At 38.5% G+C, this 69,378-nt stretch overlaps 1 protein-coding gene and 1 pseudogene across 1 annotated transcript; both read right to left on the bottom strand.

Annotated features, from left to right (window-relative positions):
* Nucleotides 1–12,233: 12,233 nt before the first annotated feature.
* On the bottom strand, nucleotides 12,234–47,337 carry LOC139742597 (solute carrier family 2, facilitated glucose transporter member 8-like). Its single transcript, XM_071653126.1, has 9 exons — nucleotides 47,261–47,337; nucleotides 44,357–44,504; nucleotides 42,217–42,423; nucleotides 41,515–41,614; nucleotides 39,524–39,738; nucleotides 38,960–39,218; nucleotides 37,999–38,064; nucleotides 37,194–37,396; nucleotides 12,234–12,386 (listed from the first exon to the last, which is right to left on the bottom strand). The coding sequence occupies exons 1-9, from the start codon at nucleotides 47,266–47,268 to the stop codon at nucleotides 12,234–12,236; spliced, it is 1,359 nt and encodes a 452-aa protein (XP_071509227.1). The 5' UTR covers nucleotides 47,269–47,337.
* On the bottom strand, nucleotides 23,623–31,620 carry LOC139742606 (uncharacterized; annotated as a pseudogene).
* Nucleotides 47,338–69,378: the final 22,041 nt, after the last annotated feature.

The following is a 69,378-nucleotide window of genomic DNA, read 5'->3' as shown; positions in this document are numbered from 1 at the left end:
GGGCGAGACAAGACAGTGAGTGCTTGAAGCGTTCGGCTTCCAGCATGGGCAAACACGGGTAAAAACATTGCAATGTCCTTTTTTCCGTACTTCTGTCTTTTTTTCCCTATAGAATGGTCTTCTGGTCTTAGGGGATGTTTCCCTTTCTCTTTCTCATCCGCTCCCTTTCCAGTTTGAAAAATCACATCATACAGTCAGGGAAACTCTCGACTTTCCGAGATCACGTGAAATACCGCTTTTTCGAGATCGGTGCGTTCAACGATGAGTGGAAGAGCGCTGTGGCCATTGCTTTGTGTTCTCTTTTCAGCCGGTTTTTTTTTTTCAGAAATACTCGTATATAAGCCAGTCCAAGTTGCAAGTAGTGCGAGTGTATTAAATGATCATTTCTGTGTGTATGCACCGTTTATAGTATACTTGCTCAATACACCTGTGTTATGGATGCATGGTACGCATGCGGTCTTCGATCATCAGATATACCCCCTCTGTATAGATCCATCTTTTTCCCTCTCTCTCTCCCCCTTTCACCCCCTCTCTCCCCCTTTCACTCTCCCTCTCCCCTTCATTGTACGCAATACCAATCTCTCCTCCTCTTTCCTTCTCTCTCTCTCTCGCTCTCTCTCGCGGACACACACATTTTTTTTTCTTCAGGGGGAATCAAGAACAGCGGCCGTGGCTGAGAGGAAGGCTAACTTTGCTATTTTTTGAAAACTAATGTGTCTTCTTTCCTGAAAAGCGTGAAGCTAACATGGCAGCGCATTTTCTTACTTTAAGTATAGATGAGAAATTTAATTTCCTTTCATATATTTGCGTACAAAAAATGAGCCTCCATGTTGGCTATTTTATATGATTTCTTTTCTAAGGCTATGTCAGAGACGGAAAAGTCATCGCCATTCACTTTGTACAGTCTCGCTCAGCGTGGGAATTCTCGGCGATTGCGTAATGCCACGCTCTATCTCGACTGGTAAATATGTCTATATTTATTCCGTCATATTTTAAACATGCAGGGTAGTCCCCTCAGTTTCACAACTGCTTTCCAGGGGAGCCCTGTGTACATACAAATGTATACATGATAAAAACATTGGATTACAATAGACTTTAAAAAAAAATCATATACAAGTACAACACATATACACAAAACAATACAAGCTTTAAAAGATACTTTAGACCATGGAGACTGACTCAAGAACAGCGGCCGTGGCTGAGAGGAAGGCAAACCTTGCTATTTTTTGAAAACTAATGTGTCTTCTTTCCTGAAAAGCGTGAAGCCACAGAGGTGTTTCCCTCATTCAGCAATACACATTCTACCCGAAAGGTACCCTTTAATTTCAATGGGTGATTTTCAGGCACATGGGTGGTTTCGTTTCAAAGTGGAGATTTGGGAAAATGCTGACAAACTGTACTTGGATGTATCCATGTTTACTTGTCGGTTTATTGAGAGATGTACAAGTTAAGAATATAGCAATGACTTATATACAGAGCAAAGTAAATCTCCCCCCCCCCAAAAAAAAAAAAAAAGAAAAAAAAAAAGAACACAACGAAAACGAGCAAAAAAAATAACAAATAAAAAACAACAAAAAAAAGACGGTTGAGTAGAAATATTTGAGGAAATGTGAAATACAAATATTGTACTTGAAAATGCATTCCATGCCAAAGAGCCGGGATGAACCTCACTCAGTATGTAAAGACGTGTGCGTGTGCGTGACAGCTGAACTTCTCTGTTTTTACCTGACTACTAAAGGATTTACAGGCAAGCATTCACGTGACCCAAAGCATTAGGTCCCTTCCGATTGAAGAACTAGGTCATGAGGCTGCAGTGCCTTGCCGGGGGCACAAACCCTGTAGCCAGGGGATTCGAACCAAAGACATCGTTATCAATAATTGATAATCAGCGGTCACATCTACTGAGCCAATAACTTCCCGAATCCCAAATGATCAAGGCTTTGGGTTGATTTTGATGTAGAGCAGTATAATCATTAACACTTAAAGGCATATATATATATATATATATATATATATATATATATATACATAATTCTTTGCACAAACACAGATACACATACACTTTAACCTCGTACTTGACCTATAAAAAACTAAAAAAAAAAGAAAAAGAAAAAATAATTGCCATGGATCCGCCACATACAAATTCATACTCTCCTGGTCAGAGCGTGGGTTGTTCATTAGCAATTTGATAGTAAACATTACGGTATTGAAGCTTGAAAGTTGATTGCATAATGCAATCTCAATATTTATGCCTAATATATAAGAACACACCGGCCTACTACTCCACAATTTTGTCATGTTGCCGAATATACTTTCCCTGTAATAAATCGCTAAAGATAGATAGATAGATGGATGGATAGAGAGATAGATAGATAGATAGATAGATAGATAGTAGGGGCAGATCCAGGAATTCCGTAAAGGGGGGGGGGCGCAAACAATATTTCTGGCGCTACTTCCGGATTTCATCTCATTTTTTTCTTTTTATTTCTTTTGTTTTAACAACAAAGAGGGGCGTGTGCCCGGTGCGCCCCCCCCCCCGATCCGCCACTGGATAGATAGATAGATAGATAGATAGATGGATGGATAGAAACAGATAGATAGATAGAGAAATGGATAGGAACAGATAGATAGATACACAGATAGATAGATAGATAGACAGATAGACGGAAAGATAGATAGATTGATTGATAGATAAATGGATAGAAACAGATAGATAGACACACAGATAGATAGATAGATAGATAGACAGATAGATAGCTAGATAGATAGACAGACAGATAGATAGATAAATGGATAGAGACAGATAGATAGATAGATAGACAGATAGATAGATAGATAAATGGATAGAAACAGATAGATAGATACACAGATAGATAGATAGATAAATGGATAGAAACAGATAGATAGATACACAGATAGATAGATAGATAGATAGATAGATAAATAGATAGACAGATAGAAAGGGATATATATATACATATGTATATATATATATAGAGAGAGAGAGAGAGAGACAGAGAGGGAGAGAGAGAGAGAGAGAGAGAGAGAGGGTGGGGGAGGAAGCTGTTGCTGCATCCCTATCCTGGATATTGTCGTTTAATCGCAGAATTCAAAAAGCAACCTCGCAGCATCTGAAGTGACCACTGTTTTCCCCCGCATTCTGCATTATAGAATGACAGTATTATCGCTTCAACGCAAGCATACCATTAGATGGAAAAGCAATTAACTAATTGGATTCCAAAAATACAACACTGTGTATTTTTCTGGACGAACTTGCGTAATAGTACAATCAGCCACAGAAAAAGAAAATGAAATCAAAATAAAATGGCACTAGCCCTACCGCTAAACGATCGTGCGGGTCTAGAATGCAAATAGGTTAAGTGCATTAGCTGGTCCGAAGACCTTGTTTGCTATTCATCAAGAGTATGGCGTATTCAGGAGTTCACAATGAATTAGGTGCAGTGCATCATGATCTGACCACTTGGAGGTGGCAGAGCTCCATTTCATTTATGTTCAAGCATTGTTTTACTATCTTTGTTTCGGGACTGTGTATGTTTGTTTCGTCCCAGTAAATTGTGATACATGTTTGAAATCTTACCTAGATGTGAACACAATTTCCCCATGCAGGTATATCATAGTTCCATTGGAAATCTTCGTCAAGGGAAATATAAAATAATTCAGAGATTTCTCTTAAGTCCGTAAAGGGATAAGCGTTCAAACTGTTATCTCGTTTTATCCATTTGCAAGAGAATATTTTAATACACATGTATGTGGACTATAATGTCACACTGTCTACAGCTGTAAGCACTTTACACACGATGATGTCATCATTTTTTACTTTATCGATGTTTATGTTGGAGGAGATTGAGACTATTATGTCATTGTATGTCCGATATGGAACAAGCCTAACTTGGGTGCACGTCACGAGACCGACACCCACGAGTCATACAGCCCATGAGTTCGACACTAAGCAAACAAGGTCCACGAGACCGACACATTAAGCCCCGTGTTGTATCTGTCGAACTCACGGGCTGTATGACTCGTGAGTTGTATGACTCGGGGATTTCGGTCTCGTGGGATTACCCCCTAACATGTGATAATGATTTTGAGAGCGGTAGCTTATTTGAATGATAATCCAAACTTGTTGGTTTTTATTTCTAGATGTCATTGCCGTAATTGGTAATGTGACAGTCGAAAGGCACTATACATGTAGCTGTCTAAGACAGACTTTAGGGAGTCAATTTCCGAAAATTCAGTCGAATTTTGTTGAAAGTACACTCTACGATACAATAACTCCTATCTTAAAATATCATGTTAAATCATTATCAGTCTGGGTGCTAAAAGATTAACTTTGTTTTTTCAGTGGTTATAGCCTTTTTTTCTTAAGTGCTAAATCTGAATCTGAAGGGTCAGGATGCAACTCTTTGAAATTTTGAGGGTTTTGGGATATTCAAAATGGCCGCCAAAAACTGACACTCTCATATATTTCCTTTTGCTCCTTTGGTGGTGTTACGGTGTTGGTAGTAATGTAATGTGTTGTTGCTGGGCGTGAGTGTGGATGGTGCCTGAGCGGTGTTGGTAGTACATGTAATGTGTTGTTGCTGGGCACGAGTGTGGATAGTGCATGAGCGCCTCGGCAGTTTTGCTATCGTCCTGTTGGTTTTTCTGCTGGAGATCGTGGTGTGGGTGTGGGTTGTGGGTGGTGGTGGTGGTGCTTTGTGCGTTGTTCCTGTGGAGGGTCGTGGAGGGATTTTGCTGCACGTCCGTTCACGGCGGCCATCAGGGAGAATTCCGCCCGACCATCCGGGGGTTGCATCTCTTTTATTGACTCCTGGGTGTTCTGCATGAATGATTCCCGAGTCGCCTAGTCTTGTCTTGCCAGTCGCTTTCTCTAAAATCTACAGAGGACACTGTCCAACAGCAAAGTCCCATTATGTAAGGTGCTGTAAAAAGGCCTGCATGAGAAGATCAAACCCCTTATTGTCCGGATCATGTTCACAATGTAGCTACAAAATAAAGAATTAACCCCTTGAAACCACAATCCAGTGATTCCAGTGTACAACGGGTTGCAAGTAGTGATGACAGTTTCAATACACCTGTTGGTAGGCCTTACCGGTTGTAATAAAGGAACTGTAGACACTAAGTATTCCTTAAGTATGGCCGAGGATTGAAGTTCAAAAGACTGGAGTGGACAATGGATAATACAAGCCGGGTTTTATACGGATTGCGTTAGAATATCACGGTTTAGTGTCTAGCCTTTCTGTCCGTACTTTTTCGGGCAACCTGTAGAAATACGAGTCACGCCCCATCCATTCACTAAATTCATTGGCAAGGCTTAGATTGTGCCTCTCTTCAACTAAGTACTTGAAATTTGAGATTAATGCACACTTCACACAAACACTGTTGACACATTTGCTTTTTAGAATACTGTTCATGCCTGAATTTACTCGCTCTGATACATAATTTTCCTCCCTCAAACCACATTACCAATAAAATAGTACAGACAATTAATATGTAATGCAAGTTAGTTTCGTTTATCCAAGCATTTTGTAAAACTATGTATAGGCAATGCGCCTCAGAATAGGATACTAGATCGAAGGCGCATTACAAATGTTGTACTTATTATTATTGTAATGGAAATGCTCATACATACCAGCGTAGCAGTGATAAGAGAGCTGAGAAAACCCACAACTTTTCGGGGGTTCGGCTCGAAGATTCTTCCTGCCGAAAGGAGGGGGGGGGGGGGTATTTCCCTTTGACCCAACCGCGAGCACTCTAATTAATGGGGTAACTTGGACTAAGTTTGGTTCACCACCACCACCACCAACACCAACACCAACACCACCACCACCACCACCACCAAGAACAACGCCAAATGTAAAAACGTGTGAATAATATGTGTAACTGAGTCGTTGCATAGAAATCCACGTACAAGTACTGTACATGACGGTTTGGTATTAAAATCATCACTCCAAACCATAATTGATGAATAAAACAAAGAAGGTCTTCCTTATTGGCAACAACCTCTGCGACTTGCCGTCAATTCCAGACTTGTCGAAGACTGGCTTAAAACACGCTGATTTTATGCACATAGTCATTTAATTATTAGAGATCACTACATTTCTCTCTCTCCCCCTTACCCTCTCCCTCCTCCTCCCTTCTCTCTCCCAGCCCTCTCTCTCTCTCTTTCAATCCATTCTGTATACACAACTCGACAAAAGGATACAACGTTATGTTCTTTGGTATGTATGATTACATCATAATAAAGTATATTTCATACACGCATTTCGAAAATTACCGCTTGACATTATTATTTTCAACACCTGATACACAAAACATAAGTAGATATTTTTCGAGAAGAAAAGCACACACTTACGTCCGCAAACAACTTTCACGGCACTTGATAACTTCTCGATTACTTGACAAAACGATTATGTGCGTAGAGAATATTGATAATTTCGAAATTAAATATTTTATAGCATACATCGTACAAAGTTATTTGCCCAAAGATTACACTTATGTCTCGTCAGACCAACTACCATATCGTTTTCATTTTACCATGACTATTGAATGACACACTACGTTTGAAGCTCCTTGGTGACACCAAAGGTACCTAAAATCCATTTCCCGGTAGGTTGATCTACTACGTTAGTGGTATTGGGATTACCTGCTACGTATTTTCTCAGAGCATTTTATTGCATTCTTTTATCAAGTGGAAGAATGTACTCTGTAAAAACAGCGCAAAACATCATTTTGCCCATCACACATCAGAGGTATATATGAAGCTAATAATGTGGAAATTTTCCAAACGAAGAGGTTTTTTTTTTTTTTCATCAAAACAAATGTATAGAAAAGTGTATGATGCTCTATATAGGTACAAAATTTAACTATGTCTGGTATATCGCATATGAATATCTGGTACCTTACCGATGAGGGCAGCAGATATAATGCCGCAAAACAGGTTGGAAATTAAGAAGAGAAAAATCAAAGCAACATGCGATAACATGTGTCATCATTTCCTGTCACCAACAGCATTTGACGTTTCCATCATCTCAGCATGAGTAACACACTGCGTGCTACCATTAAAGTGCAGTGAAGGACAGTCGATGTACATATGCCGCTGTACTTTTCACACTGGATTTTTTCAGGGAGGCGCTGAATAGAAAGAGCTGAAGGCAAGGCAAGTATAAGGTCACAGGAACCGAGACTCCTCAGCCAAATTATTCCCTGACATTGGTTGTCCGTGTATCGCTCTATATCTCAAGTGGCTGTGAATAAGGCATATTTGTGCATTTTTTCAGTTTCTATAAAACAAGATTATGATCTGTGTAGTACATTCATGAAAATGCCATCCATGTTTGATTTATGCACTGACATACTGAGTATATATACATTCTGGCCACAAAGAAACAAAATACAGAGTCGCAAATTATAATGATGGTTATCACTTAATACCTAAGAGAGACTGAGGGAGAGATAGAAAAGAAACAGATAGATACAGTATATAGAAAAAAAGAGATAGATAGAAAAAGAGAGAGAAAGAGATAGATATATTGGTAGAGAGATAGATAAATAGATAGATAAAGAGACAGAAAGAGATAGATAGGTATATGGATAAAGAAAGAGATAGATAGATATATAGACAGAGAGAGAAAGATATCGATATATCTTATAGTCACAGAGAAAGAGATAGATAGATATAAACAGAGAGAAAGAGACATACTAGCAGCAGGATCACATTATAGGTATTGTCACAAGTCACCACTACCTTCCAGACTACATTTAGGGCAAGGCGGAAGACAGTAGGAGATATTACTGCAAGGAAACACATATTTCATCCCTTTGTAGAATGATTAAAAGGAAATGTAGCACCTGGGCGATTCTACAGTTTGTGCAACACAACAAAAGGAAGACATTATGTAACAACCATGAAAGCATCCACCTATTAGTATATCACTTGTAGCCTTTATGCAGGCCTTTTTGCTGCAGTAATAGCTTCTCTTTGTGCTCTGATCCAATAAAGCAAAACAAAAAAAGCAATACAGTGCACTGGGCCTTTTCTGTGAAGGCTCACATCATCCACTCTCAGATATGTAAGTTTTGTTAAATGACTTTCGTAAACAAGAAGTAAAGTTCTCAAGCGTCCCTTTTATGCAAACGTGTAATCTTATACCACAAAGTTAGCGTCCCTGATCACCTTTTATGTAAGTATAATCCTATACCAAAGAGCAATGATAATGTCATGAAACCTTTCTTACACTGTAAATGGATGAAGTATTGTTACAAAAGTATTCTACTTTAATTGATGTAAAAACTGATCCTGAGGTTAGTCCTGCACAACTGTTTACCCATACACAGGAAATATGTCAAAATATTGGCTTCATGCGTATGAAAAGAATCCCCCAAATTCTTTTTTTTTTTTCACACACATTCCCTCAATTTGTTCCTGACATAATTATGTGTAAGGATAATACATGTATTATTCCATCTGCCTTCAGACGGGGAAAAGTTAAGTTGCGCCTTTTCATTATGCTACTTGTACATGTATGAAGCGGAAAATACGTGAAACTTATAGTTTGTATATCCTCCCATTAATAAGACATCATAAATTGTAGTCTTTTCATCCAGCAATGATGAAGCATCATGATTTTATCAATGCATCAACAATTATATAAACTTTAAAATAAATTGTCTCATTTTCCTCAGACTTCATTGATGATGCATTCTTCTAATATAGTCAAACCTGTCTCTAGCAGTCACCCAAGGGAAACGTGAAAAGCGGCCGCTATAGACAAGTTTGACTGTATTTCACATTTATACAAACCATAAACAGTGTACCAGTATAGATCTTGGGGACAATCCCTTTTTAACTGGTGCAGGGTGCTAGGCAACTCGTTTTTACCTCTTGCCTGGTCGCGTATGCAGATATTCAAACTGTTGAAGAACACCTGACCAAACATAAATTTATATCACTTGCTTGACAAAAAAGTCCAAAGATATCACATATCAGAATCACTTGTAAGTCAAGGGCTTGATAAGAGCAATCATTTGAATAAACGGCAGGTGTACACGAAGGTTAACATGCTCAAACACATTGGAATATCAAACTCGGTTTGATCAAGTGTTGGTGTTGCATGTAGGAAAGTTGCTGGAATGAAATTGAAGTGAGTTGCATCACTAAACAGTCATTACCAATATATTTGGTCTTCTGTATGATTAACTTCATGGGTTGGGGGGGGGGGGGGATTGAAGAAAAGGTGGCTTTAAAACTTTTATCCCTCCCAGTTCGGGCACACATATTTACTAATTGCTAAAAAAACACTTGCCCGACTCTGATTTTCACTTGCCTTGGAGCAATTGGGCAAGTGCTTATGTAGCACCCTGTGGTGTTTCCAAGAATTGTTACTTTGAATTGCTTGCATACATCTGCACTGTACATCATAAATGAACAGCCTTGTGAATGAAATCTCACTTAATGCATAACTCATCAATGGCAGTTATTACAAATTATTATTATTATTATTATCATTATTATTATCATTATTATTACAACTGTAGAAAACTTGTTTAATATACATTACACTATGAACTACGCATGACATTACATCATAAGATTGCACCCTTACATTAACAAAATCTTTCATTAGCATACCACATCATCCGTATACAAAAATATAATATAGAAAAATTCTACATGCAACCAACATCACTCTAGTACATGTACATGCAAAATATTAAAGCAGTGATGAGCATGCTTCTTTGGAAATGCCTAGTACAGGATTCCCAGTATTACCATTATTATTTTAATGCCCATGTGATAAGACAAGGGCTGTGTCACACAAGACTGTGGTAACTTTACAACTGCCATTCACGCTGCACTCAATAATAAGTACTATAGCAACACTGTTCCACAGCCAATCAAGGTTAAGAAATCACTGACTGACTTACCACAGTATTATGCAACAGGACCATGGTTCTCTAGTGACAACAATTCTGTGTACAGTGGACTCCCATTATGACAAATTCCTCGGGACCAGCAGTTTTCTTTCGTTTTATCGAAATTTCCTTAAAACCAAACAAGTCAACAATACAAAACATAGAGCCAATAATTCTACGGTCTAAATCTTTATTTCACTGAAACTGGAATTTCAGTATAACCGGGTTCGTTGTAACGGGAGTGCACTGTATAGGGAGGTACATACAATTTGCCAGCCTCGGTTAACTTTGAGCTGTGGGTGATTTCCAGTAATGGAATGTTAGCTTTGGGTGCATGATCATGATACACGACTTCAAACATGCCTGCCTGGTATGATGGTGACAGATGTTTATCATTACCAATATGCTATACGTAAATACTTTACAAGCACTGAAGCATAAACACACCAGTAGCAGTAACAGAGTTTGCATTACAGAGAAAAACATGTTTCATGTCTTTCCAAATGTAGTACAATGACATCTTGGTGCCTGAATGATCCTAAAGTTTGTGCTCTTTAGCTATTAGAAAGAAGTCTTCGTACCCATAGAAATTCATCTGTGTACATCACTGACCCTGCATCACAGAACCCACAAATAAGTCACAACGATTACTTTCCCAGAAGGCCTTAAAAATTACGGTCAACTGAGTCCTATGGGGTTTTGGGCCGTGGTGTTGTCTAGCAGACTTCTGTCTCTAACAGAACTGAATTCAAAGTTTGAAAGTGGAAAGTTAGGTACAACAGTGTAAAACTAGCACTTTTAACAGCTTTGTTGACCGATTTTGTTCTGTTTCAACTTTGTCTTTTTTTTCTTCATACCCATGAGGAATGTAAGCATATGCATAACAATCCGACAGAAACTAAAAGAAAACAACAAAAAACCCACAACGATTAGGAACATCTTTGATACTATGTTATAATCATGAATACAGTTTTTTCAATTATGATACCTAGTTTTTGATTAATCTGAAAATCCCTTTTGCTTAACACTGAGTTCTAAATCTTCGTTTTGTCCCCCAAAACAATAACATGTGAGTCAGCATACTGCAACAGACTTAGCTTCAAAGCCCCATTCTCACAAGTCAATAGCATTTTAACACATTTGATTTCCCATTATTCGTTAATAGCAGGAATAGAAACATCCAATCTTGATGTACAATAATGTACAATTTTGACGACAAGAAACCCCTTCTTTCAGAATATGACATTGACTAAAATACTTTGTGACTTTCCGTGGGTTTGTGACACAGGTCAAAGAGCGCTAATTATAGACTCAACCTCTTCCAAGATCCACATAATACCCGCTGTTTTTGCATATCAACTGATGTTTGCTGGACTTCCCCTGAGTCTGGTACCTTGACAGTGCAGTACATCTAGCCCTGCTCAAATTCACAACATATTCTGATAATGGAATGTTAGTTCTGAGAATACCATGTAGGAGGGTGAATAATTTGTGCCACAAGATATGGCTGCACTTTCACTTTATTGTGACTTTTAATGGGTTTGTGAAACTGCATATAGTACCCATTATTTTGCATAACTGATGTTTCTTTAATACACTTGTCCTGGGTTTGGTACCTTGACAATGTAGTAGCCCTGCTTTAAATTCACAATATTATCTGATAATGGGATATTGTTTCTGGGGATACCGTGTAGAAGGGTGAATAATTTGTGCCACAAGATATGGTAACACATTACAGGGAATTTCCCTCAATATCATGTTGCTTTACAGTGTGTGAAAATAGAAAAAACCAAACATTACGATAGAAGTAAATCAGTGAAAATTATGAAAAAGAAATCAGATACATTAAAAAAAAAAACCACATGAATGACAAAAGTGTAAAGAGTAATACAAAGTGGAAACTGTGTGTGACGGAAATGCTATAAAGCAGTTGTCCATTTCTTTTGTCCAAAATTTTTCACTCATTCTTAGTTTTCTAAAATAGTTGGGCAATTGGTAAATTTGTGTGCACAAATGCAATGGAGAACTGGTGAACACCTACATTACATATAGATGTCAATTTGTATCACTCTCTGAAATCTTACAATTCATAACTTTTTTTTTTTGTGTGTGTGTATCTGATTTCTTTGCAAAATATCATACATATTTTTTCTGCTTTCATGCAAAGCAACATAATATTAGGACAGAATTCCCCTCTGATCTGGTGGTATTAACCTACAACTTCTCGGAACTGGGTGCGTCCTGCTCTAATCCCATGGGAAATGGTAACATCTGGGAAGCATCAGGACTACAGACATTTATCTGGTCCGGCGTTCATCCCCTGCGAAACTTGCCTCAATTTCTTCAAGTGAGCGCCCCTTGGTTTCCGGAACAACGAGGGCGACAAACACTCCCCCCAGTAAGCAGATGCCTCCAAAGAACCAGAAAATGCCTTGTTTGGTGAATGCATGCTGTCGGTTGAGAGAACACATAGAAGAAAGTATGTCATACATTCAGTATCTGCAGTAACATAAACCCGTTCCTCTCGCAATGCTCAAAGAACTTTCAATGCTCCCAAACGAGATTCTTTTTGCAGGTCGACAGAGAACAGGCAGGTTGGTAATCCATCTTTGCGAAAGCAGTCTAGCGCTACAATGGATCCCCTTTCAACGGTCAACCACATGTGCAATCGAACGATGAAAATATTGATCGAGTTGGAGGTATGACTACAGTGTGCGCTGATGGGCTAGCAGTGTCTTCTCTTATACACAAAAGAGGCACCTGAAGGGGGTCAGCAAAATTCAAAATCTCCTGAGCTATGCCTTGATTGCTACGTATTTCTTCACACAAGTTTTATAGCAAAACAAGCGCACACTGGTAAAACAGGTTCCTGTAATAAGGGACAGGTTAAAACACATTGTCACTCCTACAACTGCAATTTCTTGATGTGTAGAAATCATGTTTATAAAGTGCCAAAGTATATATTTGAATGCATTTTATACTACACATGTATCCTATTTCAACAGTGTATTTGTCAGACACAGAAAGTCTTCACTGCCATTTTCAAAGACGGTATGAAATCATCTCTGTTACTCAGAAACACACTTGTTATTTTCCTTTCCCATCTGAATCACTCTTTGCGTTTGCTTTGATTGTTTGTTTTTTCTTTCCAGACAGAATAGCACCTGCACGCATTCCTTGAATTCTTGGACAGACAATGACAAGGTCGAATACAAACCTATTAAAACAAAGCAAAATGAAAACAAAAATGCACACTAAAACGCTCTAATGCCAGGGCTGCCAACCACTGCATATCATAGCCATACTTAAGTACAGTATTAAGTACATTTGAAGGCAAATTATATCTTAATCCATAAAGCATGCTAAATCATATTTTAGGAAAGAAAACATGTCATGTCAAAAAGTTATATGGTAAAATAGACGCAATAAAAATAGTCGGCTTTCATGATCCCATCATTTATGACGTACAAAGTAGCAGGATAAAGTGTTTTGAATTTGCAAATGTTGTTATCATGCCTTGAAATGGAAATAAATGAATTAGAAAACAAGGCAAGTGCCATAATGTGTCTCGCTCATTCAAGAAATTGTACGCGAATGGGATATAACAGCTAAAATAAAAGAGATATAACAGATAAAAAGAGCTATATATAAAAGGGTAAAAATTTATGGCAAAAAATAAACATGCCATAAAAACTTAATATTGGGCCCTTAAAGTTCGTTGACCCCTGCCTGTGACCTTTGACCTTGTGGTGACCATCTACTCCCCAAGGGACATCTACCATCCAAGTTTGGTCACAAATAGACCTATGGATCAAGTTATGACCCATAATAGAAACCCGCCATAAACACTTCACATTGGGCTCTAAAAGTTTGTTGACCCATGCTTGTGAAAATTGACATTGTGGTGACCATCCACTCCCAAAGGGACATCTACCATCCAAGTTTAGTCAAAAATGGAGTTATGGATCAAAAGATATGACTCATACTAGAAACGCGCCATTAAAACTTAACATTGGGCTCTAAAAGTTCGTTGATCCCTGCTTGTCACCTTTGACCTTGTGGTGATCATCCACTCCCCAAGGGACATCTACCATCCAAGTTTAGTCACAAACGGACCTATGGATAAAAAATTATGACCCATAATAGAAATGCGCCATAAAAACTTAACATTGGGCTCTAAAAGTTCGTTGACCCATGCTTATGACCTTTGACCTTGTGGTGACTATCCACTCCCCAAGGGACATCTACCATCCAAGTTTGGTTACAAATAGAGTTACGGGTCAAAAGTTGTGACCCATAATAGAAACGTGCCATAAAAACTTAACATTAAGCCCTAAACTTCATTGAACCCTGCCTGTGAGCTTTAACCTTGAGGTGACCTTCATATATGGTAAAATGTGACACTTTGTATGACCCCTCTTCCCTCGAAGTTTGATTGCAATTGAAGCCCAGAGTAAAGAGTTACTGAAGTTTGTGTAGCGTTACGGACAGACGACGGACGGACGACGGACGGACGACGGACGGATGGATGGACGACGGACGGACGGACAGACGCCGCAGGCGATCCCTTAGTCTCCCCTCACCTCCGGTGGGCTCGACAAAAATCACATTGTAAAATTATGTACACATACATAATCATATATTTCTAGTAAGCAGTTCAGTAAGGCAAAAAAAAAAAAAAATCGTTTGTTTGCCCTTAATATCGTTATTGTCAAAACCCAAGAGGGTCGGTAGGTCGGTTTTTTTTTATTTTTTTAAAATACCCTTTTTACCCATGTAATTTTGTAACGTTGGCAGGGTATCTCGTAATACACTCATCCTTCTGGCAGTACTTCGAGTTCGAGTTCAACTTTGTACAGGATGTGGCGCAAGTTTAATGCACTCAAAACTCCAAGGGATTCATTCAAATTTACGTCTTGCCAGGGCCCGTATAGGCGAGGCAGAAACACTCACTGACAAACACTTATAGCGTTCATCTTTGTGCGCGTTTATCAACTCTTTTTCTCGGCAGAAACAGGTTTTCCAAATGGCTTTCAAGGAATTTTTACGAGTTGATAAACGCAAAGCTGTTTTGATTATGGGGTTCGGAAAGCCTTTTCGAAAGCCGCAAATTTGTGCTTTCAGAAACAGGTTTCCGAAACAGGTTTCCGAAACAGGCTTCCGAAACAGGTTTCCAGAAACCTGTTTCTAGAAGCCCTTTGAAGTGTAACGCGAGACCCTCTCACTACAAACCTTTTGGTAACGCTGCCACCACTCGGTCAACCATGGCCAGCTTTGTGCCCATATACACAACAACCACCAGGCAACCAAGACTCCATACTTCACTAGTCTCACATTCTATCTCTGGGGCCTGTCTTACAAAGACTTGCGATAGAAATCAATCACAAGTTTTGTGTGTGCTGCAATGCAGGTTGCGATTGATTTGGGGTCTTGTGATTGATTTTAAGGCTTTATAAGATGGGGCCCTGGTAGTCGTGAATCACATCTTTACCGAAAGGTCATTCGATGACAGGTAAGAAGTCCGCTGATGACGAACTATATGCTGCCTTACAATTAATTATGCTACGGAAACAGAAAGAAAGAGGATATATCTAGAAACGGTGTAACAAGCTCCCATGGCCCGTATTTACTAGGTCCAATAGCAATAATACTGTGATTACGAGCTAACTTGAGTTTGCCTGCTAATGTATGCGTATTGTGTGTCACATGCCACCTCACTAGGACCCCGTTTACAGTGCGGGGCTGGGCCGAGCCGCGGCCGAACCCAGCCTCAATTGCGAGGCCGGGCCCCGCAATTTTGTCCGTTTACACTGCCGGGCTCCGCCGCGCTTTTGATTCAAACCTTTCAATATTTTGTCGTAGTGGCGCTCTGCTTGTAAACACACGCAATTTGGTATTGTCTGGTTTTCAGACCCTTTGCCAAATGAATTCCGTGGCGACGAAGTCGCCGTTCGGGCAAAGGCCTTTGCCGAAGGAAAAAATCCTTTGCAGGACAAAACCACCGTAAACTATAATAGTTTTCAACGTTGAGGGGGTTAATATCCTGAACAGCGAAATAGTACAGGCAGAGGGTTTGGAAGCGAGACTAAAATTGGCCGCGCATTTGGCCCAGTTTGCGTTTACACTGAGAAAAGGCCGGGCTCGGCCGCGGCCGAGACCACCTCCAGAGCGTGGCCAAATGTGAGGCCAATTTTGGCCTCGCATTTGGCCTTTTGCGCGTTTACACTGAAATGAAGGTGGGCTCGGCCGCGGCCGAGCCTCGCACTGTAAACGGGGTCCTGCATTCACCAGTGTCAGCCTGCTATACGTAGCATTCACACTTGCAATGTCACTTGTCACATCACATGCACCCCACGGTAGCCACTACACTCACCAACACTACTGTTGCCACTACACATGCCACGACACTTGTCACAGTAAATAAGTCTCCTAACGTTACACTTACTTATTCCTCTGCCTTGGGTAATGGTATGGTATACACTTCAACAAAGAAGAATTGAAGAAAGCTGTCAAATATATTTGAAAACCAGTTATTACATTACAGATTCATTCTATTCCGTCCCATTCACAGCAAAAGATACAACTATCACACTGGCTGTATTCATATTGTCCACATCTGATCTTGAACAAAACTTATTCTGATTCATAATTGAAATTATAAGCAGTTACACTTGAAACTCATAGGCAAATACACCTTCACTTGCAATTTATACTAACAACCTTCAGAATCTAGTCTGAGCAAGGATTATTAGAGTCACTGTAGATCTTCACTCCACACAAGTTATCTCGCTTGTGGGTCTTATCTTTCCACTAACATTTCCTAGGATGAGATCTTGCATTAAGGCTTCCCACCTTCGTTAACAATCTCCATATCAGTATCACTCAGTCTGGTAATTGGCCATATTACCCTTGAATCTTTCTCTGGGATAAACCCTCTATTCCACTCAATCCACCCTTCCAGGATTCCAGTAATGCCATCGGCCCTAGTACTTCGTTCACATGTCACTCACTCTGTCGGTGTACATGTTACTTGATACTACATACTAGTGCTTAACCAGCACTTGCTTTCAACACTTGCATCTATCTGGTCTCAAGTTTAATATTCCTTAAACTTCCAGAAAATGATGTCGCTAAAAGAAATCACACCTAGAAAAGTTTCACTATTAGTAACAAGTTTGTCGACATTACTTGTCACTTGTCCCTTGCTTTCTGTGATCTACAACTTTTCACACCCGACTATGAAACCTCTCCTATCAAAATCAATGTATAATTGTAGTTATACTCAGTGACATCACAATAACAACACTTGTCGTAACAAGTGTCAGTAACAATTACACTTGCGGCAGTGTCAAGTGTCAACAAGACAGAGCCTCAGTCACAGGGGAGGGGGGGGGGGATGTTCCTTGGGGCTGTATACTTCTGATGAGGTGACACATGTAACTTTCTTTATTCAAGATTGTTACTATTGCAACTGTCAGTGTCGGCATTTTCCTTGTTCAGGAATGAAATCATCCAGATGACGTTCACTTTCCGTGTTCGGGATTGCTATTGCAGGGGTACCCATTTCATCTGATCAAATGCAACTGCACTTCAACCTTCATCTCAGTGGTTACTTGAACCAGTTGAACGTTCCCTGATTGTTCCCGGATTGTTCACTCCAGTCCAGCGGTGAAAAAAAAAAGGGGGGGGGGGGATAACCTGGCTACTGTCAAGTTGACATCAGTAAACTTCACTGCTTTGGAAAACCACTAATATCGTCTATACATTTGACAGCGTACTGAGACATTTATAATGATAACCTACTCATAATGATGGGAGCGTTTATAATAAAATGTCAGTATTAAATGGGACATACTTATAAGAGCATTTATAGTGACACATCGATGATGAAACATCGATAATAAATGGCAATTTAATGGGACATACATGCTTATTCCAGGAGAATCATTATCCACAATCCAAAACTCATCTCGTCAATTTCAACAACATCTTGCAACTTTCACTAACAAGTGCAACAACTGCAAAGGTTCTTCATATCTATGGTATTCCTGGCCAGTAATGTTTGCCATAATGACAACTGTTGTAATTTGTTTAACTGTTCCTAATCCTTTCAATTGTTCTCAGTCCGTTTTAACTGTTGTCATCCGTTAAGGAGTGGTTAATACTTAAGCCAGGGTCCCAGACCCTGTTCTCCTTCCCTATCAGCATTGTACTCTTACCTATTTCACATCGCAAATGTTTCTTACCTATTTCACATCGCAAATGTTAACGAGACAAATAAAAGAATAAATGCATTCGTAAACCGACATGTCCTAGACTCCTCGAGTGTCTTATTATCTACTCGTCATATAGAGAGAACTGGTTGAGGTTAGACTGTAAGACTTTGGGTGACAGATGACATTCAGCCGCTTACCATCCTTGACTCGATCCAAATTAAATTGGTAATGACGATATTTTGTAGTTGTCACTGTAAGCGATCATCACTTGGCCGAAATTGTATTACAGGGGAAACTCGGTATAACGAACACTGCTATAACGAGATATCGGTTATAACGAGGAAATTTTCTCGGTCCCAAATTTCCTCCCACACATGTCTATGTAAAATGCTACTCTTATAGCGAGATCGGCTATAACGAAATAACTGCTATAACGAGATAAATTTTGTGACTTCCAAACAAAGAAAAACATAGTAAATCAAACCTGCTATAGCGAGGTAAAGCAAAATGCCTTCGGTAAAGCTTTACTTCGCCCGTGCTATCATCTTCCGAGATTGTAAAGCTTGATGCGCCAAAAACTGTCTTGTACACACATAATCATTTTCTTCAGTGCACTCCAGCTAGCACTGCATGTTGTACGTGTGAAGTGTGTGTGTGGACGCACACTGATACATGCAGAAAATGTGGTGGGACGGCCATATGTATACAATCATCATGACGTTTAGCAGGTGTGAGGTAATCTGATGCTGTGATTGGCCTTCTACTTAGGGAATTCCCCGTCTTCACACACACGCAGTCATAATGTACATACAGAATGTGTCACATACACACACAGCATTGTGCAGACCATATTCAAGCTTTCCACACAACACACACCCATACGATAACCACATACCAATCCACAGACGATCTTGATACAATCGCAAGCTATATAAATTTACAAATTCAAACATCTACAATTGATAAGAAACACATTCTTGATATTGGATTTCCTTGGCGAAAAACATCTTCTTACCCATAAAGGTGAGTAATTCCCTCACACACAATATCAAGTTATCAGTATTGATTGAAATATGATGGGTAGTCCCACATGTGCAAATTAATGTCTTTATTTTATGCCTTCTTTTATGCCTACTGATATAACGAGATATCGGCTATAACGAGGAAAATTACTCGGTCCCGACCATCTCGTTATATCGAGTTTCCACTGTACTTGTACTCGTTTCACCTCGTCCAGTAATCTCTTTACAATGACTGCATGTAAAAATGTGTCTTTGTTAGACAATAGCAGACACATACATTGTACACTAGTATATGAACTAGCACTTGTTCTAACTGAGAAGCTACATCAATATTAATTATTATATTTCACTTTGTTTGAAATCGAATTTGGCAATCATATAAAAACAGAATGACGTAGTCTATATTGAGAGGTAAATTTAGAATTTGAAACCAAAAAGGGAAGAATGATTTCAAAGAGTTGGTTGTGAAGGAAACTAACTATCCTAACTTCTTCTCTAAAATACTTCCTATAAACTTACTTGAAGAGTGTCAACTGGAAGAACTGGAACAAGAAGGTTGGAAAGGTGTCAAGAGCTAGGTGTGGCGGTTGAGGAAAGTTTCTTGCAAGAAGAATGATGTAAAAGTTTTTAGCATCAGCTGTCTACCCTTTTTATTTATACGAAACCCAAGGATCCACTGTCACCAAAATCTAATTTGCATAATTAGTGCCAATTGGTTGAAAGTAATACCTCAGACAACCTAGTAATACTGATTGGTTACTGCCAAAGTAATTCATTTCCAATACATTTGTACATGTCTCTATTATCAAAGTTCATTGACTCTACAAGCAGTTCTCTTCTGTGTATGACTCTACAGACAGTTTTCTTCTGTGTCTAACATAGGCCTACCCACAAGACTCAATTGACATAAAAAAATGCCACTTACTCTCCTAATTTAAAGCCATAAAACTTGCATTGATAAAAACTAGAACATCATACCCAGATGAATATGATACCTTTTATTACATTAATCACTATTTTCCTTCCTAAATATTTTACAATATTCCATAGTGTATTGGGCTTAAAGGACAAGTTCACCTTCATAAACATAAGGATTGAGAGAATGCAACAATATTAGTAGAACACATCAGTGAAAGTTTGAGGAAAATTGGACAATCGATGCAAAAGTTATGAATTTTTAAGATTTTTGTGTTGGAACCGCTGGATCAGGAGACTACTACAGCTTGTGAGTCATATGCGTACAACAGTATAAAGAAAATGTAAAGAAAATTCAACATATTTTCACTTTTTTTCGCATAATAAAAGAGCACTTGACTTGACTCTTTCTAAAGGCAGGGGGAATAATATTACCCATAACATTTGTCGGTAACGAGTCGGGGGAATGTGTACTTTTTGCAAAAGATGAAATTTTGTGAAATTCTCTTTATATTTTCCTTATATTGTTGTACGCATGTGACATCTAAGTTTATATTCACACACTGCAGTAGTCTTCTCATCCAGCGGTTACTGCACAAAAACTTCAAAAATTCATAACTTTTGAACGGATTGTCCAATTTTCCTCAAACTTTCAATGATATGTTCTACTAATATTGCTACATTCTCTCAATCCTTATGTTTATGAAGGTGAACTTGTCCTTTAACCTACTTCTTTCACACGTACACACTTCGGCGGCCACAACCTGCCCGCGGCCATTTTGTAACCCCAAATTTCACATTGCATTTTCACGCGCTGTCCGCCTCTCTCAGTCATATAAAATCTCTTTGGTCATATCATGCATAAACATTTTCCCATCGTCGACCAGCCAATCAAATGTTCGATCTGAAATAATCGCCAATATCTTCCCCGTGTCATACTCATTCTAACCGTGCCAATTTTATGAATAAAACATCTATCCAAATGTTTAAAAAAAAAATCATTCTAAAATTGCTCTTTCCAGTCAATTTAATTCTTAAAATTTTTGATGTTATTTTTGTTTAAAAAAAAATTACTTAAAGTTTTGTACTGAAAATCATTAATATAATTTTGATTTTTATCATTTTCTCTTCAAATTGGCCATCAAGTTTGCAAGTCTAATTGGGTAGAATTTTTTCTATGTGTGTCTGAAGTTCGGGAACAAATAAACAGAGTTTCCATCATTTTTGACATCGCGACCGTTTTTACTCGGTTTTTGAACATCCATGTGACGCTGAGATGTAATTCTTCGTACCTCTTCTACAGTACGATATTACCAATGGCTTTGTCTGATAGTTGATTCGGAGAAAAAACCTTGATTAGACTGATCTTCAACTCAGTTTAAAAGCAGCATAATCGTGTTTTGATCGGGACACGCATCTGGAGGACGCAGGTGCCGTAGGGGCGACATGCAGGTGAGTTTTCGTTCGCATTCGATGTGAGCGTGGTCCCATGCCGTACGCGTCAAAAACCACCAACACAACTACCGTACATGTACGCATTTTCAGGTCATCTTGTCTATTATAATATTTTGAATCGCTACCAATCATTTTGAAAGTGTTTGGTCTCTAACTTTGACACACAGTAAGCTTTTCAAATGAGTGTCAATTGTGATGATGATGGACTATTTCTCTGATCATGAACATCATTGTTAATGTTATGAATATGAATATCATCAAAACCACCCCCTTCCTACAGTGCTATGCCCATATAGGCGTCGGAACTTTTTTATTTTGTTTGTTTGTTTTTTATGGGGGGGGGGGGGGAATGATTTCTTTTTCTTTTGTTTTTGCCTGCGCCACCCCTCAAAAAACACAGGGCCTGGGGGCTGTATGTATTTGTACAGTAACTAAATAAAAATTCAAAACAATAGTATACTGTGTTGGTATTTTCCTGCCAGATAAATGTACACAGACTTGATCTGCAAAATTTATTTATCATGAAATATCAATATTCAGTCTCGTTAGCATTCAAATTAAAGGCATAATTTACCATTTGCCGATGATATAAAATCCCAGCATTAGTGCTTCAAAATAGTTCTAAAATGTGAGTTAGGGATAGAAACAACCAATGTAAAAATTCAAACCAGTATAATCGATGCTAAGTATTGTTAAATATACAAAATGTGAACAATAGTTATAATAAAAATGTTTCCAGACTAAACCGTATACAGTTATGGTTTGATGAGAAAAATAGTGGTATCTCCTTATATTTTAGGCTTTACTGCAAAAATTTTATATGGTATGATGTTCCGTGATACAATTGACCTACACATATGCATCAAAAGTGATATCTTGAACATTTTCAAATCACTGCTCCCAAAGGTAAACAGGACCTTTAACATCTTTATCGACAATTAATTATATTGTATGGATACTTGAGAATCACTCAATGTTGGTTCAAACTAGATTATGAACATGCATCCTGGAGCATTAAAGTTTACTCAGGTACCTGTATCTCCTCAGTCCTGTAAATGTGATGTGATATCTGCATTTTTGTTTTATTTGATTTGCAGCAAAATTTTTGAACCTGTATATTAAGAGAGAAATGTACACAGCATACATACATTTACCTAAGTGTATTTGCAATGTATGTAAGTATTCGGTGCAATTCTTCTGCAAGAAACCAAATGACCATCACCTGAGTTGGTGATTGCTCAGGCGCTTTCTTCTTGGTCGTCTTCTTTGCTGCTTCCAAAGCGGCCATCACAATAACAATCGATGTGATAACCCAGGGGCGGATCCAGGGAGGACCGCAACCGGCGCACGCCCCCCTTTATTTTTTGTTGAAACAAAAGAAATAAAAAGAAAAAAATGGGGGAGGGGTGCATGCGCCCCCCTTTAATTTTGTAAACGCGTCCCCTCTTTACGGAATTTCTGGATCCGCCCCTGTAACCTGCGTAGTGAGTCAGAGAGTAGTATTTGATTCAAACTGAACCAATGACAGTCTATTGTCTTTCTCTCATTTCAGTCCTTATAGATTTCCTCTGCATTCACAGGGCTGCCAACCTTGAGTGAGAGTTTAGCGTGAGACACTGGGAGGATCCCGCCTGGAAGTGGAGCGATCTCCTGGCTAGCGCCTGGCGGCCTGTTGTGCGGCCGTACGTACCGTACATACTACTTACACAGTCAGTGTATGTAAAGCGATGTAAAGCACATGTCATAGCCATACATGTACTATACTGTGATTTGCCAAAAGTACAAGCTATGCTCACGTGGTGTAGAAACCAATCATAATCCAATAGCTCGTCTTTGCGCGCGAACCAAAAACGATTATTATTGGTTAAACTTTACACCCGCGTGGGAAAATCTCGAAATTTTGGGCTTGGGCATATCGATATTCAGAATATCAGAGAATTTTACTGTATTTATTTTTGTAGTCATGTACATTCCATTTTGGGTGTTTAGCGTGAGATTTCGTTTATCAGAGTGAGACAGTCAAAATTGGTTGAATTGCGTGAGTTGGCAGCCCTGCATTCACTCATCGTTTGATCACTTTATTTTTTTCTGTTTCTAAGATAGGATGCTGGGTTCGAGAAGATCCACTGTTCTTCCACTGATCTGAGATGAAGCTGGAGCTCGTCTGTGAGGGAGAAACGCCTCAGGTTGCTCCTTATGTTGTTGAGGTGCGAGTGCATTCCCTCTCCCCCTTGCTCTCCCATGAGGCCTAGCCCAGCTCCCCAAAGCTGGAACCATGGGATGATGTGGTCTTCAACAATGTGGAGTTTGGGTGTAATCAACTCAGAGGGGAAGTTGGTGCGAAAGAAGCTGAGGTACTCTTTCACCGACTCCTCTGTGCCGAATAAAAAAAGCAAAAAACAATCATGAAATGTGTTTTAGGTTTCCAGCATTTGACATTTCCCAAATTTTTCAAGTAACACATAACTGATAAATTTAACTTGTCTTCCATCCCCTTTTTATGAATACATATATCTATTTCTATAAATGCTAAAAAAACAAACAAACAAGTATTAGGCCATTGAGTAGATGGTATCATGTACTTTTCTTTTGACATGAAACAGTAATATGTGTTTATTTGTGTACATAACATATAAACTCACCAAGGGTATGGATTTCTTCTTTGGTAAGAAAATCTCCTCTGTTGAACAGGTTGTCACACTATGCATAGAGCTTCAGAAGGGTGTTATACCTTGTAGCTGTAGCCCTAGCATCTGCAAGAAGACTTGGGCATACTTCTTTTGTCTGATCCACAAAGGCCTCGGTGAGCTTGTCAATGTTCTGCTCCTGTAAAATATTGAGACAATAAGCTAAGGCGTGCTTTTAGGTTGCCTCATTGATTTGTGTGTGTGTGTGTGTGTGTAAAATCAATTTGTAGAAAGAAAAAAAGGCACAACGAGGAATGAAGGAGAAAGCAGATCCAAATATTGGTTAATCAAACTCAAGATCGTTGCAGGAAAACAAAGATGGTATCTGGTGATTTAAGAAAAGAGTAACTAATAAATGATGAGGAGTGGTCAAATATGATTAAAAAGTTCAATCAGTCGTTATTGCAAATATTTACATCTATTTGAAATATTTTGAATTTTTTTTTTCATATATTTAGGTGAGCAGATATTCATTTTATTAATTGATTAATTATGATGATGATGATTACTATTGTAGTTATTATTATTTTATTACTGTTCATTGTTATTTTTACATGTATTATTGTTGCAATTATTCTATTATTATTTTTTTATTTAAAAATTATATATATTTTTTTTTTTCATTTTTTTTTTTTTTGGAGGGGAGGTTAGTGGCCAGGTGTTACCTTCAGGCACTTATGCACATGATTCCCAACAAAACTACGTCCGTGGAAAGCTTGACCCTGGACGTTCATCCTCTGCAACGCTTCATCAAGGGACTGAGCGATTTTTCCTTCTCCCATTTTCAGGTCTGGAATTGTCTTCCTTTCCTTGGTCTGTTTATAGAAGAAACATTAAGTAGAGTTCTACATTCATTAAGGAGAAACTCTATCATTTATACTTGGCATTTTCATGTGCAATACCACTAGAATCATGTGAGTACAAAGAGAATATTACCAGTTTTGTTATTTCTCTTTTCTTCTCCTGTGCAGTCTCCAACAGCAGCGCAACTGGCTGTGACTCCGGATGAAGGAGCGACAGGTACATGTGTTGATCCAGTAGATCTCTGTACTCTTCCTCCTTTTCCTTTATGACTTGGACGAGCTGGTGCTGCTTTGCTGCAGCGTCAAGGTTTGGGAATGATGTCTCCCGAGGCAAGGTGGCAGCCTTCACATCAAGGGCATGACAGGCCTCCTCCAAACTCTTGTAGTGCTTTAAAAACACCCCAAGTGAGATGTGCAGGCCTGGCGGGCAAACCTGAATTTGAAAGAGAAAATATATGTACAGCTGACTCTGCATAAGAGGAGGTTGCATTAGTTGAATAATTGCCTGACTTAAACACATTTGCAAGCCCTATTCCTTTACTATTTTTTCATTTTTCCATTCATCATATTAAAAGTCTTTTTTTTTTTAAACGTCAAAGTGTACATACATATATATATATATATATATATATAGTTATCTATTTATTTATTTATATATACATAATACAATACTGTTAGTGTAAACTAATAGATATAATGAACTTCAGATGGGAGGAGATAAAAATAAATTAGTTTATTATACTGTATCCTCAGAGTAAATGAAAGTTTTACAAGCTTAACTGTCAAAACATGCAGGCTTTATTCATTGGAAATAATAAGATAAATACTGTACCTGATTGATGGGGATTTCGAATTGAGCGGGGCGTATGACATTGCAGGCCTCTTTCGCAACATGGCACTCTTTAAACTTGTTCAAAGATTGTGCCAGTGAATCGAGAGTTCTCTCTTGCAATCTGCCTCGGAGAGATAGTGGAACAGCCATGTCATCCTTGGTAGCCACACTATATATGCATGGATGCTTTCCTATTCAGAACAGAAAACAAAACATTTTAAATTCATGTTGTTTGTTAATTTTGATAGGTTTATATATCTTAAATAAGTAAAGCAAAAACAAAAACAAACAACAAAAAACAACAACAACAAAAAGCTTACCACTGGGTCCTGAGAGGCCATAGATCTTGCAAACAAACTCGTAATCTCCTAAAAGGAAGATCTTTAAAGGCTTTCCTCTGCAATAAAAAAAAAGAGACACACCTATTATTTTGTGAAAGAAAAACTATATATACTTTTGGAATGAAAATGGGTGAAAATAATGTCTATTTACAGGTTCAGGATTTTTATTTGCAAATTTGTTGTAAATTACAATGAGTGTTTACCTGAATGTTTTCTTCTGAAGGGCCTCGATCTGTAGAGAAATGGATGAAAGGCACACATCTAGCTTATACTGAGTATCTTTCCCAGGAAAGAGGTCAACAACATGGGTTGCTCGCAGGCTGTTCGGGGTGCAAAGGTTTGTGACTTGCACCATGAGCTTGAAAGTGTCGCCCCCTTTGTCACCCCCAATCTTTATCCAACATTCCTTCATATGGCCTCCGTGGTAGTAGAGCTCACCAAGTCTGTAAAGGAGATAAAATGGGAGTGAGTTTACATTTTCAATAATTTCTTTGATATGCCAACAAGCATTCAAGAGTTTATATGACCATTACGTCAAACTTACTCCTCGTATTCCTCCAGGAGGCTCATCACCTTCTCCTCAAGACTTCTGACTGTGACAAAGGGTGCCATCTTAACAATGCAGCTTGTGTCTTGCCATGTTTGCAGTGGCAGATAGAAAGCCTGCAGATGGGACTGGGTCATCTCCTTGTGTAGAAGACGTACAGCGTTCTCACCAGCGGTGTGCACATCCCGCTGCAGCAGCCAGCTGACAGAAACAGAACATCCAAAGTTTCATTTGAAAGCGTGAAGCAACATCCATTCTAGTATCTAGCTACAAAGCCATGACCTTTAAAGGGAAGGTAAACCCAAAGAGCAATGTGGATTGAGTGAAAGCAGCAACATTAGTAGAACACATCAGTGAAAGTTTGAGGAAAATCGGACAATCGATGCAAAAGTTATGAATTTTTAAGTTTTGGTGTTGGAACCGCTGGATGAGGAGACTACTAGAGGATATGACGTATGAGTGGACAACAATACAAAGAAAATATAAAGGAAATTCAACAAAAATTCACTTTTCTAGAATTATGAAAGAGCAGTGGACCAACCGCTTTCAGACAGTAGGGGGAATAATTGCTACCCTTAACATATGTCAATATCAAGTTGATGGAATTTGTAATTTTCATGAAAAATAGATTTTTGTAGTATTTTCTTTATATTTTCTTGGTATTGTTGTCCACTCATACGTCATAACCTCTAGTAGTCTCCTCATCCAGCGGTTCCAACACCAAAACTTTAAAAATTCATAACTTTTGCATTGATTGTCCGATTTTCTTCAAACTTTCACTGATGTGTTCTAGTAATGTTGCTGCTTTCACTCAATCCACATTATTCTGGGGTTTATCTTCCCTTTAAAAGTAGTGTGGCATCAATCAAGCCTGTAGACTGGACTTTATAAATTGTTGTCTAGTTCTGAATTGCATGAATGGCTTCATCAACAATGTTCCACCTTTAATTTTGTGCATCAGAGGGAAATTGTGAATTTGTCTAACAAGAAAATGGAAGTTTTAGCTTTACTAGAATTGATCTGCACATATGTAAGAAATTAAAAGCTTCAAGTCTCCCAAGAGGAAACAGCAACACAATAAGGGCAATTTTGCAATTAAGAGTTCCACTGAGGAGCCACTCAAGTCTGCAGTGATAATTATGTATGTATCTTTACTACCTACTCTTTTAGCTTCCTGAGTCTTGTCCAGGACATGCCCATCATTGCCTTTAAATCCGCTATGTCCTTGTCATCAAGGTGGATGGGATGCATCTGGTCTTCCAATGAGGTAGTTTGCTCTTTGGTGACAAGCTGGTTTAGGGCATTGAGGGACTCCTTCCTCCGTCTCTTGGTCCTTTCACTTGCCAAGGAGGAAGGAGTCTTTGGCACTGTGATTTTAGTAGTGCACACCTGATGTGATAATTAAAGAAAACTACCAAATAAACATGCAGTCATCTTTGCCTAAGTCAAATCTATTTGGACCAAAGAATTAGCTTTGACTTAAAATCAATAGAATATAAAGAGAAGAAGGCTTGAAAAGACCTTTGACTTTGGTGATTATTTAACTCATGAGAGGTCTACATAACCAAGGTTGACTACAATAGAAGGCTAGAAGCTATTATAAAGAGGTTGGATATAACAAAACCCTGTTAAAGACAGCCAATCCCTTTTGCATGCAAATTTTGAAAAATTGGTGAGGACACTTATGTATCAGAGAAAACACTTTTTGGACGTCTCTTGCAAATTTTGAACTCAAAAGGGTCTTTATTTTATATAGTTAAATTGACCGTGAAGATTTGAATAGTATTTCCCACTACGAAAAAAATATAAATCTAAACTTCTTGTCTAGTTTTACAGACCTGCGTGATGCACTTAGTTGCACATGTAGTTCGTCTCAGTGGTGTGTTGTTATTTGCCATCAATAACAAAGAAAGAGAAGCTAGTGAATTCTTCTTTCCCTTCTGACAGCTTAAACATGCATATCTTTTGTTCAAAGTATAAGTATAATATAACAACCACAGGAGGATTCATGTATGCAGCTGTGCCTAGTGCACAGAATACGTTACGGTGAGCATTTGGTGCATTATTTGAATTTTAACGGCAAACAACATTGAAATATCACAGAAATGTTATAGCTTCACAATAGTCTTGTCATTGTGTTGGGATATAATCATGTTCAGTGCTATTTGGCAAGGAATAAAAAGTGATGGTCCATCTTTAAACCCAAGGTAACTTTACTGGTCCTAATTCTTCATACATTTTAGTTTGTATGTTGACCCTGACGTAACAAGACGCAAAGCTGTTACAACAGGGAAATTTTCATGGTCTCAAGGACCTTGTTATAATGAGGTTCCACTGTAATTTCTTCTCTCTGTGTGACATAGTGGAACAAAGAGGTCAGAAATAACTAGAAATGTCATTAAGGCGACTGGTATGCTTCTGCCATAATGCATGATTCTCCTAACAGGTCTATAGTACATGTGGACAATGTGTGATTGCATTTTCACAATATTGGCAACATATCAAAATGACAAGTTTGTCACAAATGTGTTGAATGTTCACCTTCCTTGACGTAGTTTTAATTGGATGAATAGGAGGGCATGTATATGGGGATTTAAGGACTTTAACTTGACTTTGCCCGTTCATAAGTTTATGCATTGAGTAATTTTCATGGTATGGAGAAAAAGTGCAATTTCTGTATTGAAAAGTACATTGTTACCATTTTCATCTGGCCTTTGACCCTAAAATTCATAGGATAATCACTGTCAGGCAGAACATGCATAAATATGTAGAAAGTTTCAAGATAACTTGAGCCATTTCTGAGATATGGAGGAAAAAGTTAGTTCACCACTTTCCCTTGATCTTTGACCTTTTGACCTTTGAGGCAAAAAAAAGAAAAAAGAAAAAAAAAGTTTCCAGAGAATCCCTAGTTGTAGGCTGTATGCATACACCAAGTGTAAAAAAAAATAATCTGCTGGCGTTGCATAAATATGAGGGAAATAGTAAAATGTTGGAAGTGTTGCCCTTGACCTTTGACCCCTGACCTTTGACCCCATGAACCCTAAATTCTCTAGATAATCACTGCCAGTCAGTACATGTACATATACTATGTTCCATGAAGACACCTTGAACAATTTCCAAGTTACAGAGAAAAAAGTGAAGTTTTAACATTGTTACTTGACCTTTTGAACTTTGACCTTTGACCTCATGACCCCAAACTTTCACCAGAGAATTTTAATTGGGTAATACATGTATTCACTCAGTTTTAAGAAAATATCTTCGGGCATTGCATAGATATAATGGAAATAGTGAAAGTTTACGTATTTGACCTTGACCTTTTGACCTTTGACCTTGAGCATGTGCACCCAAATATTGATAGGCACAACTTCACCCCCTAATACACATACATGCCAAGTTTCATTAGGATACCTCAAGAGGTTTTTTAGTTACACTGTCCACAAAATTCATTACGGACGGAAGGACGGATGGACGGACGGACGGGCAACCCGAAAACATAATGCCTCCGGCACCACTTCGTGGCGGAGGCATAATAAAACCCGGTTACCACAAGGTAATTTTGCTATGCTGAGCTAAATTCTACTGGGGGAGAGGGGATTTTATGAAAGTCTGTCGGCACTAACAAGTTGTCAGCAAAAAAAAAAAAAAAAAATTATTTGGCTAAAAACAATGGTCACTGACTGTTACTGTGGAAACTGTTGGTGAACGTCAAGTTGTCATAATGATTGCAGACAAACTTTGAAAAAATGCCCCCTTAAGTTTTAATTTTCACAAGGTGTAATTCAATAAATAATAAGGGAAGGTCACACACTGGCTAAGGCTTGAGTATTAGAATATAAGACATGTGACTTCTGTTGAGTTTTACTGTATAAGCTATATATTTCACATACATCATTCAGGGCTCGACACTAACGGTGGCCCGGTGGCCCGGGGCCACCAAAAATGAACGTCGGGCCACCAAATTTCAAAAAAGGGCAAATTTGGTGGCCCGCCTCGGGCCACCAAAATTTTTTGAAATGTATGTCAATAAATTCGTAACTTTTTGCGCCGGAAATTAGCAGTTAAATTTGATCAAAGGATGGATGAAAAGGACTGAATGAATGCCTGAGAGTGAGTGTCGCAAGTTTGTTGAAGTTTATTTATGAGTAGATATGTCCAAATTCTAATTCTTACTATCATAAATCTTAAATATTTGACTCATTAAAAAAAATGACTTTTAATGTTTTTTATTGGTTTTTTTTTGGGACACCAAATTTTTCTCTCGGGCCACCAAAAATTTGAAATTTAGGATTTTGGTGGCCCCATCGGGCCACCAAACAAAAGTTAGTGTCGAGCCATGCATAATTTCTTTGTGATTTTATGACTAGATTGGGAAGTTAGCAAGAGTTTAATTTCACAATTTTAGTGATGTTTCCTTATCATAAATAGCCAAATGTTAGAAAGGGAATTTTTGTAAAGACTGACTCGAGAAGATACCCCCCACCCTTCCCGCAAAATATATAAGTTATACAGTTTACTATGAAAATGACAGCACGTATCTGCATTACACTGACAATGGTATATATCCTATGTCCTGTCCCCCTCAAAAGTAAAGGAAATAATCTATACATAACACTGCAACAAAGAGCCTATTTAAAAGTAATTTGTATGATATGATTCATATATGAATTTATAGTTTATATTGTGATATATGATACAAGCTTATATTATTTCAAAAAACAAAAACGAAATATACATTACCTGTCCAAAGTTGCCATCCTTGAGAAAGGCTGTTTTGTTTGCGGATTTGGCCATCTTTTCTTTGACAACTTTGACGGCTATTGCCTCTTTTTGAGATGGTGCGAGATCATTTGAGATACTGGTGGTCATGGAGTGCTGCAGCAGTATTCACGCATGTGTGTTGTGCAATGGAAGATACATGTACTTGCACTACCTGTAAACACTGCATGCATGTAATTTTTACGGCATACTTGCTGGTGTCTATGACTGCTGGCGCTTCTGAGGTCTTTGTTTCCATCTTGCGTTTGTGCAAATTTTTTGCTAGATTTTTTGTTATTTTTTGGGGGGCGGCCACCTTTGCTTTTTCCTATTTCCAGTGAACATACACTACATATGCCAACACGAGGATGTCGCTCCTGATTAACAACATTTGTGAGCATTTCTGTTGACAGCAATATCTGACAATAGCATGTGTGACACATGCATGGTGGATGCAATTCCCTTTCAGCGTGATCCAAGTCGATGGACATTACTTCTTTGAACATGTCACTGTATCCATGACATGGATGGGATTTTTTTTGAGGTGGCAAGCCTGCCACCACACACCTTGCACACGTGAGACAGATGGTCCCGATGGGCATCCAAGCCTGTGTTAACACAGGCATGCATGGTAACATAAAGTCAATCTAAAAAAAAAAAACTGCCCAATTAGACTTGCAATTGGAATTACAAAGTCAAAGAATACATGTATGTGTCACTTAACAAAGAAAACTCAAAAGGCACTAAGGAAAAACTTTGGTTATTGTTTGAAATATGTTCAAAAATTGTCAAAATGAAATGGCCTAAATATTGTGGGAAATTTGCATGGAACTGACTGTGTTTGGCAATGTGCTGAAGCAGTGAGAGAAGAGGGCTTGGTTAGCCTAATTTCATATTGTCACCATCATCTGTATGACAAAGGACGATGAGGGCCCTTTCATTTTTCATACATCCACATTTTAGGACAATAGGCGTTTTCACATCAGCCCGATGTTTCGAAATAGCGCGCTTTTTTCTGACTTGGGAAATAGGAAAATATCTCGAGCTTGGATTTTTATCGAGCTGATGTGAAAACGCCTAATGTGACCTTGAGATTATTTCAAAATTGCCGCTGAAACGTAGGTCTCGATCTTTTACCGTAGTAACAGGAAGTGTGATAAATTAAATCGGCCGAAAGTGATCAGCGCCCTCACCCGTTTTCAGAACGTACAGCTGAACAGAGAGACAAGATGGCACCGCGCACGCTCTGTCCGGGAGTTGCGCACATAGGTGGGTACGTGTTCACTGCTACTGGTACCTCAATTCGTATTTGCCGGTCAAAACAATGTGGACACACCCACTACTATAGTATGTAAATGAGTGTCTCGGTGAGTGACTTTCCATTCATAATTCCAATCACTACTGCGTGTTACTGCGTAAGAGATGTCTTACGCCGGAAAAGCTTCTGTATGCAAATAAAAAGAATGGGCGGGGCCTGACTGGGAACCACGCACACACAATAAACCAGTGCGCGTACTCTACTTGTCCGCTGCAACAAAATGGAAATCAAGTTGTTAACAACTTAATTGTATCCATTCATAACAGTGTCTGAGGTCAAAAAACTGTTACAAGAACTACAGAGGGAGCTATGCCTACAGTGTAAATACCACAGCTTCTTACAGTTCATTTCCCTATCGCCAGTAGCTATACTCGGAACCTAAATCTTCTCTATGAATAAACTGTCTCCTCTTCAATTACACATATGAATCCTTCTGTACTGTGCTTCTTAAAAGGAATTACATATTTTCGATATATATATATTCTTTTTTTTTTCTTTTTTTTTTTGGGGGGGGGGGGGTATATGTCACAGAAGCAAGATAAACGCAAAGCTGTTTTGAAACGGCTTTGTACTGCGGTTTACAGTAAATGACCCCTTTTGTTAAATTTTGCAAACAGCTCCAAAATTGTACCTTCCAGTGAGATGCTGGCAACTGAACTCCGAACAGTTTTGGTGCCATGACAGCTGGTAACGGATGCTGCAAAAGTAGCCATCTTGGCAGTCGCGCTGCGCTGCGCCGCGGCCGGTACGGTAGCTAGCTAGCTAGCGCATAACTGCGACCAGCAGCCCCATACGCATAGCGTAATGGGGCTGCAGACTGTGGCATTCAGGATCATGACAGGGTAGTATCGCGGACAAATATCAACTTAAAATCGAAAATTTTTTTCAATTTGAAGACTTACCAGTGAAGCTGAAGTATTGACAACAGGTTTCCTGCAACGTTTGGTTCTGCCAATAGTCCCTTTCTGTTCGAATTGGTGGCGTAATGTGACTCGGTCGAGAGGAGCCTGGGAGAGCTACACTGAATTGACGGCCAGCGCATGCGCACACTTCACATGCGCACAAATTTCAAATCCATTGACTGGATAAGATGTCTGTGTGTGCATGCGCTGGCCGTCAATTCAGTGTACACATGTAGCTCTCCCAGGCTCCTCTCGACCGAGTCACATTAACCCTAAAAAGACTGGGGTATTTTGGTAGCTCGAAAGACTGGGGGGGCCTAAAGGGTCCCCCCTTAAGATCTCAGCCGTGGATCGCGCGATCGCCGCGGAAATTTGCACAATGGTAGTGTGCGATGTAATCTACAAGATCGTATATTTAAATTTTACAAAATTGTCTTCTTTTATTTTATTTTGATTAATTATGCTAATTTATGCAAGAAATCAGACTCTTTGATCTAAATCAGTAAATAAAGCTCGAAAAGTGCTCACTTTTGGTCTAATTATTCTTTGTGGCATTCTTAGCAAATGCACTTGAAAAAAAAATTGGTATCAAAATTAATTTCTGATTTATTTTATTGTTTTATGAATTTCTTATGTATTTCTTTGTTTTTTCGACCTTTTGTTTTTCTTGTTTTTTTTAACAAAATTTGTGGCAGACACTCTTTGAAGCATAATACTCCTAAAACAAATTAATTTTAGCCATTGAGAGTAAAAATAAGCATATTTATATGAACCATGTGAAAAAACTCAATTTCTATTGACTTTGTACACAAAATCACATTTTTTAGCCATTTTCGGCCTCGCGTGCATGTAGAAAAAGTTATGTAACTTCAGAACCATACCCCCGGGCGTCACAAATTTGGTGTCAAAATATGCGGGAAACTCGAAAGAAAAAAGTCATAGAGCTTCGCGGCGAGAGCATTGCGCGTTGCAGAGTAATCGCGCGAAATGTCGAGGGGGGGGGCCTTTTAGGCCCCCCCCCAGTCTTTTTAGGGTTAAGTCATCAATGCGAACAGAAAGGGACTATTGGCAGAACCAAACGTTGCATGAAACTCGTTGTCAATACTTCAGCTTCACTGGTAAGTCCTCAAATTGAAGAAATTTTTCAATTTTAAGTTGATATTTGTCCGCGATACTACCCTGTCATGATCCTGAATGCTACAGTCTGCAGCCCCATTACGCTATGCCTATGGGACTGCTGGTCACAGTTAGCTAGCGCACTACCTATGCACGTGAACCAAAAAGGTAGCTAGCATGCAATGCATGCTATAAAACGTAGCTCGCGGCCCCGCGCGGCCCGAACATGATTACGACGGGTTGATGAGATTAAAAAACTTATTTAGACTTTTTTTTTCATTCTTTCTTTAGCTTAAAATGGATAATTTTGGGTTTAAAACCGTTCACAAATTTGTGGAAAAAAAAATAAACTTGAAAGAAAAAAAGGAAGGGAAAAAAAAAAAAAAAACGACCAGAAATTTCCGTGATTTTTGGTCTGTCGCGAAGGGCAAACAAAAATATTTTTTTTGGCCTAATACCGTCGAACTAAAAACATTCCTAGCACATAACTTTTGTTTCATTGAAACAAGGGTTGCTGAGAAATTTTAAGTTTTGCTCAGATCGATTAAAGACACCGGCCATAGCGTCATTTTTTTTTCTCAGAAGCCATGATGTTCTGAACTGAGTCAGAAGTCCGTTTTCCAGGGGGGGCTATACGCTCCAAAATGTGTGTTTCCGGCCGAGTTTAACGCCGCCCAAAGAGTGAGTTCAAATCATGGATTATTAAACATATTATCAATGAAGTGTTGATATGTATAGTTAAAACAAAAGCTGTAAATTTCGATGCAAAACTTTGTGTGGCAATATACAGATTAACTTTTGTTCGCACAGTACAGTGTGAATTAAGTACCTGGTATTCGTGTGTGCTTGGAATCCGGATGTGGCCTTGCGTATCGCCTACGCTTGCTTGTCGTAGGCTAATTGCGGTTTGTTTTTGCTTGCCATCTTACAGTCAGAATTTGACCTTGATGTCCTTTCAAAAGGAAGATTTAAACCAAGCAATGTTGCAATGAAGCACAGGGACACAAAGTATTGCACAGAAATGAAATGAAATAAGCACATGTACACATGTGTGCCTACATACATGTAATTGTGTATAAAGTACATTTATGTTCAGAAAATGTGTATATGAAGCTATAAACGTGTAGTCCATAATATGCTACATGTGAAGTGTGATATATTAGTTTAAGTTGACAAATATGAATGAACTTTACAAATGGATGAAATGTTGCTTACTAGAAGTAGGTCACTGTCATGAGGTGAAATTTTGGCACCATGAAATTCGAAAGTGGCCTTCAAACAAAGAATGGTTTCGGTTTGAGTGGTGCAGAATTGCATGCTGAAATTAGTTATTTTACTTGGACAAGAAGTCTCAATTTTGAGTGAAAATTAGAACAATATTTCATACACATTTCTGTGAAAATGTTTAATCATGGTTAGTTGATTAAGTAGTGTTATGCAGTGTTATTTGATTCGGTACGCTTGTGGTAAAGAGCTTGCATAGCACCAGGGCTCTGTGTAGCAAGTTATCTGGTCATAGCTCTTTGTTTTTTGGTTTAATTAATGCATCAAAATGCCTGACAATTATTCTTAAAGCAAATATGAAGATTGCAGGCTAATTTTGTGATTAGAAATTGCATGATAAAGCAAGTGAGTTTAATTTGAAATCAGATGTAACAAAATCCTGAAGCTATGATTGATATACAAATGTACGTAGCAGATCAGAAGTCTCAAGTAAAAATGATTCAAGGAATGAGACTTTGGTTAAGCAAGGTTATTTTGTGAATCTGAACATCTTCGTTAGAAAGAAGCTCTAGGTATTTAATCGAGTTTATGAAAGACTTATGAATATTAATAAGCTCTCATTGTTTTGATATAAAAGAGATGCATAAAGGCATAAATGAATTTATTGTGATGCATTGAAGATGTAAATTTCTGGTTAATATTTTGATATGGCACAATCTTATACCAGTCTTACTCTGAAAGTTATGAAACAGTCACTCATTGATTGGTTAAACAGTGACTCATTTAATAAGATAATACATTGTCAACAAATGATGTACTCATCTGAATGCTTGAATGCTAATGTATTTTTTTGGCATCTTTGTTTTGATTGCAGATTTAATAATATAGCCATTATACAATCCAAAAGCGGCGTCTGTCTTCCTTTGAGGGTGATCCAACTTTGGTTACTTCAGCTGACGGCCCTTTTTCGCATCATGAAACTTTTGCGAATCATCGCACGCATTCCATGCTTTGTGTAGGCAATCACTTTGGCTTGAATCTTACACTTGGGATCTTGGTTCCTCGCAAAATTGTGAAATTTTCATGGAGACACAAAAATATCTGGGTTGACAATGTGCACTTACTTGCATATCCTGGAACTCTTTGGTGATGATAAAGGAACACGTCCAGTTGAAGGCGGTGGCGATGCCACTGGCCGCCCCCTTGGCCTTGGACGGGAAGATCTCGGACATGATGAGCCACGGGATGGGACCCCAGGCCAGGGAGAAGGAGATGATGTAGACGATGATGCTGACCAGCGATATCGGGCTGAACTTGTGTGCCCGCTCTGAGGTTAAATAAGGGGGAGAACCAATGAACCTTTTGCATACGTACATGCTCAGGCATTTAAGGGATATAAATTCTCCATCATACTGTATAAGCTGTTATTTTTGCGAGTGTTTAATCTTTGCGAATTTCGGGAATCACAGTTGGATCGCGAATTTACCAACATGCAAAAATGTCTTGATGCACATGGATGATAGTGCATTTACATTAGCATAGGTGTCAATGGGGAAAACAACATCTCGTGAAAATGTCTATAAACTCCTGTTTTCGCGAAAATATCTGTACCCGAAAATAATAGCGTATACAGTATACATGTGTGGATTGAGTGAATGCAGCAATATCAAAAGGACACATCAGTAAACGTTTGAGGAAAATCGGACAATCTGTTCAAAAGTCGTGAATTTTTAAAGTTTTTTGTGCAGTCACTGCTCGATGAAAAGAAAAGAAAAAATTATCACTGACTGGCCATAGCTGTGATGGCACATTTGTAACATCATTGTACTGTACAATGATCATTACACATAGATAATGCAGTTGAACAGTGGCAGGAGACAGAGTTATATACTTTCATTATCTTTCTAAAAAGAAAAGTGGTACACATACCTGGATAAATATCTGTCAGCTCATAGTAGAGGCCAAATGTTGTTGCACTGACTGCCATGCCAATTGCTGTCAAAGACAAAGAAAACAAACAAACAACCAAAAAAAAACCCCATAAATTAATGAAACAGAGAAAATGCTTTCTATGCCAGAACACCATTCTTCATTACAGATCATAAAATTTCCACACAATATGTACCAGGTGGCAATGCAAGAAATCTAAGCTAGAGATTTCACATTATATACAATATACTTGAAGCATATCTATAAGCATGCCACACACTACACAATCATACGACCAGTCGAACGACTCGACATCGCACACTACCGAGTATCCGATCAGACTACACAGTTAGGCTTACGACCGTTCTGGCTTCAGTACATCATACCGAAGAGTATATAAGCGCACGCAGTGGGCACTGTGTGCGCTTGCATTGCACTGTACCGTGATTGGCCGAAAGCCCACGACTGCTTGCGAAAATTTGACATGTCAAATCTCCAGGACTGGCACCGAGACCCAGTTGCACGACTGGAAACTGGCAAGACTGGTAGTGACGTCATACTTCTGGTCCTAAAGTTGTACTACCAGTCTGATTGTACAGTGTGTGGCGGGCTTTATTCTACAGCATACAACTAAGTACTTATATAACACAGAAATTTAAACTCCATCTGAATGTATTATGAATTAATGAAATGTGTGTTGTGTTCTATTTTGGAATGTGGGCTCAATTATGTATGACACTTGATTCATGACGACTTTCCATTTAATGGACAATGAATATATAAAATGATATGAAATAAATGAAATCCTTACAATGAAAAGTAATAGAGTGTCATTAAAAAGATACAGCATCAAACACATACATACATGTAAATATGGTATCTGAAACTGGATAGGATAAGACTTTCCATAGAGGCCAACTCTCTTTTTCTGACTGACTGGATGGCACCTTGGCAAGCTTACCGCCGATGATCAGCAGCCGTTTGCGCCCCATGCGATCCATGAGCACCGCGGCCACACACGTGAACAGCACCTGGACTCCGCCCACTATCACCGTGGCAACGTTGGGGTTCATTGAGGGCGCTGCTGTCTCGAAGATGGTGACCGTGTAGAACATGACGGCGTTGATGCCGCTGAACTGCTGGACGAACATCAGGACCAAGGATATCATGAGGGGCTTGTAGAGTGCTGGCTGTGAAAACTCACTCCAAGAAAATTTATCCTGAGATATAAAAAAAATCAAAATGTACCAGATTAAGAGAAACACAGACAAAATTATACTGAAAGAGGCAAGAATATGCAAATGAATGATGATGCCCATAGATCCTATGGTAGAACTCCACAGGCTTCTTCTCCTCACACAAACAATTTGAGGCTTGGAGATGAGGGCAACACATCTTTGGAAGAAAAAATTCCTCTCAAACCAAAACTTCCAACATAGCAACCTCACATTGGGCTTTCATGCAGACAAGAGGGTATAAATTCTGCCCATGCAGATGATGGAGTGACAATTGTCACCCAACTCACGTCCGAATTGTCGAGGGCATCTTCTATCTCTCGACACTCGATGTCGATATCGACGAAGGGGCCCCTCAGCTTGCGCAGGACGTAGCTGGCCTCAGCCCGCAGGTGTCTGATAAGAAGGAAGCGGGGCGTCTCTGGGATGATGGTGGACGTCATGGCGAGGAGGACGGCCATGGCTCCTCCGGTCAGTGCCAGCCAGTAGTAGGTCAGTGGGATACCTGGGGGAGGGGATACCAGAGTCTGTGTAAGGCTTGCAGTTTAACCTGTTGAGGACGAGTGCCGAGTGTAATCGGGCAAGTGTCTATGGGAAATGCATGTTGTAGCAAAATCAGTCCGTCCTCAACAGGTTCAAGACCCGTAGCATGGGGATACCACGGATCAGGGAGGCTGGTCTGACTTGGGATATGTTCAAGAATTCCTGTAACAAATTGTGTATCTCCATGTAGTTTAATAGCACACACACATATCCAAAGAACCTCAACCGCAGTCGGCTGTTACTGATAAGTGAGCGCTTCGATGAACATATCTGATTTGGTGACCAGAGCTATTTGTGTTGTAGAAAGCACATCTCATTTTATGGGAGAAAGCACATTTTTTATTCTTCACCTTTTTTTTCCAGCTGTATATCGAATTTCTTCAATATTTTATTGCTGCTCCTGTGTTTTTCGACTTGGGTAATATTATAAAGTGGATGGCAATGTATCGTGTTGATAATTATAAAATTGTGAAGTATTTACTTCAATTTACTTTTTCTTTGAATATCAGTGCCCGAAAAAATACTTTTGGTGTGATTGGTATTAGTCTAGGAGCAGAAGATCCCACGTTTCACTGACTCAGAGTTAATAAAAAGGTCTGGAGACAGAAGTTTGATTTCTAAAACAGCAAACATTATATATTGAGCATTTTATTGCAGTTTTCAGCCCCCAAACCCTTTGACAGCCTTGTATACAATAAGATAATCACCTGACAAAAGACGGCAAAAGCTTATTTTCCCTTCACAACTTAATGACAGGACAATTAGCTATCATAATTATGATATACACTGAATGATACATTATTATACAAAAAATTCACATTACAAAGGAAGTTAGAATTATCCACCTGTACTCTTAAAAAGTTACAGAGAGTGGATAATTTGACTACTGCCTGGTCAAGTAATGTGCATTACTTGTTTTAAGAAAAATTGACATGATTTTAATTCCGCAGCAGCCAATTACACTCTTGAAAAATTCCAAGGCCAGCACCACCTCCAAGATAACTGAAAGACATGCACAAACAATTGTAATCACTTTATAACACACTTGCAGCTGAGCATAAAGGGGCAACTGTCAGCATTAAAGTATACTCATTCATTGAAGTGTATGGCACAGTGTGTGCCTGGTTGATACCATTTGCTGACTATTGCTAGTCACATGGGGCAAACCATGAGAGGTCGGCATCATTTGCCTGTTTTCTTGTGTGGGTAGGTAGGGGGACCACTTCACTGGGTTGGCATTCTGCTCTTTGCGATGAATGAATGAAGTGGGATGTTTTATGTCCGTGTGTCGTGGCTAACACACACACAAGGGACCTCCAATCAATGTCCTATCCAAGGGACAGAGTGTTTTTGCCTCTTGCTAGAGGGGTCAGAATGCTTACACACAACATAGATCAGTGAAACTCGGGACTCGAACCCAGTACTCTTAGATGTAAAGGTACAGTAGACGTACTGTACTATCAACTGAGCCATTATCCCGCCTTTGCCTCCAAAGTAGCTGGATTACAGGCACCCGGCCAAAGTACTTTAATACCCAGTGAAAAGTAAATTTGTTTTTCTTGGCTTACAGCCAATCATTTGACTAGATCCTTGTCACCATTTTGAAACACAATTTGAAACACAATGTATTCACACTCGGAGCATTGCTCAACCTGCAAAATAAAACACAAAGACAAATACAATGTAATATCAATTAACCTAAAAAGTAAGAAAATAGTGAATAAACAAGCACGTTTACCAATGCAATAGACGAGGAGAATTCCCACTGTGACAGAAACTTGGAAGCTGGAGCCGAGAAAGCCACGCAGATTGGGCGTCGCCACTTCCGAGATGTAGTTCTGGCGATAACAGAGGATGATCAAAATAATGCTGCAAATTTGTTGTATGGCTGTCATTTCTCTTTAAACCCTTTCAAAACAAAATGACTACATTTCATTGTGCACAATACTGCCTGCTCTAGAAACTTTGCAGATTGTGCCATGTGTAAGATGCGGATGACTTTGCAATGTACACATTTTTCAGGGGCTTTAATACAGTCAACAGACTGTATCGATAGATACTGATCTCACCATATCTTTTTAAAACATCTTTCATTTCCTCATATATCTGAGTACAGTTGGAACTAAACCACTAGGGACATGGGAAAAAAAAAAGAAAATTGGTGAATCATTGTGCATTGGAAAAAGCTTACACACGTAGATCACACAGGGTTGCCAAGTTGTAGTAATACTCTCTAAACTTTTACAATTCATAACTTGGTTTACATGTCTCAATTGTTTTTTTTTTTCAAAAAATTGTCGCCGATCAATCTACTTCTCTGATTTTTATACTTTCATACAAAACCACAAAAGAAAAGGAAGAAAATTTCCTTTAAAAACAAAAACAAAAAACAACACACACACACAAATTGGCACTCAATAGGAATTGATGTGGGCCTCACCGGTACTGCCAGAGATATCATGCCCGCCCCCACGCCAGTCAGGACACGCCCTGCATAGAGACACATGATGATCTCCGAGGTGCCAATGAGGACCCAGCCAGCCACGAAGGGCACACAGCTGGCCATGATGGTCACTTTACGGCCGGTAACCTGCAGCAGGTATCCGGCCAGAGGTCCCCCAACAATAGCCCCTACATTCAGCAGAGACTGTTGTCCCAACGAGGGGGAAAAAAGAAACAATATAATGATGTGAACTCACAAACAGCTTTTCAGTTTCATATCCGTGTTGGGGTGACAAAACCCCATTTCTCATAAATTCTGTCAAATGTTCAGGAGAGCGAAAAAAAAAATCACAAAAAAAAACTTGAAGGCAAGTTCTATTGTACGTGAATGGGATATAACAGACACACAAAAAAAGAGATATAACAGATATTAAAGAAAAAGAGATATAACAGATAAAAAGAGATTTAAAAGGGTAGAAATTTATGGCAAAAAAGAAACGTGCCATAAAAATTCAACATTGGGCCCTTAAAATTCGTTGACCTCTGCCTGTGACCTTTGACCTTGTGGTGACCATCCACTCACCAAGAGACATCTACCATCTAAGTTTGGTCACAAACGGACGTATGGATCAAAAGTTATGACCCATAATAGAAACGTGCCATAAAAACTTAACATTGGGCTCTTAAAGTTTGTTGACCCATGCTTGTGACCATTGACCTTGTGGTCACCATCCACTCCCCAAGGGACATCTACCATTCAAGTTCATTAGTCACAAACGGGCCTATGGATCAAAAGTTATGACCCATAATAAAAACGCGCCATAAAAACGCGCCATAAAAACTTAACATTGGGCTCAAAAAGTTCTTGACCCATGCTTGTGACCATTGACGTTGTGGTGACCATCCACTCCCCAAGGGACATCTACGGTGTACCATCCAAGTTTAGTCACAAACGGACCTATGGATCAAAAGTTATGACCCATAATAGAAACTCGCCATAAAAAATTAACATTGGGCTCAAAAAGTTAATTGACCCCTGCCTGTGAGCTTTGACCTTGAGGTGACCTTCATATATGGTAAAATGTAAAACTTTGTATGACCCCTCTTCCCTCAAATTTTGATTGCAATTGAAGCCCAGAGTAAAGAGTTATTGAAATTTTTGTAGCGTTACGGACAGACGACGGACAGACAGACACCGCAGGCGATCCCTTAGTCTCCCCTCACCTCCTGTGGGCTCGACAAAAAACAACAATAAAAAAATGGCAGCAAAAAATATTGTAATAGATGGGATTGCCTTTCCTTGAAGCCTGGTGGCACCATGAGGGAGGGGGGGGGGGGGTGGTAAAACAACCAGGATTTGGACAGAACTTTACTTTACTGATTATCAGACAATTAATCCATAAAAAGCGATTTTACCAAACTTTGAGTCAAAAAGTCTTGTCATCCCACCGACGTTATGACTTTGTTTGATATACACAAACGACAATGCAGGCATTCCATTGACATTACCACAGACTCTACATTGATTCCAATAACAGCACATTATGTCAGTCCAAAAATTTGAAGATCTTCCGCAAAAAAAATGCATTTTACATAGGGCAACCATCATGTTTGCACGACACATACGTTGTAGCTTCTCTTGGCCACAAAACAAGTGTGTTAACAAAGGGATAGCTCATGGAGTGGACATCCTATACCATTCAATGCATACTTTCAATGCAATGTATACCTTTGACACATGCTCTCCTTAAGTAAACTGTTATCTGTCCTACATCTACCTGCTAGCAATTACAGAATGAAAAATGCTGCCTCCGGTGACACTTCGTGGCAGAGGCATAAAAAAACACACAAAAACAAATCAAGGATTTCTCTTCTCTGTGATGGTCAATATGATTGCTAGTAACTTTATGCTTAACTTATTACAATGGACTTCAACTCTTTCCTATTGCTAAACCTTTAAGCACATTAACCGGCTTTGTAGAAATAGTGGGGAGGGGACAGGGCATGCCCATCTTTGACCCTACAGGACCATGGTCATTTAATGCCAATGACAATGTACACAAAAAAAGCTCTGCTGACAAGACTGAAAGAGTTGGAAAAAAAAATACTTTAAACTTTCTAATTTCTTCTTTTCTCACCCCAAACCAGGTGTACTGCGTATCTGTCATGAAGCCAGACATCTTGGGCTGGGCTGGGGACGTGTAGCCGATAGCTAGGCCCATCACGAGGGACCCCTGTAGCACGATCAGTGTCGTCACGTACAGGAAACCATTGCGCACTTTGGACCTGTGTTGACAGAGGAAGATAATTCCAAAATTTAAGGCCAACATTAAGAATAGTTTATAGGAGATATCAAACAAATTACCCCTAACTGCACTGGGGGGGGGGGGGGGGGGGGGGGGGGGGCTGGGAGGCCTCCCCTCCATACTTTTGGCGATTGCATCGCGACCGCTGGGAATTTCGGTTTCTCGCTTCATGACTTTTCCCCCTGAAGTCTTGCGCACATTTTGATACCACATTTGTCCATATCGGACCTACCTAGGGGGTGTTATGGGCCAATTAGTATGCGCATGTCATTAAAACGGCTAATCGCTGCATATATTTGTGTACAGTTACATACTGTCAATAGACCATGGCTTGCATTACTTTAAATTTTGCTCAGGAATTGGTTTTCCACTTGGTTCATGCTTCTATATTGTTCTGAAATAAATTGGGCCAAGCTTAGAAACAATGATATACATAAGGAATATAAAACAATACACAACATAAGAAATAAAAACAATACAAAACATAACAAAAAAGCTGTTTTTTTTCTCGTTTTTTTTAATTTAATTCACATTTGGGAAACATTATTCTTCATTATGACAGTTTTCATGTAATTTTGTACTCGTTTAGGCTGAAATTATGAAAATATCCCCCAAATGCATAAAATATGCATTATGAATAATTAATTAGCTAATTATGCAAAAATTTGCATAATTGATTAAAACAAATTACAACATCAGATTAAGCACGCGAAGATCTATCAGCATACAAATTTTCAAGTTCATCGGATTTTGCGTTTCCGAGATCAATGGGGGGGGGGGGGGCCTCCCAGCCCCCCCCCCAGTATTTTCATGGAGCCAAATAGCCCAGTACAGTAAGGGTTAATGTAGTGACAATTACAATTCAGTCATCACTTATACAGCGAAAAGTGAAAATGGCAGAACTGACACAGAGAATACAAAATCTGTGATGATCGTACATGTGATGTTTGTGTTGAATGAAGGCTATATTTTTCTTTCAGGTACTAGTAATTAACGCTGCACACTGGCACTAGTCTGACAGTCCTGAACCAGTCAAAATCACTGTCAGACCAGTAATTTTTTTCTGAAATGGACCAGTAAATATGGGGAAAAAAAAAACTGGGTACCTTCTGATCTGACACACAAGTTGACCCAGTGGGAAAATGGGTTAGCGTACAACCGTGAGTTAAATGTAATCATTTTATACATTGATTTGCTTTACTCTGGATTCTCACCCCCCAAAAAATCTGCTATTTGGAAGACTGGTATGCCATTCTGTAGATCAATGCACATCAATGCTTACAGTTACCAATTTATAACCAAATCCGAAACTGGAAGGAAGAGAAAGATTGAGACAATGAAGTGGTTTCAAAACTACTCGAGAAATGCAATCATATATTAAGTTCAAATGTGCTCATTACTAGTCTTTGTATACGTATGCACGTATTGCACTAGCTATACACAGCCCTGTCGCTGTACACACGGCATCTGGTCGGGCTAGCATTGCAAACTTGTATAGCATTGTGTAAAATATTCTGTATTCAGTCTTTAGGCAGTTTTTCTTTTCTTCAAAATGCCAGCAGTGGAGCAGGAAGAGTTGAACCTGAAGCAATCAATATCACTCAACATATTAATCAAAAGACGAGTCCACTGTTCATAGAAAAATGTTCACCACTTCACTGCCAGTAATACATATTACCGTATATTAGGTTTTCATCGGAGATGATTGTGCTTGTCGCAATGTCTTAAAAATTGCTTTTCTGCACAAAAGGTTACAAGTGGATTGTGCACATGCAGGTGAACCAAGGCAAGTAATTTTGTATTTTTGATTGCTTTGCTTGTGCAAATCAAAAGTTCTGTAATCTTAAAGGACAAGTTCACCTTTATAAACATAAGGATTGAGAGAATGCAACAATATTAGTAGAACACATCAGTGAAAGTTTGAGGAAAATTGGACAATCGATGCAAAAGATATGAATTTTTAAAATTTTTGTGTTGGAACCGCTGGATGAGGAGACTACTACAGCTTGTGAGTCATATGCGTACAACAGTGTAAAGAAAATGTAAAAGAAAATTCAACATATTTTCAATTTTTTTGCATAATAAAAGAGCTCTTGATTTGCCTCTTTCTAAAGGCAGGGGGAATAATATTGCCCATAACATTTGTCGGTAATGAGTCAGGGGAATGTGTACTTTTTTCAAAAGATGGAATTTTGTGAAATTCTCTTTATATTTTCCTTATATTGTTGTACGCAAGTTATTCATACACTGCAGTAGTCTTCTCATCCAGCGGTTGCTGCACAAAAATTTTAAAAATTCATAACTTTTGAACGGATTGTCTGATTTTCCTCAAACTTTCAATGATGTGTTCTACTAATATTGCTACATTCTCTCAATCCTTATGTTTATAAAGGTGAACTTGTCCTTTAAATAATGACATTCAAATTCACATACATGCACATGTAGACGTTTTCCTTTTTTTACCCCAGCATTCTTGTACTCTATGTGGACAGAAAACTGAATCAACAGTTCTATCAGTTCCTTCCCTTTTGCTGCATTCACTTTAAATGGTATGCTGTGCAGTGACATGATCAACAAACCCATGATTCCCTACTCATGATGGGGGAACCGTCATACAGACATACATTGTACATTGGTGCTGTGCAAGTCTTCATCTGTGTGTCAACTGCATTGACACAAGACCATAAGATTATGTACAGAATGTGCTGAAACATGAAAACAGTAAAAGATCCTTACTGGTCCATGCGGCCAGGGTCGCTGAGGAGTGCTATCCTCTCAGTCGAGTCAGGGAGGAGACTCTCCTTGTCCCTGAATTGCACGTGAGGCACCTCCGCATCCGCCATCTGTAGCTGGTCGTCAGAACACGAGTATGTACCTACTGTTGTACTTCAGTCTGTAAAAACAAAAAACAAATTAAAAAAGATAGAAGATGATTTATGAAATTAGTTAGAAAGTCACATCCAGTTTCTTAATAGGTGATCTACACTGCATCACTTGGTCTCAACCCACATGGTCTGTTCCTGTTTCATGTCCATGTACAACCAGTTTGTCTAAGTAGTAACCATTCAGTCCAATTGCCAATTAGTCTCATTACCAGTTCGTCAACTTCCAAATGGAATATGCCCATTTCGTCTAATTCCCTGGGTATATCAGACGAAATGGGGAAAAATCTAGATAGACGAAATTGCAATAGAATCGTTCTGGTCATTCAGTGAAACAAACAGAACTTGCTAAACTCTGCATTAGACCAAGTGAGGATTATGGGCATTAGAAAATATTGAGAGTATGATCAAAAGAGTTTAGCCATAGTATAGTGAGGTGCTCGCACCTCGTCAGGGGCCCGAATACCGTCACCCCACTTAAAATTGTTTTGAGCGCACTAAACAAAAATGTATGCCCGGGACTGTGTTCTGCACGCTTGAAACTTGGCAGGGCTACCACAATCAAGCAAATTGTGGTGAAAACCGAACAGTTTTTTCGCGAAAATTTGAAATTTTCATATGGCTATAGGAATACGTGTTATAAGTCACCCGCACGCATCTTTTACGTGTATGTCTATGGGAACATCACTGTCACCTGCACACGTCTTTTACGTGCTAAGTCTATGGGAGAGCGGGTGATGAGTTGCGGGCCCCTTCCTTAGCGCGCAACTTTTTCGCATCATTCGTGTTCGACGACGATAGCTGCATATTTTCAATATCGATCAGTGAACTTGTGATTCCATTGGAATTTTCAGCATTTTTCCTGTATGTGAGTTGGATTTCAAAGAATTTCAGTGGTGAAATGTGATTCAAATATGGGCAAACATTAACTATGACGAGGTGCTGGTCACCCAAGTATACTAGTGTTACAAATGAGCTGGGAAGTAGACCATCTGATATTAGAACAAAAGGCAATTGAATCTTCCGAAGGCATACTAACATGATGATTGACAATTTACATACATTCCCTTGAGAACAGGGAGAACATGCTTGCTGAAATGTCGGGATTGGGTACGCCCTTTTCAGGGCCATGCACTTACAGTGTACCCTAGAAAGAATACGTGGTACACCGTGAAGCCTTCTACCACCTAACTATACACAGCCCAGTCGCTGTAAGTAGCGCAACAGGGTCGCACAGTCTACTAACAGCATCTGGTCGGGCTATCTACAAATTTGTACCACCCAACGTTCTACCACCAAGGAAGCCTTCAAAGATTTCAATTTACACACAATTTAAAACTTTAGCACACTTGCAACTCTGAATCAGGAACTGAATCTGGTTTACAATGCAGCCTGGCCCTTACGGCATGAATATACTTTCATTTAAGAAAGGTTGTGAGGCAGACCATGGGTAATCAGATTATGCACAGACTAACTACACGCAGCTGCTGTCGTGAGGCTTCGCACAGCGGTCTGGTCAGGCTAATCATGCAGTATGCTCTTCCATTTGCGATAAATGAATGAAGTGGGATTTTTGTCATGTGCATGAGTTGTGACTCTCACATGAAGAACCTCCCTGACATCTACAATATCCTATCCAACGGTCAGTGTATCACCTCCACTAAAGAGAAATGGCACAATAACACACAACATTGTTTTATACTTGGGTTCTCTAAAACCATGTCTGAGCAGTCGGTGAGGCATCGCAAGTCAGAATCTTGTGCTGTGTTACAAACGGGAATATCAACACATCGGACTAATGCCTAACCATTGCTAACAGGGACAGACAGTAAAATTACACGACAGTCATAATGCCGAAGCCAGGCCTAATGCAAGGGCAAGGTAAGGAACCAGGCCAATAAGTGTTGGTTGGTTGAACCAGCTGTAAATTTAAATTACAAAGTAAACTGGTCAATCAATCTGTCCTACTTGACCGACAAGTAGAATATGTCTAGTCTAGTGTACTAGAGTCTAGACTAATTCCGCGAAAAACTTCTCATTTATAATAATAATGAAATTTGCTGGGTCAGTTTTTCGCTTCTTAGAAAAACTGACCCTGCAAATGTCATTATTATGCCCATATTATATTAGTATACGCCTAAATGAGACGTTTTTCGCGGAATTAGACATCTAGGGCTAAATTTACTTGTCGGTCAACTGTCCTACATACAGCCAGTAGTTTTGAAATATGTAGATTCTTTCTATACTTTTGGAGGGTAAAGAGGCAATCATTCATGAATAAAAACGCATTACGAAAATAAAGTACTAGTAATTGAACTCAGCAGGATCCTGACTCTTCCCCTGGCCTAGTAAAGCCGAACTGGTAAATCCTACCTCAACCTGGCTTCTCTAGACGGCTTGTGGCGAATGTAAAACGACGCACTTTCTGTCTAACGTTTGTTGACAATACTCCTCTAACTGTGTTAGTTAGGCCTCGCGGGAGAAGACAGTTCAGTAGTGAAGTCCAGTGGTTTTAGACCTCTAACTTTGACTAGATCTAGTCTATGTGTAATACGCTGTGACCCAATTCTTCAGACAATTAATAAAGGAGTTCAAGGAGTTCCGAGTTCTGATGATCTACGCAAGTCGCCACGAAAAATACGCCCCCGTTGCCCCGTGCATGGATCTCACAGTAAAGCGACGACGCTCCAACAATGGTTGTGTATAGCACGCATAGACCCCACACAAGACAAGGATCTTTCATTCACCGCGGCGGCCTCGACCGTTCAAGAGGAGATAGGTGTGTGTCAGGTGACCGAGCGAGGGTGTGAGTGCATGATCCACGTGACACAATACAACACAATGTGCTTTCTTGTTTACTCAGTACTTGAAATGAGTACTCAAGGACAGAATGATTCCGAAGTAGCCTCGTAGTTCGTGGCAAAGTTTGGTATTCCTGTCCAAGCAATATTAATGTTTTTAATGATAATAACCCTGTTTTTTAACTCTTCATTTTGTAGATTGTTTTTTTTTTAATATCGGACCTTGATGACCAGTACTAAAGAGGCAATTTCAATTCACTCCGAAAATGAATAAACTTCAAAAGAAAGAGAAAAAAAAATATTCCCTCCAGAACGATACAAAATTGACAAATATCAGATTAGAAAATCATGAGAGAGATATGACATTTTGAAATGCAGTATTTTTCCGGAAAACATTTTTGACCAATTTTCCTGAATATTCAAATCAGCAAGTTGAAGATGTCATGCTCTCATATTTTCTTCATTTCATTTCATTTCCGACGAAAGTGTATAATATGACATTTACATTCTTTCTTCATTTGAAATACGAAAATGTCAAGAATCTCATATTTCAGCTGTATGAAAGCTTGCCTTAAAACCACCGAAAGTAAAAAAGAACAGATGTTATTCTTTTACATGTATTAGCTAAAAATAACAAATATCCAAATTTCATGTTTATCATACATGAAAAATTGTGAGGTATTAACATCATTAACTCATTAGAATATTCATTAGGAGTGGTCAAGAAGTGTTTTCCGAAAAAAAAAATGTGGAAATTCAAAATGTCACATCTTCCTTACTTTTTATCCGATTTTTGTCATTTTTGTATCATTCTGTAGGGAATATTTTCTCTTTCTTTTGAAGTGTATTTATGTTTGTGATGGATTTCTTCTTTAAGATCTTTATTTCAGTGCCTACTGATCAATCATTTCTTAACAAATGGTAATAATTTTGTTCTTCAGTGAATAATTCATGACGGGGAACTGTATCCGAAATGAAATCATATATTCTATTTTTGATTTCTATTCACATTTCATCTTTCAGTCCAGTATGAAAATTGTATATTTACACTAACTGGCCAAAGAGACAGAACACGCCTACCTTCAAAGTTGCTTTTTAGTGGACCTCTCAGTTCCTTTTTTTTTCCTCCTCAAAATATAACTGTATTTTCCCCGTATGTATACATATTTTATTTCTATTAGTTTGTTGTCTATCGTTTATCCTTCTCACTTTGTACTGTGGTGTATGCTTATGATCAATTTTCTGATTTACCTTATGTTATATTTTGTTGGAAGAAAAAAATGAGAATGAAATGAATGAATTGAATTGAATTGAATTGAATTGAAAGTTCGAAAAAGCCCAATAGAAGTAATAGGCCATTGGTCCAATAGAAACCAATGGGCCTATGGTTCCAACGTGGAATATCGTTAGATATAGTGCACCTCCCTCTCCTCCCTCGGAAAAAACACCTCTGTCTCTCTCTCTTCCTTATCACTCTATTCCACGATCTTCATATGTTTAACCCCCTCGAAATTTTTTTTTAATTGTATTAATGTGCATGTCATTGATGGCCAAAGAGTCAAATTCTTAGATTATTGTTGGCCTATGTCACACATGATATTGTATCCATGTCAGATTAGTGTAACTAGCAATGAAAATTGTTGAAATTATAGAAAAGTAACATACCAGATGTATTCATTATATTTGATGACATTGCTGAGAAGAGGAATTTTAAGTGATGTGTCGATAACAGAGAAAAAATAAATCAAACCGTATCAAAGAATTTCTGTATAAAGAAGTTTCAATAGAGCTCATTAGGGCTCACTGTTAAAAATGGTTGTGTTGAACAATAAACCCACAAATCTCGACCCACAAAACGAGTAATGGACATTTAAAACTCACAGAGAAGTCCAAAACGACCCATCAAACTTGCAATGAGCCACTAGAACTCACAGACAATTCAATTCACAAATCATACATTAAAACACTCTTGCAAAACTACCAGGTCTGCTCTTTGTCAAATGGAACATATACCATGTAAAAACAAAAATGAGAGACTTAGACCAAAAGCATGAGTAATGTTAACTTTGTTAACACTAAATTGATTGAACATTTCCTTCTTTAGGCACATACTTGACGTATCTGTCATTAATATCAAAGTGTAAAAACTGTACAGTTCGACCTCGGGACCGGCGCTCATCCCGATAAGCGAATTGCCCGGATGAGACATAATATACTGCCGTCCAAGCTGCCGTCCCAGTGCACTGGCAGCTGGGCAGGTAGCGTACCCCGCAAGTTCCAACGGTGGTAGGCCTATAATCTATGCTAGCCTGCGCAAAATTGTAGTCCCTTCTTCATAAAAATAAAGTACATCTTTATGTGAAAATCATATACATTTTTTACCTCATTAGATATTCAGAAACCTATCATGCACATCAGTCTTATGAAATTAGTCGAACTATGCAAGTCGATAGTCTACAAGTCTATAGTCGAATTATGAAGTCGAACTGTATTTCGAAAATTCGTGTCGGTGGCTCTATTTTTTTCAGCAGCTTATCCGCCTATAAGGAGACGAAACATGCCACATTAATCATCTTTGTAAAAACTGAAAATATGATTATTAGTTTCTATGGAATACCTCTAAATCTATATAGGAGCAAGAAGATTCTCTCATGATTCATAACAAGGATTCCAAAAGAAAACGCGACACTGTCATTAATAAAAGACAGTATAGGACAGTAAGGGTGAACGGAAGTGATGGCATATGGCTATTAATACCGATAGGTTTTCTGGTTATTCTTGTGGATATTTGACTATGATACACATTATACTCATTTTTTAATTATTTTCTTGGTTCCAAATAGTATCCTATAGATACGAATAGAACCAACAGAAACCAATAAAGGTTGTCAGACTGGCTGTCTTGAATTTACGACCCGAGATATAAACGTACAGAAGATAAATGAATGTATAGGATGCTGATAGCACGCGCACTGCAACAAAGGTTGACATGGTTTCGATTGATGGTGTCCCTCCGATCTGTCAAACAGAATGTCTGATAATTGGAATATCAAGTGTACCAAATGGCAAATACTTAGATTGCGACCAGAAAGTTGTTCCTTCTTGACTTTCAATAATAGGACCTGTGACAACCAAGATCGCTGCTACAAAACGCTGCTGAAATGTGTGCAATTATTACCATTATTTTGGTGGTATAAATTCACAGTGAGTGACATGTCATGCACTGGGCAACATTATTTTGATGAAATCGCATTTATAAAAGGCCCCTATGTTAGGTAACGCTTGCTGAACAGACTGTTGAATATTGACTGCTAACAATCAGTCATGACCACTATATAAGACAATTTTAAAAATAAAACATTCTGTGAGGAAATTCGTACGAATTTTCGCACTCAATTGAACGAATCTTTCTGCATATATTTCCTACGAATCATGAAATGATTATTGGTTCCGCGGTCTTTTGAGGTTTAATGCTGGCACACCTTATGCATTATTATTATTATTTTTTTTTTTGTAAAATCTAAAAGTAAGTCCTACTGCCAGTGCCAGGGCTCGTTTGATATAACGAATACAGTGGATATTCTCACTTTTTCGTGTTGCTTGAAGAAGGTATCAAGTTGCGTCTGGATGCATTAGACATTTTCATTTTGAAATTAAACATATACATATGTATGTTTATCTATTATTCTATTTTGTTTGTAGTTAGTTCGTTTAGAATGATGATAAGATATGATTATTATATTTCAGCAGTTCGATGTAAGAATCGATTTTGATTAATCGATGAGATGATGTTAGATTGTATTTTTGTATTGAATTGAATGATTGATTTATGTATATAAAGGTAATATTTCAGAAGGTTGGTGATATTGCATTATATTATGACACATTAGGCCACTTAGATAATCTGTTGGTAGATCCTTATGAAGGCCTGATGACAGGCCGAAAGCTCGATTGATTAAAAGGAAGAAAAAGATCGAGAGCAAAGTCCACTTCAAATCTAATTTCCTTCAATATAATTATGCTACGCACAATAAGGCACCGCGTACGTCTGGGAAGGGAACTATCTCTCGCACTATATTTATATACATACATATATATATACATGTATAAACAATATATATATATATATATATATATATATATATATATATATATATATATATATATATATATACATATATAGAGCAATAATAATGTCTCAACAGAGGAATGCATTAAATGCCAATCTGGATTTTAAATAAAAATCCGAATTTTCGGGGGTCCTCCCCCTTCGTCAGGGATGACAGTGCGAATCATTGTCATTGTCATCCCTGACGAAGGGGGAGGACGCCCGAATATTCGGATTTTGAATTAAAATCAAGATTGGCATTTAATGCATTCCTCTGTTGTGACATTATTATTGCTATTTCTAGTACTGCCAATACGCGGAGCAACTACAATATATATAAACACACACACACACACACACACACACACACACACACATATATGCGCACATCACATTTACACACATACACACACAAACACACACACACACCCATATTGAGATAAGATTTTATATCTATGTACGGTTTATGTAACGACGAAAAACGGACAGTGACATTGTGACTCAAATAGGATATTATAGCGGTGTTCTCTATTATAGCACATTCATTTTATTTGCTTTGGTAATCATCAGTGGTGCCACAATAATATCACTGATATACATTATTTTTTCGGGAAACGGACTTCTGCAAGGCTGCTGCACTCATTTTATTTCATTTATAAAGTTTACTTTTTCTTTACTGGGGTGTATGAAATCATTTGATAAGATATAGATAATTTATATAGATACATTGTATTGGGAGACGACTGTGCTTTACTAGAAATACCTGTCAAAATAATGCACGTATTAATAAACGCAGCAACAACATTTTCGATACGAGTAAAAGTAGTAAAAGGACAAAGTCCGAACAATATTAATGAATGATTTTCTTCACTCATAAACAGTTAAAGAAATATTTTTTGAAGGACAGAATATAAAAGCGACATTTTAACTCAGGTCGCTGGTTGAATACTATACATTTCCTTCCTTTCCTTAGTCAAATCTTTTGCGAATCATGGTGCATCTCAGCAGTAATTGTTTTTGGACATGAAAACAAAAACTCACTCATATACAAAGACGCACGCCAACTGACTAATAATTGTGATAGAAGACTGAAGGAGCCTTAAATATAACAATACTATGTTTCTTTCCTGTCATAATGTATCAATTCTGCAAAATTTGCATATATAATAACACTGATATCATATTTTCAGAATTAAGCATTGAGTATGTACGCATTTTATTGCATTCCTAATGTTATTGCATTTAATATGTTACCACATGGCCGGCGGAACCGTGTTTTTTTTTCTTTTTCTTTGGGGGGGGGGGCATATGTAGGGGGGGGGGGAGGGGAGAGGAGGGACCCTCGGGACCCACTTTATGTTGCATAATACATAGCTTTTTTGTCTCCTTTTTTCTGCTTGTCAGCTGATTAAACCCGAATGTTGCAACAGAAATATAATGGGTCCCCGTACTGAACTTTAATTCATTACCACTATCCTTACTGTAACAACTAGATACAATTAGATTGGAATACATGGGTGTCTATCAAAAAGTTTTGTTGTTGTTGTTGTTGTAGTTGCTGCTGCTGTTGTTGCTGCTGGTGATGTTGTTTGTGCTTAAAATCACAATTCTTTATACATGTTTTATACTCGAAATTGCGGTTAAATTTCAGCTCGAAACTCTTGCGACAGTCTAGCTTTGGAAGCTATAATTTCTAAACCAACTATTATGTACACAAAAGTGCAAACAATTTAGTAACGAGTAATTTATGGAGACTACTGCTTCTTGGCATTACTAGTATCAGGTTAAACAAAGCAAATATAAAAAGCCATGGATGGCGAAGAAAAAAAGCCCAAATAACATTAATTGGAAATGCAGCTGCACACAATTTCAGGCTCTATAAACTACCATACCGTATCAGATCAGAAACTTGTTTGTGCCAGGAACTCTCGACAGTATACAGTGTGTATACAATAAGGGTTTTCTGAGCCAATCGACACTAAAAGCATACAAAGGGTTAAAATAACAGGCTCCATAAAAGCTTCAGTCACGTAAATTACCGAGGCGAGCCAGGAACGACAACAACAAATTTTGGATATTGATGGTTTAGTCTTGACCGAGACCCTCACTCACACGCGACCTGTCGGTAGAGGGCGTGCAAACAACACGTGCGCCTGTCCAGCTGCCATCGTGTGAGGAGAATATGGTTCTATTGTTGTCCTTGTCCTTTGTAACGACTAAGTAGCCCAGCCGTTGCTCATGGTCCTCACGCCAATCTTTATGAGACAAACAAACAAACAAACAAACAAACAAACAAACAAAACAAAACAAACAAAAAGTTAACAAACACATAAACAAACTAACAAGCAATACCTAGGACTATTCTTATGAAAGTTAGCTATCAGTAAATTGCGTAGACTGACAATGAATCTTTTAAGAAGTTTGTTTGTTTTTTGTTTGTTTGTTTGTATGTTAATTTGTTGTATTTTTGGTAATGAGGTAAAAGGTGAGGCGTCAGTTGTCGGGTTCTAAATGTTCTTAATGATAAATTCACCTCCATATCTTGAAAATGACGCATTGTATACACCTACGAGTCGTCCAGTCCACGAGTTCGACATAGATCCATGAGATTATACAGCTCACGAGTCATACAGCCAATGAATTAGACACCAGGCAATAAAGCCCATGAGTTCGACAGATACAGCACAGTCACTGACAGTGTGTCGGTCTCATGGACCTTGTTAGCTTAGTGTCGAAGTAATGGGTTGTGTGACTCGTGAGCTGTACGACTCGAGAGCCGTATGACTCGTGGGTGTCGGCCTCATGGTGACATGCACCTGATATTTCGACTACGTTGCCAACACAATATGAACGAAAACCTACAGATTTAGATTTGCAAAATAAAAAAAAAAAGGCTGAGATGAAATAAACTCTTAAGTAATTAATTGCTAAAGTGGCTCACTATGGGTTCGGTTATAAGGATATGTTACTGTGTTCTTGTCCTTCAACGTGTGTGAAATATGGAATGAGGTCTGTGTAATCAATGAAAAAAAAAAAAGGTTTACCTGGGGTTCCATCTTGATAGAGCGTCTGCAAGCTGTAGCTGACGCTACTGACGGGAAAACCACATCGCCATTCGCCCTCCGACGATCGGTCGCTCGAAACCCTCGACGTTTGGCCCGGCGGCCAGCAGCACAGGCAGTTGAGCCAGATTGAACTGTAGTTGCCACACTCCGCTGTGACGGCGTCGATCAGGGTCTCGACGTACGTATCACCGAATGCCCATGGCAGCATCATATTGGCTTGGTTATTGCAAATCCTGCGAGCACTGCTGAAATCCACCTTCGTGCAGTTGATGTAATAGTTATCTGCGTGGATTTCACGATAGAACTTTTTGTAACAGTGTGCGGTGTAGAAAGCTAATAATACATCGATCATCTGTATATTTTATTTTTTGCATTCCTTTTGGTTGGACGGTCTAATATACTTCAAAATTTATTCCTTTTTCTTAATTTCTGTTTCCGTTTGTTTGTTTCTTTGTTGTTGTTGTTTTGTTTTTATGCTGTTTCTACCTGACTTCCTCGCTCGTGTAAGTGAAACGTGTTGTCAGGATCGTTTTAGTTTCAAATTCACTGACCTTTGATTTCTCATTCAACTCGTCATGCAGTGAGTAAAACAGATGTCTGTCTCGAAAGAGGTATCTTACAGTTCATTGTAATACAATCGATAACGGCCAAAGGTGGCATCGCCCCGATGATGTCAAGTCAAAGTGACCATCCGATCTCCCTTCAGTGGAAATTTAGAGAACTTTGAATGTCCCTCTATGTTCCAGCGCTTTCCCTTCGCCACAGTATCAATGATCATTTTTGCCAGGTATTACTGTGTATGAGTCCAGTAAAAAAAAAAAAAAAAGAATAATAATGAATCAAATGCTGGCAACTTCTTTTAGGTCCATCTCTCCTTCTTATCTTTAATTGAATCTCACTGGACCGTCACCTCAAAATGCCCAGGACAACATGATTATTATTGCCAATGCGTTTGGAAGAGTTTTGAAAGGACGACTATAATAGAGATTTGTATTGTTCATGGCAATGTGCAAAAAAGTCAGGCAGAAAAAGTGATTCATTTGTACAACTGACCGGAAGTGAAATAAAAGAAAGTACTCTACCTTGTTGTTCTCCTGTATCTTCCGGCCCTGATGCAGCCGTGGCTACCAGCGATGTTATCATTTCAGCGGAGGAGGGTGTCGCGTCATTGGTGTTGAGTGTCGCCGGTTCATTTTGTGACGTCACATCACGACCATCATCGTCCGCAGACGAGGTGCCTTGTTGCGTTGTTACCAGGTCTTGAGTGTTTGCTGTGGTGTACGTTCGGGTTGTTGGCGTTTTAGGAGACTGCAAAATTTCATCTGCTACAAAGAATACACAAGAGTGAAATGATAACATGCTTAGTCAGAATGGAACAGATGCCCTTTAAAGTAAAAATAATAGAGCGCCGCTCTATCATCTTTGCCTCTTTATAGTGAGTACCCAAAGCAGAAAGAGATACGGCTGTAAAACTAAAGGGATGTAAAATATGAAAATGAGCCACCTTGTTCGTCTCCTGTCGTACTATCATCTTCTGGCTCTGACATTGCCCAAGTAGTTACGAGTGATGGTACTGTTTGAGCGTAGGAGGATGTAGCAGCTTTGGTGCTGAATGTCGTTAATTCTGTTTGTGACGTCACATCACGACCATCAGTGCCCGTGGACACGGTGTCTGCTGGCGTTGTTACCAGGTTTTGAGTGTTTGCTTTGGCGGTGTACATCCGGGTTGTGTGCGTTTTAGGAGCCGGTGAGGAGTTAGCTGCTACGAGAGTAAAGTGATAACATGAATGAACAGAATACAACAGTGCCTACACTGTAATTTGCCCACACCAGACATTTCTACACAAACAATTCTCCTGTTACAAAACGTCCTCAGAAAATCATGTGGTCGTAATGTTTTGTTGAAAGCGCAGTGATACAGTACCAAACACATTATTGAATAGGAAATTAAGTGAAATATAAAGTCGAAGTTTTCACACATGTTTTGTTTTGTGTGGAGTTAAAGTTGTGTGGAGTTAAAGTTGCAAGTGTTGAGTTGAGGATGTGGGAACGGGATCATCCCACGAGCTTTACACCCACTAGTCATACACCCCACGAACTCGACGCTGAAACCGTAGCTTTGTATTGGGCGCCAAGTGTCGCACAGCCTATTTCGTTACGAAACCAGTCATTTTATCGACGAAATGACTAATTTCGTGACAAACTAGGCTTTGCAACACTTGGTGCCCCATACAAAACACTACGGTCTTTGTCCATGGTTTAATCATGGACAAAGATTGTACCATCTTCGTGAATTTGGGCCTGAGTGTCTACCTTGTAGGCTGCATGACTCGTATGGGCTGTATGACTGTCGGGCTGTATGACTCGTAGGTTGTATGACTCGTGGGCTGTATGAAACGCGTATGGGTATATAGGATTTTTTTTCTCTGAATCACTGCTTCTAGAGCCCTCTCATGCCGTGTTGTATATGTGACTTTACCGAGAAAGTATAAACAAAAGAATAAAGGGCACAACGACATATTCATCGTCACAAATCATCATGGATGCACACACACTCACACAACCACACACAAACAAACGCACACAAAAGAAATCAAATGAAAAGGGAAATAAAATTCAACCAGTAATTATTTCTTGACATTTCGCTTCCTATGTACATGCGCTGGAAATTTCTCATGATTTCCGCCGTACGTAAAAGCAATCAGTGAACAGGAAATTTCTATGAAAACTCAGCATCTGTCATCAGTGACAAGTTGTCATAGATGTGACAAGCTACTGAAATCCTTGCATCTGATTGGCTGAGAGCAAATTTGTCATAGAAATGTAGCAATTGTCACTGATGACAAGTTTTATGAAACGGGCCCCCGATCTTCAACATTATTTCACATTTTTCAAGTCCCCGAAACCTCGTCCACAGTGTCATGATTGATGCAGTGAGCGCTATCTCCGTTTAAGACTGCATAACAAGGCTGAGAATGAGAAGGGCGTTAAAGGGACATTCCAGACGATTTTCATAATTTCACATCATGTAGTACATAAGTCAACAACTCCATGTATAGATTTGTGGAATTTATTGTGGTTTTTGAGCAGAGAAACAATAATTTGAAAAACCTTGAACAAATTACACTGAACAAGGATGATGACATAGGAGGTTCACATATTTCAGAAATGTAGCAGTATAATTCCAATGCAATACCGCTTGCTTGCGAATTCACCTGTGTACAAGCTATGCATGCCTTCTTCTTTTGTTCTGCTTCCTTGAGCCCCAACTCATACATTCTTTATGGTGACTCTGCCATGTCATCATCCTTGTTCATTGCAACATGTTCTAAATTTTAAAAATATTCTTATTCTTCATCCCAATCATCGCAAATTCTAAAACTCTGTCCTCAGTATAACTAATTTTTAGTTGTTCAAATGTAAAAATCTGAAAATCATCCGGAGGTCTCCTTTAAGTTGCCTCGAACACTGGTTTAGTGGCAAGTTAACGCTCTTATCATTCTCAGCCGACGTACTAAAGCGAATGAAGTTCAGAATAGTGGAGCTTGTCAATCACGTTAATTTAGAATACGAAAATGCACAGAGATTAAGAACAATATTTCCAGTAGGCATTAGTGTAGCTTCAAGAGACATTTCAGATAAAATATATTATGAGGGTATAATATCCACACACAAACATACACTCGTACACACAGACACACGCATAATCACGAAAACACCACGTGATGTATTGGTTGCAATTACTAATCTACTTCATTTTTTTCCCGAAATCCGAATGATATCCACATTATCGATTTCATAGGGCGCTGTTGATAAAATGTCAATAATTGCGACAATGATAGACATAGCTTACATGTATTTACAGACAGACAGAGAGACATACACACACACACACACACACACACACACACACACTAAAAAAAAAATCAATACCGTCCGCTCCAACGCTATGGCAGATGTAACCGGTCACTGTTTCTTCGCACGCACCGCTTTCACATGGTTCCTTCAGGCAATCTACATCATTTTGGGAAATTAATAAGAAGATATAAATATAAGATACATTGATATCAATGAAATGTTCAGTGGGTTAAATAATGAGTGATCACCGAATCAGACAACGACGACATCATGAAATTCTGGAACTGGAATGCGATTTAGAATAGTTGAACCACGGAAAAAAGAAATGGATATGACGTGACGTCAGACCTCGATATTTTAATTTCTTTTTACCAATGTTTTGACGACATTTTCTTTTTCTTTTTACGGTATATAGATATCCAGCTCTCAATATTTCACAAAAGTTTCTGTTTTTTTTCACCAAAACAAAAACGATATTTTCTTTTCTTTTTACGATACTGAGATATCTAGATCTCAATATCTCACAAAAGTGATTAGCAATAGCTATGAAGCTGAACCTATGGCGAGCATCTGCGCTGGTCTTACCCTGGCGTTTACTTTGTAGACTCACTGTGCACCATATACACGATAAACAGTGACCTTCCAGAAGAGCAAACGTGTGATGGTAAGTTGATACAATTACGTTTGTATATATCTCGATATCATATTCATCTTTGTTTTTTCAAGATCTAAAGTATTTTTTCTCTCTTGCAGGATATAAGCCATGCATACCCTCCTTTTGAGGGGGCACTAGCTGAAATTATGGATTCTGAGTTGACTGGCATGGCACTATTTTTCAGTTGTAGAGTGCTATGTCAGTCATCGAAGTTCTCTCAGAAAGTAGCCGTATCATGCCAGTCACCTCAGAAACCATGATTTACCTGGAATCTCTCATTACATGGTATATCATTATTGATTATTACCAAGCGTTTGGACTTGTTAGAGGTCCATGAAACGCATTTTAAAGGATATTACTTTGTTTCCATCGTATAAGACAGTGGCAGGATTTGGAGATTCTATGTAATGCAGCTACACACAAAATCTGCAGATGATATCGGCAGTTTACGTAATTATAGGAAATAAGCATTTCACCTGGAATACGGCATATTCTGTGCCCGGAAGGAGTGCCGTCAGATCCACGTCTGTTGCAAGTCGATAAGCCGACACTCTGGGGTACTACCTTCGGGATTAGCTGCACATCTTTGCCGTTCCAAATCTGCGTCTCACAGGGCACAGACATCGGGAGCACATAGTTCAAGTTGTAACCGTCTCTGCACGATGAGGCCGCTGTTACATTATGACGTCCAGCATCCGTCAAAATAGCAGGAATGCCGCAAAATGTTATGAAATTATCATTATAAGAAGGAAGTATGTCATAAGTCCGTTTACACTTCCAAATCTTATCAATAATTTTGCAATTTAGCGTTATATTTTGTTTTTCCATCTACGAAATATTATGGGGGAGTAGTTGTATATAGGTTTAAAGATGATTAGGAATAAGATTTATCGTAAACAAAGGTAAATACCCGGTACTCACCCTAAAATCATGTTGCATTATCATCAAGGCAGTTTCCTAACTAGTTTAGCGCCACCTATGGATTGTGCTCGCGCAATGGAAGTGCAGAAATAATTTCCAGGCGAATCCGTTTCGCTGGACACCCTGAGCAGACGACCATGGACCGTCGTAAAAATACAATTAAAAAATCAGACATTGTTTTCTGGTAATGGTGCTCTCAGTGTTTCGCGTTTTATAGCGGCAAAGGTCATATTTTGGCGGGCGTTTTGTGTGCACCAGACAGTTGTCGGACATCGTTAAAATTGGGCATTCCGGTGAGCGATAGTAAAATCGAGACTTCTCTGTTCTCATTGGCGATGCTGCCCTCAGCTTTAAAGGGACTGTACCGTTCTGGTTGTGGTGAGGATTCAGGTTTATAACATTTTCTTTGGTGAGATAATGAGAAGCCTCTTATGAAATATGAAATAGCATGTAAAATGAAGAATGATTCAATGTTTATGTGATAAAAACTGGTCTTGAAATGACTGAGATATCCCCCCCCCAAAAAAAAGTGACTCTAATAGAATTGATAGGCCACAATAATATGAGGATAATTTTGTTTTACAATGTTTTTTTTTTTAGATATCTCAGTCATTTCAACACCGATCTTCATCAAATAAGCCTCAACCAGTATTGTACAGTCCCTTTAAGTCTTTTAAAGGGCTAATGGTCATGCCTTGTGAAAACACATGAACGTTTAGCATTCCACGACTAACTTAATCGATTTGAAGCCCGAGTTTGAATCTGCCAAATTTTTCATTGAACAGGTTAAACAAAAACTATTTATACTTATACCACACAATGAGATTGAATTGGAAATAAACAGCTAGAATCAATAAATGACAATCATTTTGTAGAACAAACAGGGCCATTTTGTGGGCTATACAATCACCATTTATAACCTATACCTTACATAGAACTATACCGGAAGTGGTACTATTATCATAGGCCCACGAATTGCTGTAGTGGACGGGCAGCTGTGGCATTTACTACTAATAAACATGAACATAACAAAATTGTAATTGAACAAGGAATACTCTCACGTCTACATCCCTTATTAGATATTTCCATGGAAATTTTCTGTCTTAAAAGGTGTATAAAAACTCGGACGTTGTCCCTTTCATTCCATTAGCGATCCTCGCGACTGGTCGTAAAGTTGAAATGGCGCGCGATAAGAGGTGTGAGGATCGTATAGATGGTAGCCACAGGTGACCGGTTACAGGGATACTTACCCGCCTTGGCAGTGACCGTAATTTGTAGACAGACCGCTAGGAGCTCGCCGATTCGCAGCCAGTGGTATGAATCCGTCTGCGACGATGAGAGGGGGGGGGGGGGAAGATGGGGGAGGGAGGGGGAAGGAGAAGAAGAGATGAGAGCAATGCCATGTCTCTTTCTTTCTACCCCCCCCCCTCTCTCTCTCTCTCTCTGATGATCAATTAGGAAATTGCAAAGTCATCACACGAAGTGTTCAGTGTCATAGCAATGAGCAATCTCAATAATCGGACGATGATGATGAAGTTTGATGGATTCCTACCACGCTATTTCTGCGAACCCATCGTAATTCTTCAAGCTATAATAGCCCTCAATAGGTCAACTAGATCCAGCCATGTGAGAAATATGATATATTTTCCTGCTATATCTTACATTTTGTCCATTTTGATCTCAGTGTACATAATTATGTATAAAACATACATGAAGTGTTTAATCATGTATGTTTGAGTGTGCGTTTATCAACGTTTGTAAAGCATAATTATAGGAATCCATTACTACCACGAATGAGAAATATCGCAGTTAATCGATACATGTATACTCGAATAGCTTTTTATTTGAATCAAGCTTTCATGCGTGTGTTCGCTGCCAACTTGCCGCCGGTACTCACTAAATTAAATAAGGAATGCAATTACATGTATTTCTATTGTATCTGTATTTGCTACCATTGTAAAGTACAGTGAAAGATTTAGTTACAATTAGTATATAACAAGTACTATAGAAAACAGTAGTCCACTGCCATGCATGAGCTTTCAAATTTAATAAAATGAATCAGGTTGCTTAAAAAAAGTCATTGAAAAAAAGGAATTTAAAAAACCCACAAAATCTAATAGAGAGAATACACAATCGCTATTTCAATGCAGAACATTCACCCCTTAAAGACACTTACGTGTACATGCTAAAAAAATGCTGACATACTAATGTTTTGTGACCTCCCACTAATTGAAGTGCAGATCACTTATTCTTTAAAAAGAAAACACTCTTTTAGGTTAAATGCAATCAAGCAAGGCCCCACAAATTAAAACAAAAATTATCACAGTCCGCCTGTATATGAAATCTAGTTTTGTCTTACCTTTCCTCACAGATTTTTTTTTTTTTTTATCAGTCATTTAATTTACAGTTAAAGGGATCGTACAGTTTTGGTTGAGACCTAATTTCAGGTTTCTAACATTTTTTGGTGAGATAATGAGAAACCTGTTATGAAATATGAAAGAGCATGTAATTCCATGAGGAATTCAATGTTTATTTGATGAAAATTGGTTTTGAAATGGCTGAAATATCCAAAACAGAGCGATTCTAATAAAGTGTGGGACCCACACTTTATCATGATCGCTTTGTTTTACTTTGTTTTTGGATGTTTCAGTCATACCAAACCCAATTTTCATCAAATAAACTTTGAATCCCTCTTAGAATGGTGTGTTCTGTATAGTTTTGTATTATTTCATGAGTGTTTTCTTGGTATCTCTCAAAGAGTTAAAAGCCCAATTCTTGTCTCCACCAATGCTGTACTATCCCTTTAAGATATTACTTTCCTATATATCAAATAACCCAGGAGCCGTCAGCTTCTAGACAATACCATGCACCACTGCAGTCTGAATGCGCAAGAACAATCCTATGAACCCAGGGACTATACTTAATATTTTTTTCTTTAGAATTACAACAAATCGGACTGTATTATCTGTATATTTGAAGTATCAACAATAAATATCATATTGATATGACCGATTCACAGATACCTTGATAGGAAAATTCCGGACAAGTTGAAGTCAAAAGGCTAACAGTCTGTTTTCAAGCTGTTTTCCCCGCAGTGAAAATTTGAACAACATCGGATCAATATTATGGCTGTTATGAAATCGTGACGTTTATGTAATTGTGGTTATAACAAATTTTTTTAAACAGTCAACATAAATATGTAAATTACTTGTAATGCGATTTAAAAAAATATGCCGCTTATACTTGAGAATTGTTTGATTTTTTTAATATTAAAGGGATAGTACAGTTTTGATTGAGATGAGAAATAGGCTTTCGAATTTTTGCAAGATACCAAGAAAACACCTATGATATAGCACAGAGCATATACCATTTTAAGAGGAATTCAAAGTTTATTTGATGAAAATCGGGTTTGGAATAACTGAAACATCCAAAAACAAAGTAAAACAAAGCGATCGTTACAAAGTGTGGGTCCCACACTTTATTAGAATCGTTGAATCGATGAAATGATATGCAAAGTGCCACATTATTGTACATTTTTACATTGAATACTTTTCTGAAATGTATTTGTATCATGTTGGAATTTTTATGTATAAGTTGAATACTGGTGATCTTCCTATAGTATATTTTCCTCAATGTTTGTTAAAAACAATGACATCCATACTTACGCTACAAGACACAGTGAATCCTATCATATTTCTTCTGTTCGTACAGTTTTATCCCTTAAGACAATTACATCGACCAGCCCTTCTTTGTGGAATGAGTTAGATTCAGTTCGGTGCTATCAAGTTCGTTAAGTTCCTTTAAGCAAAATTTCAAATCCAGTTTTCTAAAATCTTATTTTTGATTATTTTGCCGTAATCATTTCAAAAAAATTTCTGCACACTCAAATGATGCCTCGCTCGGATGACTTTATTAGTTTGATCATTTATTATGCTAATTTTCTTTGCATTTACACCATAAGTTTAATCATTAACATCATACTATACTTTGTACATTCCGTAAACTTTACAATATTCTCGATATCTTTTATTTTGCATGTTACGTCACTTTTGACATTGATATACTGTATACTAAAAGCCTATGTTATACTTTTAGAACCCACATCAAACAAGCTTTGCTTTTCAGTGGGCTCCTCATATAACACGTCAATTATACGTCCTTATGCATTTGTGCAATTTTGGTTCAAACTGACCATTGTGTTAAAAACATTTCTTTTTCAAAATCAAATGGAATATAAAACTTGTATGAAATGTGGAATATGGAACATGAATAAAAAAGTATGAATACTAGATGACTATGCTATTTTGAAGTCTTTTTCATAGATTTGTATGTGCGTTATTGGTTGTAATAAGAGCATGAACTCATTAAGACGGTGAACATAGCATGGACTTTATTGGCGGCACCTATTACAACGCGCATTGACTTAAAGCACAATAACTTGATAATGTATATGGCCTTACTTTCTTACTCTATAATTATATGTAAGTGATCTGATGCTCACATTGTTAAGGTTTTCCTTCGTTTCATCAGAATTAACCCGGGTGTGGTATCTACTCCAATTACTTTTTCGATTATCGTTTTCGCCGGCGATGAGGCTGCAACGCCGGATAAGCCGCATCCCGACTTTGGTGATGAAAAACAGAAAATAAATCGGAGGGATTTTGTTCTGATCAATACTTTGATGTATTTTTTACGTTATTTCTACTTTCTACCTATTTTCATATGTTTCGTATTAAGAGATTTCTTTCTTTTTAAAAATCTTTTTTTTTTTTTACTAAAGTCTTTTTTTTTTCGCTTGATGCAAACTGCGTGACAGGTCGTTCTGTGTGTATACTCACACAAATTAAAATCAAAAGCCGAGTATTGCATGAATTGGTGCAATAAAGTGATCTTTCATAGGGTTGTAATCGCCGCCACATGGCTATTTGAAAGTAGGTAATGAAAAAAATAATTATCCTGTTGTCACTTGATAGCAGAACATGGCATTGTCTGTAAGATTGATTAATTCAGTGGCTGGTATTGCGCTGCTCATTGGCACATAATAACATAGTCACATAAATGCATGATTATGTGTTGGAAAGAAAATAATTTGCTTGTGTCGGCGTATAGGCCGCATCCCCGACTTTACTGCTAATAATGTACATTGTATCAAATAGATTTGGGATAGGCCTACGTGGGCCTTAATTCCGTCATGGAAAACTTTCTGCAATCGACCATGAGCATATACAAACACACATAAATCATGAGAATTATTGTTGTAAATTATTAGAGCACACGCTTTCAAACATGAACTTACCATGATTATAAAGGTATCATCTAGTGCCTGAAATGGAGTTGCTCATCAGTTTGAGTTCATCAGCAATAAATCAGTTGAGCAAGGTATATGAATTAAAACTGCCTAATATACAGTATGTTTACTGCCAGTGAATGGTCATGGCAAAATAAGTGGATGGAACTCAACGCATGCAGGCAGGGTGGTAAACTGTTCAAACGGCTTTACCCCGTGAAGAGAATTAGTGGTAAATATAGTACTTTCCGAACTATTCCTCCTTCAGGATGTCCCAATGTATTTCCAGGAGCGATGTGAGTAACACCAACGGGTCTTAGTGGATGGACACCACCTCCTCAGAAGATTGTAGACAAGAGACAGTTCCTAAAAGACACAAAACTGTACTGCGAGTATAACTGCAGCTATCATGTTTTTGTCTCACACTGTCTGCTGCAACGTCATTTCTGTCCGTTGTCGATGAAACGACTCTCTCTCCCCCTCTCCCTCTCTCTAATTGTGAAGAGAATATCACGCCATGCTTGAGTGGTGCATACTAATCGAACCCGCCTTTTTTTTTAAATTTCTGACTATACCATTTAGACAATATCGCTCGGCAATTTGAAATGAGTTCGTCACAAACAAGTGCTTGCTGAAACAATTTAACAGTTGTCGTTTACATCGATCACCATCCCCTGGATTATTTATCATTATCTTTAGTGTCTCTCGCATAAGCCCAATCTGAGCAAGCGCCTAAAACTTATTAAGGGAATGCTGGAAGGTTATACCGACAGACAAGGCATTCGTTTTACCAAGGCCTTCGTTTTTAATCTTCTGAGAGATTATACGCCACTTTAAACAAATCAGATCCCAACTATAGGTTTTCCCGGCCTATTTCGCACTTTTGTCAGTCCATTTTTTTTTTCAATTCAATCATAGTTTATTTCCAATCATCGAAAATCAAAAAAAAAACATAGTACAAAGTACACATTTGCAAAAGATTCATGTAATATATATACGAGACAAATTATAGAACAACATATAACATGTACAATATTTAGGAAAACACTGTATAAATTCTTCGTGGGCGAGCGGAAAATAAATTCGATTATGGAAAATAGTGATCCACTAAAAAGCAAAGCTTGTCGGACGTGGATCGCTAGATGAATAATGAGTAAATTATATACTATTCTATAATAATATACATGTAATTATTTTGAGATACACCGGTTGGGAAAAAAATATAGAATACCAATGCTAGTGCCCGGACACTGTTCACTGAACCACGTGTACCGGGA

This window comes from Diadema antillarum, unplaced genomic scaffold (genome assembly GCF_040938485.1).
Source record: "Diadema antillarum isolate AM-2024a unplaced genomic scaffold, OU_Dant_1.0 seq00001007_RagTag, whole genome shotgun sequence".
Taxonomy (NCBI): Eukaryota; Metazoa; Echinodermata; class Echinoidea; order Diadematoida; family Diadematidae; genus Diadema; species Diadema antillarum.
This window is presented reverse-complemented; position numbering and strand designations above follow the sequence as displayed.

Coding starts and splice junctions, on each gene's coding strand:
- LOC139742597 (XM_071653126.1), bottom strand. Junction 41,615..42,216: donor TGATATCTCTGGCAGTACCG/GTGAGGCCCACA, acceptor TGTTATCGCCAG/AACTACATCTCGGAAGTGGC. Junction 39,219..39,523: donor ATGCCCTCGACAATTCGGAC/GTGAGTTGGGTG, acceptor TTTATATCTCAG/GATAAATTTTCTTGGAGTGA.